The sequence below is a fragment of the Symphalangus syndactylus genome, chromosome X, assembly GCF_028878055.3.
Source record: "Symphalangus syndactylus isolate Jambi chromosome X, NHGRI_mSymSyn1-v2.1_pri, whole genome shotgun sequence".
NCBI classification, from domain to species: domain Eukaryota; kingdom Metazoa; phylum Chordata; class Mammalia; order Primates; family Hylobatidae; genus Symphalangus; species Symphalangus syndactylus.
In genome coordinates this window covers 49,798,523-49,870,611 of record NC_072447.2, presented here as the reverse complement: position 1 = coordinate 49,870,611, position 72,089 = coordinate 49,798,523, and the positions used below count along the sequence as shown (strand labels likewise).

The 72,089-nt window shown below is 37.0% G+C and overlaps 1 pseudogene; it reads right to left on the bottom strand.

Annotated features, from left to right (window-relative positions):
- Nucleotides 1–36,841: 36,841 nt before the first annotated feature.
- LOC129475932 (nuclear transcription factor Y subunit gamma-like) lies at nucleotides 36,842–37,839 on the bottom strand (annotated as a pseudogene).
- Nucleotides 37,840–72,089: the final 34,250 nt, after the last annotated feature.

Here is a 72,089-nt window from a genome sequence, read left to right as displayed (position 1 = left end):
GGAGCCTAGGGATTGAGAGTCAGGCTCTGCATAGTAGAGAAAGAGCAGAGCAAGGGTAAAGAATGGATCTGAGACAAATAGGTTCAGGATTGGCATACCACTTAACAGATTAAATGACAAAAAGTATACGCAAATTTAGAGAAAAAATGGTTCATAAAAATAGTCATCACTCATTCATTATAAAAAATATGTTTTCTTAAACTAGATCAAGGACATCTACAAAAGAGCCCTAGAGTAAAAATCATACTTCATGTAAAAATATTAAAAACTTTTACATTAAAATTGAGAAGTAGGCAAAGATGCCTGTTATCACCATTTCTATTCTTTATTGTCATGAAGATAATAAAGTAATGGGAAACAGAGGCAATCAAAGAGATTGGGATTGGAAAATAAGAATCAATGTTTCTGTCATTAAACATAAATAGAATGTATATGAGGAAAATCTACTAAAGAAAAACTATTAAAGCAATAAAAGTATTTTTAAATGTTCCTGGGTATAATATTAATATGCAAAAATACTCTTTTTTTCTGTACCAATTGATAGCATGAAGATTAAATTAAATAAAATATAACTTGTAAGTTACAATAACAAAATACTCAGTTCCTAAAAGTAAATAAAATTTGTAAAGTATAAAAATTCTATGGATGCTGGGCGCAGTGGCTCATGCCTGTAATTCCAGCACTTTGGGAGGCCAAGGTGGGCAGATCACCTGAGGTCAGGAGTTCGAGACCAGCCTGACCATCATGGAGAAACCCCATCTCTACTAAAAAAAAAAATACAAAATTAGCTAGGCATGGTGGCGCATGCCTGTAATCCCAGCTACTTGGGAGACTGAGGCAGGAGAATTGCTTGAACCCGAGAGGTGGAGGTTGTGGTGAGTGACTATCACGCCATCGCACTCCAGCCTGGGCAACAAGAGTGAAATTCCATCTCAAAAAAAAAAAAAAATTATATGGAAGAATTATACAGCTATTATTTAGAGACATTTCTAAAGATCTAATTGGAGAAATATAATACAATCTTAGATAGAAGACTCAATATTGTAAACATATTAATTCTCCCCAAATTTATTCTACTGATTAGTATAATCCTTTTCTTGCAATAAAGTCACGTAGTTGTTGTTTGTGAATGACTGTGTATATGTGCATGTGTGTGTCAAACTTCACAAGCTGACTCTAAAATATAAATAGACTTGCAAATGGCTAAGAACAGACAGTATACCCTTGAGAAAGAAAAAGAAGATATGATATTAAGGATTATTAAAACATATAGTAAATAACAGTTTGTAGTAAAGATGCAGGCATAGTCAAGTAGACCAAAGAAACTGAATAGAGAGTGTCAAAACATACCCGTTATACACAGTCTCCTGATTTGTTAAAAAATATGCCACTACAAATAAATGGGGGAAAGAACAGTGTTTTTACTAAGAAATGACAATGGAACAATTTGATATCCATATTAAAAACAAAATATGACTGAAACTCTCCTTCACATTTAACATGAAAATCAATTCCTGGTGGGTTAGAAACATACTTTTAAATTTTTTACTCTGAAAGTTTTCATGCTTACATAACAGAAGAGAATACCACATTAACAAAAAAAAAAATTTAAATTATATCAGTTTTTAAACTGGTTTATAAAAATTAGTGTTTATGATAAATGATATGTTATCAAATTAGATAAAGGATATTTACAAAACATCTACAGTAAATATACTCAATATGGAGACACTGAGAGTTTTATTTTAAAATTGGGAGGAAGGCCAGATGCAGTGGCTCACGCCTATAATCTCAGCACTTTGGGAGGCTGAGGCGGGCGGATCACCCAAAGTCAGGAGTTTGAGATTAGCCTGGCCAACATGGCAAAATCCTGTCTCTATTAAAAATACAAATATTACCCATGTGGTGGTGGGCGCCTGTAATTGCAGCTACTCTGGAGGCTGAGGCAGGAAAATCACCTGAACCCGGGAGGGGGAGATTGCAGTAAGCCGAGATCGCTGCCATTGCACTCCAGGCTGGGCAACAAGAGCAAAACTCCGTCTCAAAAATAAATAAATAAATAAAAATAAGAAAATAAAATTGGGAAGAAGACAGGATGCCTGCTATCATCATTTCTAGTCAATATTTTAATGAAGATACTACGTTAGGAAAGTAATGGGAAACAGATGAAATCTAAGGAATTATTCTTGGAAAATAAGAAACAAAGTTGGTATTATTAACAGAGGATTAGAATTTATGAGGAAAATCTAATGATAAACTAATCAATAAAATTGTTTATAAAGTTTCTGACAATAAGATTAATATACAAAAATACACTTTGTTTCTGTGGTAACAAACAGTATGAAAATGAAATTAAATATCATTTGTAAACTACCGTAACAAAATACCTGGTACCTAAAAGTAAATATAACTCGATGGCATGTAAAAACTGTAACAACTCAATGGAAAAAATACACAGCTACTATGTATAAGTCAATCAAGGCCTAACTAAAGAGAGAAATGTTATATGTTGGTAGATAGAAGATTCAATATTTTAAACATGTTAATTATTTTCAAATTCAAACTATGGATGACTGTAATTTTTCTCCCATAAATAAAACCCTAAAGGTTTGTGTGTGAGTCTCTGTGTATATGTTACATTGTGAGGCTTGACAAGCTGATTATAAAATTTAAATTAATTTGCAAATGGTCAAAACTCTCCCATATCCTCTTAAAAAAAACAAAATGTGCTTTACTCTATCAGATATTTCGAATTACTAAAAATCCGTTCTAGTTAAGAACTTGTGATATAAGTCAGAAGCTAGGAAAGAAAAATGGAATAGATTCTCTGTTAGAGTCTCCAGAAGGAACCAACACTGCTGACACCTTGATTTTGGTCTTCTAGCCTCCAGAACTTGAATAAATTTCTGTTGTTTTTAGCCATCAAATGTGTGGTATTTTGTCATGGTAGTCCTAGGAAACTATACACCCCAGAAAGAAGTTGTAGTGAGCCTTAGGTTGCAGCCTGCCAGTCCTGTCTGAGGTATACTGGGGTGACAGCAGGGACTGACAGTGGGATCCCTTCTATTCTGGGTGAGGTTGTCTTGTCATTTCACGTTCAGAATTATCATATCAATGATTGGCAAGGCTTAGGTCTCCTCCCTTCTGCTGCTCTAAAGTTGACACCTCAAACCAAGGCTTTTCTCAGAGATAAAAGGAAGTGGTGCTTCAGACACCATCCTTGCCATGTGGTACCCAATGCTGACAGATCTGTGGCACCCTTTCTGTCTTGAGCTACTGGGGTCTTCAGTTCTCAATGAAAGTCCCCACCTTGACTCCATGTAGGGTCTGGGTAACCAGTGGCTGCACCTTCGGATCATGGATCTCACCTCCCTTAGACCTAATATTAAAAAGTGAAGAGGAGCTTCAGCCTGACAGGCCAGCCTAGGGTATTCAAGGGCTGGCCATAAGGGCAGGGCCAGACTCTTCTTTGCTACCTCTATTTAAAAGTGGGTAGTACCTCAGTCCTCACTCAAAGTCTTTGCTTTCAGTTCTGTCAGGGATTGGTGTTTCTCTCCCTTTTGACTTCAGGCTTATTTCCTCATATTAAGACCTACGCCTCACTGGCCGGGCGCAGTGGCTCACACCTGTAATCCCAGCACTTTGGGAGGCCGAGGCAGGTGGATCACCTGAGGTCGGGAGTTCAAGACCAGCCTGACCAACATGGAGAAACCCAGTCTCTACCAAAAAAAAAAAAAAAAAAAAAAATTAGCCGGTTATGGTGGCACATGCTTGTAATCCCAGCTACTTGGGAGGCTGAGGCAGGAGAATCACTTGAACCTGGGATGCAGAGGTTGTGGTGAGCCGAGATGGTGCCATTGCACTCCAGCCTGGGCAACAAGAGTGAAACTCCAACTCAAAAAAAAAAAAAAAAAAAAAAGACCTGCAGCTCCCTGAAGAAGCCCTTCACTTTCCTAGGAGGAAATGAAGGCTGTTTCATCTGGCTACATTTTTTTCTGTGATCTCCCAACACAGCCACAGCAGGTAGGTTAAGGCCTAGAGGCCAACTTCTGTTCTGGTTTGGGTGGTTGCATCAGTTTTCGCTCAGGATCCTTAGTTTGGCCCCTGAGAGGATCCACGATTCCTTTTTCTGGTCACTTGAGGCCACACCTCTTAGTCCAAGACCCTCACTTCTGTTCCTTCATAGGAAATTTTGAAGAACGCCTCTGCCTTACTCTGCATTCAGCTTCCTAGGACTTACAGTAGGGGAGGTATTCTGTTGTACTGCCATGAATATGATATGATGGTTCTCTTAGTCCTCAAACATAAAGCATAATTTTAAATAAATTTCAAAAGTAAAAGAAGAGATATACTAAAAGTTATAGATAAAATTTAAAGGCCTGCAGAAAGTGAGGAAAAGGGAAACAGAAAGAAAAGCAGTGGGAATAAACAAAACAGCGAATAAAGTGTCAGACATAAATCTTAAGGTATGAATAATTATGTTAAATATGAATGTTCTAAATGCACTAATTAAGAAAAATTACAGATGGATAAAATTAACATGATGTAACTATGTGCTGTATAAAATAATGACATAGGCAAAAAAATAGTGACATAAGCAATTTAAAAATAAGGAATATGATGTAGTATACAAACACTAACTTGGTAGGCAGAATTCTAAAAAAAAAACCACTTCACTTTGCAAGTTCTAGGAAATATTTATTTATACTTATCTTTGCAAGTTCTAGGAAATATTTATTTATTTCAACATAAATGGTTAAAGGTTACACACTATATGATTCAATATATATATAACATGTTTGATAAGACATAATTTTAGATGAAGGACAGATCGGTTTTTGCCAGGGATTTGTGAAATAGGAAGGAGTGTATGTTACTATAAATTGATAGTACAAGTAATCTTCCTTTTAGCAATTGATAAGTTCTGTATTTTGAATGTGGTAGGAGTTCTATGAATCCATACAGATATAATCTGTAGACACATATATATGTGAATCTACACAAAATTTGTAGAATTATACAAAAAGACATACCCAAAACAAGAAGGTATGCAAAAACTGATAAAACACATGTAAGGTCTCTAGTGTAGTTATTTTATTGTGTCAATGTCAATTTCCCGGTTTGGATAATGTACTATAGTAACATAAGGTGTTACTATTGGGGAAACTAGATGACGTGCACATCACTGGAGGAAGCTGGGTTTTAGGAAAAGCTTGGTAATGGCACACAATACTCTTCAGCAACATTTTGTGAGTATAATTTTTTAATGAAAGATTTTATAAAGCTGAATAACATGAAAGATGTCATTGTGGAAAAATATTTTAAATGAATATATGTAACAATGCATTGATATTTAGAATATATACAAAACTAAAAATCAATTCAGAAAAAAGACAATTTTATAGCAAAAGGTGGACTAAAAATGAGCAGTTATTTGGCAAGAAAGAGACCTAAATGGCTAGAGTCTACTAATAAGAGATGTTGATAAGGAATATTGGTGGTGAGTAAATTGATACAAACATTTTCTAGAGCCATTTATCATTAATATGTTCATTTGAATATACAAATTTTCTATGGAATATTAAATTCACTTTGGGGTATGTATTCTAATTATTGCATTTAGGCACATGAAAAACGTATTAGAATGCTTCTAGCAGCACTTTGTGATACAAAAAAAGTGTTCTTAATATGGAGAATGTGCTACAATTATATAATGTAATATTAAATATGAAAAAAATGAATCAGTTGGAGCTTTTGGAGTCAACATGGATGATTTTTGTCTTTAGACTGTGGTTGTGAATATATATTTATATGTAAATTCATATATATATTTGATCAAATATGAATAGTCACGTTTGGAAGTATAGCCAATTTAAGTTAAATATAAGAAAAAAATGCTCATCTACATCCATATTATCAACGAAATCACAGAAAAAAAATCCCTTAGGGAAAAGCCCACCAGTTTTCCAGGTACAATAGTGGTCATGTTTCTTATATTTTGATTATGAAGCACACCTTTGATAATAGGATTTGACTTCCATATAATCATAGAACCACTGGGCTTGCTCTCAGGGCTTGAAAAATCTGAGGTCTATTCTTCTCTGTTAAATTAACATTAAAAAGGTAAAAAGTATTAAGGTGTCCAAAAAACAAACTTTCATACAAGTAGTAGCCTATTCTAGTATTTAAAGCTCTCATTATGAAGAAATTATATCTGATAATTACTTGAACTCTAATGTGTCAGATTAAAACCAGTTTTCCAAGTGAACAAATATTTATCATTTCTTTCTGATTGTACCTGAGAGATCAGCACATAATTGAAAATGTGAAATTTGTATCCAAATATGATGAAAAATACAAACTGTCATCAGATAAACCCAGTAGAGTTAATATATTCATTAATTTCTTTCTATTTCTTTTATAAGTGCATGTTTGTGTTTGTTACATATATGTATATGCATATATGCATGGTAAACACATTATATTTACATATTGATACTTATAACTTATGTAACATCTACTATATGCCAAATGTAAGGAACATGTGCTTTATGTACATTTTCATATTTAATTCTCATTGTAATCTTATTTGCATCCTCATTTAAAAAAGATCAAGCACAGAAACATTTAAAAAATTGCCCAATATCCCACACCTCTTGTTACTAAATGTCAGAGTAGAGGTCTGAATTGGCACTTGTACTAGTTATGTAAGTACATAACTATAATATATATACACAGATACACACATGTATACATCACATAAATATTGGCATTTATTAATTTAACAAAATTATTCTTTTGATAGTATCTGTAGGCAATCCTGAAGGTTCAGGTTCATGAAATATAATTTATTGAAACAAAGATTAAATATTCCTTGCAGAACTATTTTGTGAGAATTAATGCCTTAAGTGAACCTAAAGGATGGACTCCCTTTAAATTTCATGGACATAGAGGGAAAAGTATCCAGAGCTGAGAAAGAAATGAACTGGGGAAATGCAATGGAGACTTGTAGCAATGGGAATCTTTGAACATAACAAATATTAAGAATATGAGAACTATTTGATAAATGCCATTCAAATACAACATGTCTATGTATGATTTTGCATTACTCAGGGTATGTATTATATTTGGTATTTATATTTACAAAATAAATTATCAGTTACATCTTATGGTTAACCTAATTGATTTTTCTTTGCATACTTCTAGTTTCCAAAGACCCTGATGATTTAAATATTCTAAATCATCCATCACAGTCTGTTACAGTAGGTAATTATGCAGACATAAGCAGGGGAGGAGAGGGCCCCCTCTCACCCATCAGGAATGTCAGGTGACCATCAGGAGATGGTCAGGTGGTTGTTAAACTGTCTCTCTGAAATATTAATTGGTTGCAGCCCACACCAGAGAATGACAGGCTCCCAATAGATAGAAAACACCTGAAACTGGTGACCAGCAGCTTCCTGATAAGATCTCAGGAGTTGGGACAGTGGGCTTAAGCATGTGCACGAAGAGGTAAAATGCCAGAGTTTAACTGGTATATGACCTTCCTCTAGGAACTGGTAAGGGAAAAACACTTCAAGTGAGCGTGTGCGCAACTTCAGCAAACATACTGTGCGTGCGACACCTCCCAAGTGCTGGCAGGCCACTGTGCGTGTGAACAGCCCACCTCAAGGAAAGAATCAGGGATGGAGCAACACAAGACCCTGACAGCATGCCAATGTATAAAACTCCATGCTCCTGAATTTCTCAAGTCACCTGTGTGGCTCTCTTCCAAGTGTACTTTACTTCCTTTTGTTCCTGCTCTAAAACTTTTTAATAAATTTTCACTCCTGTACTAAAACTTGCCTTGATCTCTCCCTCTGTCTTATGCTCCTCGGTTGAATCCTTTCTTCTGAGGAGGCAAGAATTGAGGTTGTTGCAGACCCATAGAGATTCGCCACTGCTAACAAGCAAACCTCAAGTACTTTTAAAAAATATATACATATTTTAATGATCATTGGGATGAATATGAGGACACTCTAATAATCGAAAACCAATCATTTACACTCAAGCTCAATGTTTAAATTGTTTGCAGGGTGTTGAGTGCTAGTTGATATTATTTATTAAAGAATTAGCCCAGAAATTAAAAATTTATTATGCCTGACTTTTACTATCTTAGCGTCTAGATGCCATTACATCACAATGTGCCTATTCTCTTTTTCATGTATGACATCTATTTTTTTTTTTGCCTTTAGTGTTAAATTTACTCACTTTTCCTTTACCTTTACTTTAGAATCTTTAGAAAGCTATAATGTATGAGAACTTTAGATTATGTTTTATTAAATAATATCATTTTGTTAAAAAGTGACCTCACTGAGGTCTTAATTATCTCATTGCCCTCTTCTAATTAATTAATGGTTTTTTTCTCTGCCATTTGCTTGTCCTTAATTTGGATTCAGATTCTATTTTAGTCCTCACACTTATTTAAATGATAGCTAATAAGTTCTTCTTTGCAGAATGAAGCATCATTCAACTTTCAAATGTTTCAGATGTGAACCCCAAATATCTGAGACAGGTCTCAGTCAATTTAGAAAGTTTATTTTGCCAAGATTAAAAATGTACCCGTGACAGTCTCAGGAGGTCCTAATGAAATGTGCCCAAGGTGGTCGGGGTGCAGCTTGCTTCTATACATTTTAGGGAGACATCAGTCAATTGGTGTAAGATGTACATTGGTTCAGTCTGGTAAGGTGGGACAACTTGAGGTGGGGGCTTCCAGGTAATAAGTAGATAAGAGATAAAAGGTTACATTCTTTTGAGTCCTGATCAGCCTCCACTGAATACACAATTTAGTCTGGCTCAGTCAATCAGCATTTTTACACAAATAGTAGGGCGGAGGAAGTAATCAGATGTGCATTTGTCTCAGGTGAGCCTCAGAGGGATGACTTTGAGTTCTGTCTGTCCTTTGTCCACAAGGAGTCTCCTTGCAGGCAAATTGTGAGGGAGGTAGGTAGCTTTTTATCTTTGTAGCTATCTTATTTAGGAATAAATATCTTTGTAGCTATCTTATTTAGGGATAAATATCTTTGTAGCTATCTTATTTAGGAATAAATATCTTTGTAGCTATCTTATTTAGGAATAAATATCTTCATAGCTATCTTATTTAGGAATAAAATGGGAGGCAGGTTTGTGTGACATAGTTGTCAGTTTGACTTTTCCCTTGGCTTAGTGATTTGAGAGTCCCGAGATTTATTTTCCTTTCATACAGATGTTAATAGTGCCATGATGAAAAATTTCCAATTCTTTTCATAGTACTGAAGGAGTCCATTCATTTCATGCCCATTTTTCCATCTTTTCCTCACAGGTGCATAGTTTATCTTTCAGTTTTGGACTATGCCAGCCACTAGTTGGCACATTTTATGGTAGATAGGTGAAAGTAATTGTTAGGGGTGGAAATTATCCGAGTTACCAGTGGCAAAACCATACAAGTCTGCAGCAACCTCAATTCTTGTCTCCTCAGAAGAAAAAATTCAACTAAGGGTCATAAGGCAGAAAAAGAGACTAAGGCAAGTTTCAGAGCAGGAGCAGATTGACTTCATGTCTAAAACACCAAAAGCAATGGCAACAAAAGCCAAAATTGACAAATGGGATCTAATTAAACTAAAGAGCTTCTGAACAGCAAAAGAAACTACCATCAGAGTGAACAGGCAACCTACAGAATGGGAGAAAAATTTTGCAACCTACTCATCTGACAAAGGGCTAATATCCAGAATCTACAATGAACTCAAACAAATTTACAAGAAAAAAACAAACAACCCCATCAAAAAGTGGGCAAAGGACATGAACAGACACTTCTCAAAAAGACATTTATGCAGCCAAAAAACACATGAAAAAATGCTCATCATCACTGGCCATCAGAGAAATGCAAATCAAAACCACAATGAGATACCATCTCACACCAGTTAGAATGGCCATCATTAAAAAGTCAGGAAACAACAGGTGCTGGAGAGGATGTGGAGAAATAGGAACACTTTTACACTGTTGGTGGGACTGGAAACTAGTTCAACCATTGTGGAAGTCAATGTGGCAATTCCTCAGGGATCTAGAGCTAGAAATACCATTTGACCCAGCCATCCCATTACTGGGTATATACCCAAAGGACTATAAATCATGCTGCTATAAAGACACATGCACACGTATGTTTATTGCGGCACTATTCACAATAGCAAAGACTCGGAACCAACCCAAATGTCCAACAACGATAGACTGGATTAAGAAAATGTGGCACATATACACCATGGAATACTATGCAGCCATAAAAAATGATGAGTTCATGTCCTTTGTAAGGACATGGATGAAACTGGAAAACATCATTCTCAGTAAACTATCGCAAGGACAAAAAACCAAACACCGCATGTTCTCACTCATAGGTGGGAATTGAACAATGAGAACTCATGGACACAGGAAGGGGAACATCACACTCTGGGGACTGTTATGGGGTGGGGGAAGGGGGGAGGGACAGCATTAGGAGATATACCTAATGCTAAATGACGAGTTAATGGGTGCAGCACACCAACATGGCACATGGATACATATGTAACAAACCTGCCCATTGTGCACATGTACCCTAAAACCTAAAGTATAATAAAAAAAAATAAATACATAAATAAAAAGAAAGAAAAAAAAGCTTTAGAGAAGGAAAGTACACTGGAAAGAGATCCAAGCAGGTGACCTGAAGGTCATGTGCCCCATTTAACCTTGATCCTAGGACTTTATATGCTGGCCCCCCTCTGGAGTCTTGTGTCCCTTTCCCATGATTCTTTGCTTAGGGTGGGCTGCCCACATGTGCAGTGCCCTTCTTATACTTGGGAGGTGAGCACATGCAGTGTGTTTGGGATGTACACATGCCCATTTGAGGCTTTCTTCCCTTTTCCTGAGGAGTGCACCCTGAAGGTCATACTCGGCCATTTTGTCTCTTAATGCGCATGTCCAGGCTTACTTGCCCAATACCTGAGATCATATTGGTGCCCTTTTTTCTCCCTGGTGCATGCATTCAATTAACACTTTAATGTGACAGCTGTGAACCATCAGGTGATTTTCTCTCCCTGGTGCTGGCTGCTGAATTATCATTTTCAGAGAGGAACTGTGGTCATTGTTGAACCATCACCCAATGATTGCCTGACATTCCTGGTGAGTCAGGGGAGAGTTCTTTCCTGCCCTGCTCATGCCTGTCTAACTACCTGTAACAAAATTATAATATTTTACCCCAGAATATATTTCTTTGACATATTTTGAAATGGCTGCAGCTTGGCCATTCTGACAGAAGTGGCCTTACAAAGCTGTCTTAAGTAGTGAAAATTTGCATCAGTAAAGAATCTCCATTAATGCAGCCATGCCCCTTCCCTTTTCTATGCCTTCCTGCCACCATCCAGAAAAGACTGAGAGTCTGACACCTTTCAATGTCTGAAAAGAAACATTTACCATCTATTCTCTCTGAAGAAGGCTTCATCTATACAACAAGGCCACCTTTGCTAGCCAAGCTTCTTCCTTTCCCTCTCTTAACCTGTCTTGCCATTAAACCTGATTTACCTGTTTCTAGTCATGCTCTGAGTTTGCATTCTTTACTGTGGCCTCAGGATGATATTGTTTTTTTCTAAGTTAATTTTGTTTAAATCAATCATTCAATATTCTTCATCCTAAAGACATACATCTCATTTCTTTGTTCAGTGTTGATTTGTTTTTACATGCTGTGATGAGCAAAATCCTAAATATGGCCCTCAAAGCTTTCAGCCTCCTAATTGTTCATCAAACACCGATCAATGTCCTGCTGGGAATACATTTTGCAAATGTAATTAAAGCCCCCGTCAGTTTGCCTTAAAATATGAATATTATCTGGGTAGTCCTGACTCATTCAGGTAAGAAGTTAAATATTAGGGAATGTATTATATTTGGTATTTATATTTACAAACTAAATTATCAATTACATCTTATGGTTAACTTAGCTGATTTTTAACTAGGTTAGACACCAGTAGAGTTGGTCTGTATGTACAGAAGTGATAGAGAGATGCACTCCTTCTGACTTCAAGGAAGAAGGAATAAAGTGCAATGTTGTAAGATGGCCTGTGAGTATGAAGTCTTTAATTGTTGAGTCACTCCTGCCTGATGACTAGAAAGAAAATGGTGTCTCAGTCTTACAACCATAAGGAAACAAGTTCTGCCAACAGCCATTGTGTTTGGAAAAGGATCCAAGCCTCAGATAGGTGTTGTAGCCTGGCTGGCACCTTGATTTTGGTAAGGGAGGAGGCCACCCCTCATATTATCTTATGACCAATTTCTGCCTCAAAGAAAAAGTAGGAGTTAAAGAAAAGACAGAAGTGAAATCAGTAGTCAGACAGCCCGGTGCTGCACTCCAGGCCTGGTAGTTGAAGACTGACCCCTGACCTAACCGGTTATGTTATCTATAGATTCCAGACATTGTATGGAAAAGCACTGTGAAAATCCCTGTCCTGTTCTGTTCTGTTCCGATTACCGGTGCATGCAGCCCCCAGTCACGTACACACTGCTTGCTCAATCGATCACAATTATCTCACGCAGACCCCTTAGAGTTGTGAGCCCTTAAAAGGGACAGGAATTGCTCACTCGGGGAGCTTGGTTTTTGGAGGTGTGAGTCCGCCGATGCTCCCAGCTGAATAAAGAAAGCCCTTTCCTTCCACAACTGGGTGTCTGAGGGGTTCTTGTCTGCAGCTCGTCCTGCTATATTGGGACCTGGGCAGTGAGCTCAAACATGCCACATTGGACTTTTGACCTACAGAACTGTGAGATAAAAAATCAGTGTTGTTTTAAACCTTTGAGTTTATGGTAATTTTTATGGCAGCAATAGAGAACTAACACATATATGTAATTATTTTATGTGTTGTTCTCTTTCCCAATGAAGCTTAGAATTTCTTGACATCATGAATTATTACTTTTGTTTATTGTATGTTTATACTAAGCAGAGTGATCAATCAAAATTCTATTAACTGATCAGCTGTTTTTAACTAATAATTACCTAGATCGTGTATAATACTTGATTCATAACACCATCATCATTGCTATCATAGAATCGAAAAATTATTTTAACAGTGATTCCAGAAGGAGAAAAAAAAAAAAGAAAAAGACCACTCTATCAAATGTCCCCTTGGATCCAGTTTACCTGTGATGTGCTCCTGTCCCTCACCTTCTACATGCTTAGTCCTAACTGTGCACTTCTAACCTTCTTCAGAAAACTTCTATTGTATTATTACTGTTCAAAGCCTGAGGTACCTGAGCGTTCATGTTCCCTGTGGCAAACTTATAGCCAATATCTGTTTGGTATGAGAGTTAAGACCCCAAGTCTCTTGCCTCAAACGGAATAAAAACTCTGGTGTAATTTTAGTTCTACAGAACCCTATGGGATCAGACTGACACTGACTTTGACTGAAATATTATCTTTTATTTGGAGTAACTGATTCTCTGCCCTGCTTACTCTGCTTCCCACTTTTTTTCTTCTGGGAGCATTTTCTTAATCACATACCTATGAATTCTCATTTGTAGGTCAGCTTAGTGACAATCCACAAGCAGCTGCACATGACTACTACAAAGTTAATGGAAGAAGCACTCTCAAGTGGTCGTAAAATGATGGTGGACTAAAAAAAATAAAGTTGAAAATAATAATTTATTCTCTATATCAAATAGGAATACATCTATACTAATATTATTTTCACACGACCAGTTTTTAATGAAGGTAACAGTTCATTTCCAATTTTCCTCTGATAAAAGAATAACCAACTTACACAAAATTGGCTTCTGCCCATATTCTTCCATGAAGCAAAAATTTTACAAGTTATACAGGATGGCTATATGGGCACTTAGTACAATTATTATGATTAAAAATGCATTAAAACAGAGAAGTGAACAGCACAGCAGTTGATAATATTAATTCTCTATATCTCAATGTTTTATGATTTTAAATAAATTTAAATTTAAAATTTTGCCAGGTATGGTGGCTCATGCCTGTAATCTCAGCACTTTGGGAGGCCAAGGTGGAAAGATTGCTTGAGCCCAGGCATTCAAGACCAGCCTGGGGAACATAGCAAGACTCTGCTTGCACAAACAATAACAAAAAATATTAGCCAGGTGTGGTGGTGCACACCTGTGGTCCCAGCTACTCAGGAGGCTGAGGTGGGAGGTTATGTAAGCCCAGGAGTTTGAGGCTGCAGTGAGCCATGTTTGTATCATGGCATTGCACTCAAGCCTGAGCAAAAGAGTGAAACCTTGTTTCTAAATAAATTTCTATTTATTTTATACATTATAAGGATATATAATAAAATGTATTATAAATTCTAATACATATTATTAAATTAAGCTTAAATTTAAATAAAGTATTTAAGAACTATTATTTTAAAAAAATATTTTTTAAAGGGCAATATTTTGTACCTTGTCAGAAAACAATTGCAATATTTATAGATTCGCTATGCCTTTCCACACATACAGGGACAGTTAGTGGTAGAGCATTTACTCAGGGCGAGTGGATCACCTGAGGTCAGGAGTTCGAGACCAGCCTGACCAACATGGTGAAACTCAGTATCTACTAAAAATGCAAAAATTAGCTGGGTGTGGTGGTACACACCTGTAATCCCAGCTACTCAGGAGGCTAAGGCAGGAGAATTGCCTGAACCCAGGAGGCGGAGGTTGCAGTGAGCTGAGATCACAACCATTATACTCCAGGCTGGGCAACAAGAGTGAAACTCCATCTAAAAAAATAAAAAAGTAAATAAATAAATAAAAGTATTCAATATTAAAGTTACCAGAGGCTGAGAAGTGTAGTTGTTTGGGGGGCAGGTGGAGATGGTTAATGGGTCCAAAAAAATAAGAAAGAATGAATAAGACCTACTATTTGACAGCACAATCGGGGTGACTATGGTCAGTAATAACTTAATTCTACATTTTAATATAACACAAATAATGTAATTGGATTGTTTGTAACTCACAGGATAAATGTTTGAGGGGATGGATACCCCATTCTCCATGATATGTTTATTTCACATTGCATGCCTGCATCAAAACATCTCATGTACCCCATAAATATATTTACCTACTATGTACTCACAAAAATTTTACAAACACTTAAAGAATAATAAAAAAAAGTGACAATGAAATGAAAAGGCACTCTGACATTGTGGATTTCAACTCCATTCTGGTATTTAAATTATAATCTGGCATGATTTAGGATGGTCTCCCTGGGCATAAGTCGGGAAGGACATTTCTGGTAAAAACAGAGAGGACTGTGTGATAAAAGTGATGCTAAAGGCCTTGTACTATTTGTGCCAGGTACTGTGCTATTACCTAGCATTCATTATATCATTTCCATATAGCCTCTGAATAGTCTTAGAGAGTAGGTAATATTTTTCTTGGACTTTGTTTCTGATATCAGGGCCCTGAAAAAGCCAGTAGTTGTTTAAAGTCACACAATTAGAAAATAACGGGGCCATGTACAAGTCCCCTTTGCCTGAAATAAAGCTATGTACTTAGCCACTGCATGGAAATGGTTTGTTTCCATATCTGTCTTGCTGTACGTATACTCAAGTTTGGAACGTCTGGCCAAAGCCATATAATCAATGATGAATGGAAGCACTTATGACCTTTTGAACTAACTTCTTTTTTCAATTATGTAATTCACTAACACACATTTTAATCATTTCTAGCTGTCCTAAAATTTACAATTGAATATGTTCACGATAGACAGTATTTAAATAGTAGACATATTTTGGAAGCTATAAATATTCCCTTTGTTTTTAGGAAGAAGCACACTTGAATTAAATGTTCCCCAGAGGAAAGACTAACCAACAATTTTAAAATTGACTTGACCAAATACTTTATGGAGCATATGGTAAATCTATAGCAAGACATCCCTAGAGTCTAATATTTATTTGTTTTTCTTTTTCTGTTTGTGCAAACCTAACAATCCTTATTAATGGTTTCTTCCCCCATCCCAACTCTGCACTTTAAAATATTCCAAATATACTGAACAGCTGAAATATTAGTACAACACACACACACACATTCTCCACTAGTTCAGCAATTAACATTTTGTCACATCTGTTTTCTGCCTTTCTCTATTTTATTTGAAATTTATTTCTTAATCTACATATATTAGGTTGGTGGAAATGCAATTGCAGTTTTTACCATTAAAAGTAATGACAAAAACTGCAATTACATTTGCACCAACCTAAGATGTGCACACATACACATTCACACATTTACCCCTAAATATTCAGCATTTGTCTTCCAAAAAAAAGAACATGCTTTCAATTCTATTCTATCCTTATAACCAATACAGTTTAATTATGATAAAACAACATTATTTAATGTATAGCTCATGTTCAAGAGTCCCAGTTTTGAGCTATATTTAAAACCACATCCTGGTAATATGTTTCCAAATTGGGATCACCCATTGAGTTTTGTTCACTTCAATCTAGGACAGTCTTCCAGCCTTCTCTGATCCTTTACAACATTGACCTTTTTTAAAGAATTGAGGCCCAGTTTTCTAAATTCCCTGGTTGTCCTCTCATTAGTGGATAAGGTTTGAACATTTCTGGCACAAAAAAACAATATGTGCTACAGTATAGTTCTAGCTTTTTTCCCATCAGAAAGCACAGCAGGTCAGAATGCCAAGTTATTAATAATGCTGAGTTTTGGCAGGGCACCGTGGTTCACACCTGTAATCCCAGCACTTTGGGAGGCCAAGGCAGGCAGATCCCAAGGTCAGGAGTTTGAGACCAGCCTAGCCAACATGGTGAAACCCCGTCTTTACTAAAAATACAAAATTTAGCCAGGCATGGTGGTGCACACCTGTAATCTCAGCTACTCAGGAGGCTGAGGCAGGAGAATCGCTTGAACCCAGGAAACAGAGGTTGCAGTGAGCCAAGACTGTGCCATTGCACTCCAGCCTGGGCAATAGAGTGAGATTCCGTCTCAAATAATAATAATAATAATGCTGAGTTTGTTATTTGGTTACAGTGGTGTCCACTAGATGTCTTTATGTTAAATATACCCCTTGGAAATTAATAAAAGACCTATGGATGAAACTTGGAGACTGTGAACAGCCTTTTTCTTATCAATGTTTCTCCCAGTGGCCCTGAAGATTGCATACACTCTGTGTTTGAGTTGTAAACAAAAATGAAATTCCAAGGTTCCCCAATTATCTGAATGGATCCCTCCTCTCAGTCCAGGGCATTTGAGAGTTAACCTGAAAATCTATTTCAGGCCATGATGGAAGAGGGGGTTGGACATGCCTCATTGTCCTCCTCCCAGTATTAACATCAACACAGACCTTAAATCGGATAAGAAACATTTATAATCTGTTCTCCCTGAAGCCTGGTACCTGGAGGCTTCATCTGTATGATAAAACCTAGGTCTCCAAAATCCCTTATTGAAACACAGACATTTCTTTCTATTGATAATAACTCTTACAACCAATTGCCAATCAGAAAAATTCTAAACCTACCTATGACCTGGTAGCCCATGCTTTGAGTTGTCCTGTCCTGCCCTTCCAGATCAAACCAATGTAAATCTAACATATATTGATTTATGTATCATGTCTCCCTAAAATGTATAAAAGCAAGCTGTACCCTGACCACCTTGGGTACATGTTGTCAGGACCTTCTGAGGCTGTGTCATGGGCATGCCCTTAACCTTGGCAAAATAAACTTTCTAAGTTGATTGAGACCTGTCTCGGATATTTGGGGGTACATATTGGCAACCACTATGGGATTCTGAGTGGAGGTGCCCCTGACTTTCAACAAATGTACCAGTGCTTGGTACCAGCTTGAACTATATTTATGGTTCAACCAATAGGACAATTTGCTGAGGCCTGGGAGCTCCCCTCCCTCCAGAGAATCCCTGATATCCCAAAATTTGGTTGAGATCTAAGTTATTTTGCTCTACAACTCCTTTTCTGGAATTTTACTTGCTTCCAAAAAGGAATGCAAGCTTTCCTGCTTGCACCGAATGGAAGGCAGGTAGTTTCTTTCTGGAGTTTTAGCTTGCTTCCAAAAGGGAAGGAGAGTTTGAGCATGTTCTTGCTTCTAGAATTGTGGGGAGCTGTCTTCAGCTGGGGTTCCATTCCTAGGTAAGCAGCTGAATTTTTTTTTCTTTCTTGAAAGTTCTCCTTAATGACTAAAGGTTAAAATTGACAACCAGCTGGTCTTAATTTCTCCTTACCATTACAGTGCTCAGTGGTCATATTGTTGCTGTTGTTGTTTTTAATTTTTGGTTTGTTTCAGTCTTTCTCCCATCATATTTGACCAACTTTACCCAACTTGGTCAAATCCAAATGAGAATTTCAAATTATGAGGAACAAGCCCTCCGAACTGGCTAAAATTTCTCTCAGCTGCAAAAACAAAAAAAAGAAAAACAACACAAAACAATAAACAAAAGAAAAAACCATGTGCTTGGTTTCTGTGTTTGCTTCCTGTCTTAAAAATAAATAAATAAATATTAATTTTTTTTGTTTACTTTCCTTTCACCCTATTCCTCCTTTTCCCTTTGCCATCTTTGGCACCAATACAAAATCTAGAGAAGGCTTACAATGACTCAAACCCCTCAAATAACTAAAAACATTGGTGCCACTCACCCCTTTTTGGAGTGTTCTGTTTTCTTTGTGGAGTTTAAAGAGTCATAGGTGGATTACGTTTAGGACTAAAGCTCTGTTTTCCTGTACTGCATTACCTGTCCTCTTTGGCTTTGGGGGGGCACCAGAGATTACCCTGTACTGTGAGAGGATTTGACCTTGGCATGTGAAATGATGGATGGGAGCTACAAAGTTAGGGGTGGCTGAGGACAGTCTACAGGAAGTGACCTTACATGTCTTTTTTTTTTTTTTTCCTTTAGGAAGTTGTTGTTTAGGATCCTAATTCTAGCTCAGAGATGCATTCTAAACAGCTTCCTCCATTGCCTTTCCTCCCAAAATTAATCTCAATTGGCTTCTCTGCACATATGCATGAGGAACTGTACTGTCATTTTCATAGATAAATGAGAGACTGAGTTTCCTCAGGTCTGAAGAGAAAGGACATTTTGATCCTCCCAGCCAAAAGGTGCCCCTGGGTGACTGGGCGCCACGTGGGAGTGTCTGGGGGATTGACCCCTCCCATGATATGCAGCGACCCTACAGGGAACTCCCAACAAAATTTGTTTAAAACAGAACAGAGCCCTCAGAAATGATGCCGCATATCTACAACTATTTGATCTTTGACAAACCTGACAAAAACAAGAAATGGGGAAGGATTCCCTATTTAAGAAATGGTGCTGGGAAAACTGGCTAGCCATATGTAGAAAGCTGAAACTGGATCCCTTCCTTACACCTTATACAAAAATTAATTCAAGATGGATTAAAGACTTAAATGTTAGACCTAAAACCATTAAAATTCTATAAGAAAACCTAGGCAATACCATTCAAGACATAGGCGTGGGCAAGGACTTCATGTCTAAAATACCAAAAGCAATGGCAACAAAAGCCAAAATTGACAAATGGGATCTAATTAAACTAAAGAGCTTCTGCACAGCAAAAGAAACTACCATCAGAGTGAACATGCAACCTACAGAATGGGAGAAAATTTTTGCAACCTACTCATCTGACAAAGGGCTGATATCCAGAATCTACAATGAACTCAAACAAATTTACAAGAAAAGAACAAACAAGCCCATCAAAAAATGGGCAAAGGACATGAACAGACACTTCTCAAAAGAAGACATTTATGCAGCCAAAAAACACATGAAGAAATGCTCATCATCACTGGCCATCAGAGAAATGCAAATCAAAACCACAGTGAGACACCATCTCACACCAGTTAGAATGTCCATTATTAAAAAATCAGGAAAAAACAGGTGCTGGAGAGGAGGTGGAGAAATAGGAACACTTTTACACTGTTGGTGGGACTGGAAACTAGTTCAACCATTGTGGAAGTCAGTGTGGCGATTCCTCAGGGATCTAGAACTAGAAATACCATTTGACCCAGCCATCCCATTACTGGGTACATACCCAAAGGACTATAAATCATGCTGCTATAAAGACACATGCACACGTATGTTTATTGCGGCACTATTCACAATAGCAAAGACTTGGAACCAACCCAAATGTCCAACAACAATAGACTGGATTAAGAAAATGTGGCACATATACATCATGGAATACTATGCAGCCATAAAAAATGATGAGTTCATGTCCTTTGTAGGGACATGGATGAAATTGGAAAACATCATTCTCAGTAAACTATCGCAAGGACAAAAAACCAAACACCGCATGTTCTCACTCATAGGTGGGAATTGAACAGTGAGAACACATGGACACAGGAAGGGGAACATCACACTCTGGGGACTGTTGTGGGGTGGGGGGAGAGGGGAGGGACAGCATTAGGGGATATACCTAATGCTAAATGACGAGTTAATGGGTACAGGAAATCAACATGGCACATGGATACATATGTAACAAACCTGCACATTGTGCACATGTACCCTAAAACCTAAAGTATAATAATAAAATAAAATAAAAAAAGGCTCATCCAGAAAATGAATATAGGAGCTGGTCACTGCAGTTTTTGAGGCTTCTCAGAGATGCTGGACTTCCAGGGAGAGAAACTGAGGCATGTAAGAAGGCAGAAACAACTCAGTGGTGACACATTGTGGAGTCTGGCCCACAATCAGTACATCTTGATCCACTACACTAAACCCTAGGCCACAGCTCAGTTCCTCCTTTTAAGAAAAAAATGTGGGAAACAAATATTCTAAGAATGACGAAAGACAAGGAGAATGAACCCCCAATTGGTTTTATGATGCCTCTACTTGCACACTACTGTGTAAATGGAAGGATATGCCAGAGTTTTTAATACTCCAGCTGGTTACACATTAGGTCTGGTCTTGTACACATTTTAAAATGATGGGCAAATTACATCAAGGAAAATTCAGAGCCCAAAGGTCGACCTGCAACTCTGAGGCTTCTGAGTTCTCTGTTTTCTTTTCTGCCTGCTTTAAGTCTGCTGTTACTTTTCTACTGAGATAAACTGTACCATTTGCATCCAACTGTTACCAGATGGAAGGTCTTGACTGTGAGATGTCTAGTTTCTTGGTGTGTTGAACAAAGAATTGAACCAAACACAAACAAGCAACAAAAGAACAAAGCAACGAAAGACAAAGCAACAAAAGCACAGATTTATTGAAGCCAAAGTACATTCCACAGGGTCGGAGTAGGCTAGAGCAGGCCTTTCAAGAGCGCCCTCATTAGGGTTTTTATAAAGCTAAAAGAATTTGGTAACACACCTTTAAAGGTCTCCAACTGGTTACACCCTGTGAAGGACTGGCCTATGAGCAGTCAGGGGCTGAAGTGGAAGCTTCTGTGTTGTTATCACAGGCGTGAGGATGTGGCCTGTACACTGCTTAATCTTGCCTAGAACTGTCTGCACCTGCTGTTCTTCTGCTTATGTGAACTGGCCATACGTGCTGTTCTTTTGCTTACGCCTTAACCCTTGGTTACCCTTATTCCCTATTCTCTTGCCTTAAAACCATTTCTTCTTGTTATTGTTTTTGCAAACCAGTGAGTTTGTATTAATATCTCATGGCCAGAGTTCTGATATACAAGTTATAGGATCTTTATATGAGTGTGTAAGTGTGTGTTTATGTGTACATACACACATTTTGTTATGTGTTTTTGGCCACAAGGTACCAAATTAGGTTAAAGTTAAAGAATATTTATAAATTAAATAATAAGACTAAATGCTTTTCTATTTCACATGACTTAAGCAAAATCTTTAAAAAATAAGGTTGCTTTAATACTATTGGGAAAGTAATATCAGCAATGCCTTAAGAATTATCAGCATACGTTTTTGTTTGCATTTATTGTTCAAGAGATTTCACACACAGTATCTTATCCTTGCCAAACACTGTAAGGTGTCAAAATTTGGCATAAGGGTTATAAAACCATAAGCCCAGCCCAAAACAGAATAATCTTTGCTTTTGTAATTCTTGATAAATAAGATGTTAATATTGTTGGTTTAATGAAAACAGCTAAATCTTGAATTATAGGTAGAATAGTCATATATTTAATCACAAGTTTCTTATTTAGGTACAGCCTGAAATTCACAGGCTATTAAAATGGTTAACAGAGAAATAACTTTAAATGATGACTATCACAGTTTTTATAAATAATCTAGGTAAACTATTAAAACAAAACAATTAGGTAAATGTATTGAAATAAACACTTGTATAGAAAGTTGTCACAATTTAGAACCTAAAGTTATAATAAATTAAATAATAGATATTTCATTAAATGTCTGGGTATTTTCCAATTTAAAAAAATTATGTTTTAGAAAAACATTCTTTCTAGAAAATGTTTTTTTTTTTTTTTTTTTTGAGACGGAGTCTTGCTCTGTCGCCCAGGCTGGAGTGCAGTGGCGCAATCTCGGCTCACTGCAAGCTCCGCCTCCCGGGTTCACGCCATTCTCCTGCCTCAGCCTCTCCGAGTAGCTGGGACTACAGGCGCCCGCCACCACGCCCGGCTAATTTTTTGTATTTTTAGTAGAGACGGGGTTTCACTGTGGTCTCGATCTCCTGACCTCGTGATCCGCCCGCCTCGGCCTCCCAAAGTGCTGGGATTACAAGCGTGAGCCACCGCGCCCGGCCGAAAATGTGTTTTTATTAAAAGTTAAATAATTGTTGTGCAATTCAAAGCTTATTTAAAGGTTATATATAAAACAAGGTAAAAGGAATCAGAAAATATGAGAGATGTAAAGAAACTTATCGAAATAAAGAAGTATTTTTTGGTAAGAAAGCTTAAAAGAAAAATAATTTCATATAAGGAAGGATCTTACATGTTGATTTTTAATTCTAAAATAAAATGACTGGGTTGTTCGAGACATAAAAATATTTAGGACAAACCAGAAAGTCCAAGCATGTCCTCAATAGTCTAACTCATAATAAGGTTAGTAAAAGATAAATTTGTTAAAATGTTATGTTATTAATTGGCTGTAGTTAGAGAAAATCATAATAAATAGTTTTTCTAAAAATTCATCTTTGATGTTAAAAATACACTCATAGAAAACTAAAGAACTGGTTAAAACATGATTTCATTAAAAGTATTGTTACTCTTAATCCAAGAAGTTTTTAATTTTTAAATTCCACAATCTGTTTCTTTATGAAATTATTCTGATTGATATCTCAGAAGCTGTACACTGTTACTTCAGCTCCTTCTCTCTTCTGAGTAGGCCTGAGATGGTAACTCCTTCCTTTAACTTTTGTTGTCTCCTGTAACTTTTAAGAATAGTCTAAGACAGATAATTTGTAAGCAGACAAATGAAATATCTTTTGGACCTGCCTTTTTTATTCTGCATTCCTGTTTTATCTATATGTTTATATGTGTCATGTGGAAGTAATATTTCACTACCAAATTACCTAAAAGAACACTAATCAATTGACTTCAATGAGTGAGTGCTGGCCGGGTGTGGTGGCTCACCCCTGTAATCCCAGCACTTTGGGAGGTCAAGGTGGGTGGATCACCTGAGGTCAGGGGGTCAAGACTAGCCTGGCCAACATGGTGAAACCTCATCTCTACTAAAAATACAAAAATTAGCCAGGTGTAGTGGTGGGCGCCTGTAATCCCAGCTACTCAGGAGGTTGAGGCAGGAGAATCGCTTGAACCCTGGAGAAGGAGGTTGCAGTGAGCAGAGATTGCATCATTGCACTCCAGCCTGGCTGACTAGAGCAAAACTCCATCTCAAAAAAAAAAAAGTGAGTGCTTATCAGACTGGTGGAAGCTAGCTCAGATGGCTTTTAATTCACATGACCTTGGTTATCTTTGGTAAGATTAATTTGGTGAATTTAATCTCAAAATTATCTCCAGCAGTTAAAATCTTAAAGTAATGTCAGGTTAAATTAAGTAACCTGGGTTTTTGTTCCCCCTGCCCCCCAACTGGGAATTTGAGTTACTAAGAGTTAAAATAGTAGGAGTGTAAAAGGTGTTTTTGTTGAAGTTCATAAAACACAAGCATGTGTTTTTTGTAAAAGAAAATGTAATTTTTTCTAGTTAATTAAGAGTTGCTTTAAAATAAAGGAAAAATTACACAGTTAAAACTAAATGGATTAAAAGAAACATTAAGCCAGGACAACAAAAGTTACCTCTGAGACCTGTGGTTACCAAGAAGATAGTCAATGTGGGGGAAGGGCAAAGCCAAGTAACTATTAAAACCAGAGGGTATAATGTAAAGGAATTGTTCCATTTTGTAGATTGGTATCATCAGCTTCTTGAGAAATCTTTACCATAAGGAATTTTAAAAATAGTTGCTGTAAAGACAAACTCCTTAATTATAAATGCTGTAGAATGAGCTTGTTTGGGTTGATGTAGGACCCACAGCTCGTTGTTAAATAATCACTGATGGTATATGTGATCCAAATGCACAAGAGGTTATTCCCACAAACAACCTAGTGGACCAGATAAAGGCCACTGTAAGGTCTCTTTACCCTGAGAAGGGGACTGTCCAACTCTCTCTATAAAATGCCAAGCGGAGCACCCCAGATGAAGCAGCTGATATGCTTCATATGTAAGCCATGTTGACACTGGCTTTATGATGACTGGGATGTTCTGCCACCTAACATGTCTATTTCCCAGGTCATGCTAAATTTGGGGGTTAAGGGTTAACAGGGTTCCTTTTACATGGGCACTCAGGGAAACATTGCTCTTGCAGACTCATATGACTGTTTGAGAAGTCTTATCAAATTTGCTGTCCCTTATGGGTCTTATAGATGCTTAATAAAATATTAGGGTAATTAGGAAAGGGAAAGGAAAAAGGGAGTCAATGGATTTGCCCCAGAAAGGTGATTGAAATTTCTGGATGGTCATTCACTATTTGCCCCAGATTGAAAATTTAAAAATAAATAAACAAATAGGCAAAGGTTATCATGAGAAAGCTGACATTGCCTGGGACAATGTTGAGGCAAATAAGATAAACATTAACCAAAGGGCCTGAATCCCTTGGCCCAACCCCCTGCTGGGACCCAAATCCTTTGGATATAGGATCTTGCTACCTGGGGAATGCAAGGGGGAGAATACTCATAAGCAGGGAGCCTCTTTTTTTTCCCCTAGGACTGATTCCAACTATGTGAGGAGCTGCTAGATTTTACAGTGCCTGATAGACAACTCTCAGCTAACAAGAGCTGTCTGGCTTGTGGACAGCAGTTCCAAGGTGAACAAACAATACCCTGTTTGAAAGCCACTGCTCTGATTAAAGAATCAAGCAAATCTTTTTCTTCTGAGTTATTTATAGTATAGAGCAATTGGGTGAAGTATAATATGTTTTTGTGAGCAAATTTAATTTTCTTTCTGAGCTCTCCAAAATTCAGAAACCGTTCACGAGTATTCTGATCTTAAGACAATATAGTTATTTGCATAAGTTTAGTAAGAGTCTTTTAAAACAGGACATTTGGAGACACTGGTTATTTTATCAAGGCTTTGACCATGATAACATATTTTAAGGTAAAGTTCCAGCAAAGCCAACTTAAGGCTACAATAATCCTCCAGAGCAGTGGTCCCCAGCGTTTTTGGTTCCAGGGACCAGTTTCATGGAAAACAATTTTTCCATGGATCGGGGGCATGATTTTGAGATGAAACTGTTCTACCTCAGATCATCAGGCATTAGTCAGATTCTCATGAGGAGCGCATAATTTAGATCCCTCCCTGTGCAGTTCACAATGGTGTTTGCATGCTCCTATGAGAATCTAATATCACCACCGATGTGACAGGAGGTGGAGCTCAGTTGGTAATGCTTTCTCCCCTGCCACTCACTTCCTGCTGTGCGCCCAGTTTGTAACAGGACACAAACATGTACCAGTCTGCAGCCCAGGAGTAGTACTGTCTACTGCTCTAGAGAGTACTAGATTATTCTTCCTATTTTAAATTGGTGCCTAATGGAATAGTTTTCTTTTTCTGTTCTGACACACAAATACTCTTTTGATTGTCAAAATATTAATGTTATTTATCTCTCCTTGTTTTACTTCCAAGAAAAACAAAATAATGGTATTCTGAAGTCCAGAGACGCAAATCTCCCTTATTTGGCATTCCACTGGGCCTGATCTGTTTTTTTCACTGCAAATGTCCTCCTGCTAAGACTATACAAGAACCCTCCCTCTAGGTCCAGGGACTGTCGTGGAAAAGGTAGGTGCATGAGATTGTAAGGGCTGGTTTTGAGTCATAGAATTAGGTCAAGATCAGACCCTCCAAATCAAGAATGGGTATACAGATACCTAAACAGATTACAAAACAAGAGACTTTGCCTTCTGAGCTTTTATGTGGCACCTTTTCATCCATCCCAACCATAAGGAATTTCCTGCTTGCTGTAGAATTAAAAAAACAACTACTTAGAGGATAAAGACACCCCATGACAAAGCCTCCTGGGTATAATACTCCCTGTTATGAGTCATGCAAATATATACATATATGTATAATTAAAATTTATAAATAAATTTTATAAACAAAATTAAAAATTTCAGAACAAACCTTACGTTTTGTATACTTCATTGCTGTAAGTCTGTAATTAAACCAATAACACAGTAGCTCAAAGCATAAAAATTAAAGATAAGTCAGTTTTGTAACCTTGCCTTTGGTTTTTTGTTTGTTGACTTTTTACTTAAAAAAAATTCAAGGGGTAAAGAATGTATGTCCACATCCATTCCTATCTGGCCTAAAGCATTTAATTGGCTATAAGTCTTTTTATTAATACTCTAAGTTCCTTGGCCACAGGGAGTCTTACCAAGGGACAGGATGGACCTGGGGCAGGCAACCATGTCATCCCAGCAATGCTATAGGACAGAGTAAAAATTTGGTGGCCATCAGTGTTGCATTTGGCAAATCTTGGCCAGAAGTGGGAGAATGCAAACCAGAAATGAAATTCTAAGTCCCCTCTCAACCAGCTGAATGGATCCCTCCTCTCAGAAAAGGGCATTTGGGGAGTCAACCTGAAAATCTAGTTCAGGCTATGATGGAAGAGGGTGTTGGACATGCCTCATTGTACCCCTCCAGTATTACCATCAACAGAGACCTTAAGTATGATAAGAAACCTTTACAATCTATTCTCACAGAAGCTTGTTACTTGGAGGCTTTATCTGCATGATAAATCCTTGGTCTCCACAATTCCTTATCTTACCCAGACATTCTTTTCTGTTAATAATAACTCTTTCAACTAATTACCAATCATAAATTTTTAAATCTACCTATGTCCTGGAAGGTCTACCCCCCCACCTCCCCTCTCGAGTTGTCCTGCCCTTCCAGATAGAGCTATTATAAGCCATTACATGTATTGACTGATATATTATGTCTCCCTAAAATGCATAAAAGCAAGCTGTACCCCAAACACCTTGGGCACATGTCGTCAGGACCTCCTGAGGCTGTGTCATGGGTGCACCCTAAACCTTGGCAAACAAACAAACAAACAAACAAAAAAAACACCTTTCTAAATTGATTGAGACCTGTCTCAGGTATCTGGGGTTCACAGGGCATGTAAAGTCTTCTGGAAGGACTCCATCATGCAGCTAAATTCTCGGTGTTTAGAACTAAAAACTACTGAGCCAGGTCCCAAAATTGAAAAGCACAGCATAGGACAGCATTATTAGCAGACGAAAAATAAATCAGATACCTCTTACAGCATCATGAGGAAGTAAATGCATAAATTTGTTTTCTTTTCTATAAATACAAATTTACAAGATAGGTATATCTGTTTTCAAGTATCACACTCAGAAATTATCACCATTTTCTACAAACTTCAGGCTATGCATCAGTCCTCTGGTTTAGAACTATAGGAAATCAATTGCTCTATATTCATTCAAGAGGTTGTCTAAAAATAGCAGTCTTTTATAACTACATGAAACTAAGAAATATGAAGATAATTGGTCTAATTCAATGAAAATCAATTATTATTATGTTAACACTTTTACTATGATGTATCCTTTTGTATAACTCAATTTTCAAATATTTTTATTAATTATTTATTAGTCCATATTTTTTAGAATTTGTTCATCAAATAATATCATTTGGCTTACTTCTGCCAAGGGTTCTATGACAGGAATCTCTTAGTCTCTGATATAAATCAGTACACAATAAATGTCATTGATTCACAGCTGGGATAATTGTTCTAATATCACAATTCTAAAAATGTATATTTGTAATGCCTATATTTTCATAGCATGGGTGCTTTCAATCTTCAACATAGAAAGCTAGGATTATGGGACATTGTCTTTAGAACTCTCATGCCTTAGATTATTTTGTTCTTGTTATTATTACATAAATAATTAAAGAAGCAATTAAGGAGTGATAATTCAGATCTGTTTCAGATTGCTTCATTAAAACATAGTTTCTCAATCAAATTTAAGAGCTATATAAATTAGGAAATAATTTTAAACTCCTATTATGAAAATGATTATTTCTTTGTTATTTATGCAAATTTTACTTATTTAACATGTCATTCTAATGTCTGTATAACTTTTAACTAAAACTACCATATAGAGATATTTTCTTCCAAAGAGTTTATCAAGTTGATCCTAGATAAATATTTTTTGATGTTGCCATACTCAAGCATATCTCAATCTCTTGTGATGGCATAACAGTTAATATTTTTTTAACTAGAATGAAGTATCAGAGTTTTTGGAACACGTATTTATTTTTAAGAGATCAAAGTAGACTCAAAAATTTCCTGATAATGATGAAACTCTCACTGGTATTTTGAAGTCCTCATGATGCTGTTTTGTGCTTGCTTTAATTTTCTCTTATAAAAATAGATGTTTCTGCATGTTATAAGTATAATGATGGAATATGCCTGAAGCTTCAGTGGCACTAATTAGATTAGTACAAAGACTGTGGGCATCAAAAGAACCTCAAAATATTGGGCTGAACTACATAACATCACCAACTACACAAATGGCAGTTTTATGTGATTCAGTCTAATACATTTGTCTCCCTCAGTGTAATGCACACACAAAGAGACTTGCATGAACACACAAGCACCATATTTCTTTTCCCAGTCCCAGGTGTGCATTACTGTTTTAATTCTATTTTCCACTCCTTCTCACTGCTGGATTATAGAAAAGGGGTCACTGTCATGAATAAAAAGGGAAAGCAAACAAAATTATCTTTTAAAAGTGTCAAACACAAATGTACATCACCGAAGAATTTTTAAATTCACAGTAGAGAATAACCAATAAGATGCAAATGATGGTGTTAAGTATCAAAATTTTGAGTTGAATGCCTGATAAGTACCTATAACACATTACAGAAGGTGTATAGAGTCTCACTATTTATCTCCCCAGTAATTAGTTGGGGAATAATGACACTCTAATCTCACATCTTGAAGTCTTTGCTCCTCATTAGTGAAATAAGCTACTTTTAACCTTGTTTATTCCAAATTATCTCAGAGTTGAAATTTTGGAGCTTCATATTAAATATTTGTGATAAAGAGCTTTTTAATTACACTATTTTATTGCTTTCCAATAGCATCTGAAGTGCTGTGAAGGTCTATAGACAATATATCATGTACTGTAAGATTGTAATATTATTTCTTTCTTTCTGGTCTTAACTAAGGTTCATAAGGTTCCTAGATGTATTTTTAACAGATCTAGTGTTTGAAAAGGAGTTTGATTAAATATGCTTTAATTCATAGGAACAGGGTTAAAACAAGAGAAGAAGGCAGAGTGCTAGGTTATGGTTTTTAAGAGCAGGTATCTCTAGTCTTAATAGAATTGTGTATCTAAACTTTTCTCCACGAGGCAACTAAACCTGAAATTATGTCGGCAAAACTGGGAGTGGCTGTGCATGGTTAACAAAGAGTTCAGTGCTAACACTGCTTTGGATTGAAGTGCCACAGTGCTTTTTATTCTACTAAATACACTTAGAAACAGAAAAATGAAAAGATGTTACATTACCTCTCTGAAAATGTTTTCCTCTGTGTACTCCTCTACCAGCACTACCACCATCCAAAAGAAGTGCTTGTTACCATCCACCTATTATTTAAGTAAAAAAATAACATCAGTGAAATAATTTTGAATGATTATGCTTGCTTCAGGGAAAGTTATTCTAGAAAACGAAGTTTCTTCAGTAAGCTTTGCAAAGAAGCTTATACTAGTCACATCTGAATATTTAAAATATTTCTCAATTTAATAACTGTTAGTAAAAATATTTACCTGTAAATTTTCTTATGTAGAAAAGTGTTAATTTTATTCAAATATGTAATATTTACTATAGATAGTATATTTATGTTAGGACAATTGATGGAATAGTGCATTTTAATTCTAGTGCTTAATGTATATTTATAATGGTAGAGTTTATCCATGGTGTCATAAGACATAAAAATGACTCTATCACAAGTCATTTTGTTAATTAGGAATAAAGTTCCAGAGTTTTGATTTATTCATTTTCAGAATTCAAAGTGGACTCAGAATATTCCTGACAATAATGTTACTTTTACTTATATGTCTTTCAATAATCTTTTTGTAGACAGGAGAAAAAGGAGCAGAGTTACAGCTAACTTTTCTAGGCATTGCAATAACAAAGAATATATGCTATCTGCAGGCCACAAAGTCTCTGTTATTTATAAATTTAACAGTTCTAGCAATTATACATTAATTAATTTAGTGCTCTAAAATAGATTTTCTTATGTAATCTCAATTTTCTTAAATCCATTCCAGTATGTTGCAAATATGAAGGTCTTCCACTGATTTGCAGGACAGCAAACTAAATGCAGAGTCTTCTTTAGATCACATAAGAGATCCACAGATATTCATCAAATATACAGATACATGTTTATTTAGCAGTATCTTAAATTTATATGTTGTTTTCACATGAATCATCTCAATTGCTGGATACCCAGTAATTTGGTAAAATAAACAGAATGGAATTTCTATAAAAAATTTGAAAAATCTGAAAATCTCTCTTAGGACCCACTTTCAGTATTTTAAGTCATTACATTTGATTAATATGTATCAATATATATTTTCTTTCCAAGAGAATGTCCCTAAAGGAATATAGCATAATCTGTTGTTAACACAGTTCAAAATGTGTGATATAGTTTGGCTTTGTGTTCCCACCCAAATCTCATCTCAAATTTTAATCCCCACATGTCAAGGGAAAGACTGGTGGGAGGTGATTGGATCATGGGGGTGGTTTCACCCATACTGGTCTCATGACAGAGAGTGAGTTCTCATGAGATCTGATGGTTTTATAAGGGGCTCTTCCTGCTTTCTCCTTCCCTTCTTCTCTCTCCTGTCGCCATGTGAGAAGGTCCAAGCATGCTTCCCCTTCACCTTCCTCATGATTGTAAATTTCCTGAGGCCTCACCAGCCATGCAGAACTGTGGGCCAATTAAACCTCTTTCCTTTATAAGTTACCCAGTCTTAGGTATTTCTTTACAGCAGCGTGAAAACAGACTAATACAATGTGGTTCCCAAAAATAAATTGTGAGGCTGGGCGTGGTGGCTTACTCCTGTAATCCCAGCACTTTGGGAGGCCAAGGCAGGTGGACCACCTGAGGTCAGGAGTTCAAGGCCAGCCTGGCCAACATGGTGAAACCCCATCTCTACTAAAAATGCAAAAATTAGCTGGGCATGGTGGCACATGCCTGTAATCCCAGCTACTTGGGAGGCTGAGGCAGAAGAATCACTTGAACCTGGGACACGGAGGTTGCAGTGAACTGAGATCATGCCATTGCACTCCAGCCTGGGCAACAAGAATGAAACTCCATCTCCAAAATCAAAGAAACAAACAAAAATGAATTGTGATAAAAAGGAGAAATTACCAATCCCTAAATATATTTGTTTCAGCAAGAGCTCATATGTGTGTATGTGTATATATACATATATGCAAGTATATATACTCTAAATTTATAAATTTTGTCTTTACAAATATATATGTAAATAACTATGATTACAAAAATATACAAAGGCAAAATTTATACTTTAAGTATTCAGAAAGATACACAAGATTACTTTAACAAAGTACTAAATTGCACTGTCTTAATATCCAAAGAGTAGAAATGCGATGTATGGTAGATTGCTCTGGTAATGTGATCAGCCTTAAAATACTTAAGGTGGCTGAATCTAAAAATAATTTGTAAAACTATATGAAACCATAGCTTTTCTCCTGTTTTCATCCTTACATATTTAATGGTGAATCCCAAGGAATCTTGAGCAGGGACAAAAGCATTAAATATATTATGTGAATCAACATCTGCAACCTGCTGGTAACAAAAAGCTAAAACTTTCACCATGATGACATAAACTCATATAAACACAGCAGGCACAGTTTTATTAAGCAATTCATTCAAATTTCTTAATGCACCTTAAGACAGCCACGATCTATCTAAATAATAGACTAGATAATATTTGTAGGTTATTTTCATTTTATATCTTAGAAGATTTTATGGTTTTTGAAGTGAACTAAGCCAAAAGAAGTCACAGTTATGCTTGGAATATCTGGAATCAAACTATTCTAAATGAAGGGGGTTTTACAAAGACTAAGGTCACAGTTGGCTTTATACGTTATTTAAAAAGATCATAAACTCTGTATCATGATAGAACTCCATCTTATATAATCCCCTATTAAAATATTTTTCCCCAACCATCTAGTCAAATGCTTGAAACCACACCATGAAATGGATATTCTCATTGATTAGAACAATGCTAAAGAAGAATATTGTTGTTTATAAATTTGTAGCTTGAAAGTTCGGTATTAATGCCTAAGCAAGAGTATAGTTACTAGACCATCTAGGCCATCATGAAATGACCACAAAAGCTTAGGAAGCCAGGCAATGATCTGGCATCACTTTCAGAGGGAATATGATTGCAGAAGGTGTGATTACCCAGGGACACGTGACCACACAGGAGTGTCACAGAAAGAAAGTAAAAAATAAAATTATCTGGGAACTACAATGTACCAAGTATAGTCTAAGGCTGCCTTACCACACTAATTTTCCAAAAATAAATGATCTTTTTTTAGAATATTCCCATTGGATGTAAATCCAATGATAGGGAAACAAACAAACTTTATTTATCTTTAATTGCTTTGTTCTTTTCCAATAAGGGTTCTATGAAATCTATCCAAAACATCACTGCTTATTAGCATTAATAGTCTTGCAGTGCTAAAATTATTAATGAATCTCCATCATCTTTGAAAATCGTTTCCAATTTCTGGACTGGGGACACCTGAGGGGCAGCAAAATCATAAAAAGCAGTTGACATGCTCCACTTGTCCTCATGCACAACCGTCTAACAAATAATTTGCGTAAGATGTTTTTAAACATGATCTTATGGATTTCAGTTCATGCCCTAATAGTTAGTACAATAAAAATTTCCTTCAAAGTGCTGTTGAATTTAGAGTAAATTGTTGTCTCTAAAACAACGACAGAGTAAAACGTAAGTACTGTCATGCAGAGGATCTAGTAGCTTTAGGTTGAAACGTTTTCAGTATTCAAAAAGTATAAAACCACTGCTCTTCAGCTTGAATACAGGCTAGAGTATAATAACAGGAAAGCATTATGTCTAGCAAGGCACTGTAAAAGGTTAGATTTAGATATTTACAAACATTTATTGCTACAAAATTCAGTTGGAGACTGACTCTCACTGTTATAGAGGAAATATTATTAAGATCATGGAGCTAAGATTTGCTGCTGGACTTAGAAATTGGAAAAATAAACCCTTAAAAATAAACCCATATTAAACCTTGAATTTTAACTGTTGAAGTTAACAGTTATCAAGAGAACTATAGAGTAAAGGTAGGAGGAAAGAGAGACATCAAAAAAATTTAAAACAGAATCAATGTGCATAGTGATTTCAATAAATTGGCTAATAAAGTTTGTAGTTACTAATCACTAGAAATGTTATATGTGGGCTATCAGTGGGATATAGGTTATTTAATTAACAAATAAAATGTAAGAACTACTTCATAGATCACAGTAACCAAACCAACAAGAAAGACCTGGGATTTTTAAAACCACGTGCTAGTTATAACTAAAACATGACTTTCATTAACAAGGTTTAAAGTTTGTTCTATTTAATGGATAAACTTTTAAGATGTTTAGAGCAAGCTACAGCAATTGATCTGTGAAAGCCTATATGCACCTATACGATGCTTTTTAGTTTTTTTTTTCCTTTCGAAGTCTCACATTGCCATCCGTCACCACCTCCTGTTATTTTTTTTCACCAAAAAATCACTCCTTTTTCCTATCCATCCCTTTTCATTCCCACTACCACCACTGTAATTCTGTGCTTCTATATTGTGTCAGTCTGGCAGAGTTTATTTACTTGTCTATTTCTGCCCTACTCCTTTCATAGTCATCTTGCACATAAATGTTTTATTTATTCTGTTTGATTAAAAGCTTTCTAAAGACAGAAGCCAGCACATAGCACATAAAAGATATTTGGAAGTTTTGACTGCATATGTAGGATGACAGATGGATGAATGGACAGATGGAGAGAATTTGAGATCCTCATCGAAGATATATTTCAACTACCAGAAAAGACTGTATTGTAACTATCAGCAGGGTCGCCAAAAGTGTGACATTCAATCAAGAATTTTCAGCAATTGGTTTTGCGGGAAGCAGACAGAGATCAATTTCTGCTTAAGAAAATGGGAGAAAGCACATTTGGACAAAGGAAGAAGAACAGCTATGCAGGTTCCACGAGTCATTGACCAAATCAAGTAGGAGCCCGGTATTGCCTTTCAGAGTCTCTGCAATCAGGATAAAATGTCTGGGTCTCTAAGCCCCATCAGTCAGGGGACATGGGTTGCCAGGTGGGGTTTAACCAGGAGACACTCTGCAGCTGAGACAAATTCTGTAGGAGCTGAAAAAAGAAGGTAGTCAGCTGACAGAATCCCACATAGCTGGGCAGCAAGTCCTATTTTGAAGGAGTATTTGAGAGGTGCAGTTTCAAGTCCTCCACATTAATCAACCCGTTTTCTTTATTGTGGTAAAATAGACACAATAAATATACCCTCTAAACAATTTTTAAGTTGACAAGTACAGTATTTTAACTATGGGCACAATGTTGTACAGCAGATATCTAGAACTTTTTCATCTTGCATGGCTGAAAGTCTATTACCCATTGATAAAACTGCCCGTTTCCCCTTCCTCTACCCTGACAACCATAATTCAATTTTCTGTTTCTGTAAGTTTATTTAATTTAGTTATCTTATATATGTGTTTGTGATTGACTTATTTCACTTAGCATAATGTCCTCAAGGTCGATCCATGTTGTTGTGCCAGGATTTCTTTCTCTCTCTCTCTCTCTCTCTTTTTATTTATTTATTTATTTTTTTGAGATGGAGTCTCGCTCTGTTGCCCAGGTTGGAGTACAGTGGCGTGATCTTGGCTCACTGCAACCTCCGCCTCCCAGGTTCAAGCAATTCTCCCTGCCTCAGCCTCCTGAGTAGCTGGGAATACAGGCACCTGTCACCACACCCAGCTAATTTTTGTATTTTTTAGTAGAGACGGGGTTTTGCCATGTTGGCCAGGCTGGTCTTGAACCCCTGACCTCAGGTGATCTACCCACCGCACCTTCCCAAAGTGCTGGGATTTCCTTCTCTTTTAATACTGAATAATATTTGATTATATATGTACCACATTTTGTTTATCTATTCCTCCATCCATGATCATTTGGGTTGCTTCCACATCTTGGCTATTGTGAATATTGCTGCAGTGAAGATGGATGCGCAAATATCTCTTCAAGATTCAATTTTTAATTCTTTTGGATAAATACCCAGAAGTAAGATTCCTGGATCATATAGTAGTAGTGCTCCTATTTTCAAACTTTTGAAGAAACATAATGTGGCTGCACAATTTTACAATCCTAACAACAATGTGTAATGATTTCTATTACTCCACATCCTCACCAAAACTTGTTATTTTGTTTTTTGGATAGTGGCCATCCTCACAGGTATGACACGATATCTCATTGAGACAATGTTTTGCATTTTCTTGATCACTAATGATGTTGCACACTTTTTCATGTGATTTTTGCCTATTTGTATAACTTCTTTGGAAAAATGTCTGTTCAAGTCCTTTGCCCACTATTTTAATCTAAAACAAGATTTATTGCATTTTATGTAGTTTGAAGTAAAGGAAACTGGCACAATTTTTAATGCGATTTAAAATAAAGGGGGGTGGCAGCAAATGCCCAAAGTTCTAGTCTTCTTGGGTCCCTGGGAAAGAAGGGTGTAGGAATGAACTCACCCACTCTCCGTGGGGAATGAATTTGTCTCTTAAATGCAGGGAATGTTTCCATGGCCTCAGGATACAAAAACACAGAGGTCAGGGAAAAGGATCACTGCTGAAAATGAAGCTATATACATTCATCTAACTCAATCTGAGGGTAGAAAAGGTGGTAAATCTTGGGGGCAGCAGTTGTTCCAAGAGTCAGGAAATACAGGACACTCCTGGGAGATTTGCACCTAAAAGGAAGTGTCAGTGAGAACCAAAAAAAAGGAAAAGCAAAGGGGGAAATATTTCTTAAACCATGCTCTTCAAGAAAATGCTGTAAATATGTCATTTAATATTTTCATTTCATAGCATTGGACACACAGCTCGACATATTGAAACATTGATTCCTTGGAGGAAAATAAATGGAAAAAAGAAAACAAAAAGAATTACATTTTTGTGTTGAAGAATCTCGGGCCCCAGGCGTGAGGCCTAAGTGTCCCAGTGTCCTGGCCTGCAGGAGGTGCTGAGGTCAGCCGGGTCCTCTGGGGAGGCAGGCTATGCCCATAACCCATAACCATAAGGCCGTATGGCAAAAATTGTGTTGGGTGTCCTTGGCCTTGCCAGCTCAGACTCTCTCAGTCATGGGTCACCTGGGGGTCCTGCCTGTAGGAGAGCTGGTTGACTGACTGGTTGAACATGGGCTGGGTGAGGTCCTAGTCCACAGGAATGGTGACTTGCTGGATCTGGTAGAGCTTGTGTCCATCTGTGACCTGGTTGAACTGCCGCTGTCCTTACTGGACCTCTGTCTATGTAATCTGTTGGGCATTGCTGGAAGCATCTATATCTGTTCCTGCACGACTTGAGTACCTGATACAGGCTGGACTAAGAGAATATATTCTAGCTGGCCCAACTTCAGCTGCACTGGGATCTGCTGGATCTCTCCTGTTTTAGTAATAATCTGTTGCATAACTTGCATAGTCTGTCCAGTGTCACTCTAGGACTTTTAGGCTTGACCCTGTGGGTGGGCCTGGACAATCTGCACCTGCCTACCTTCTCCAACCTGCACTGTCAGGGGCATGATCTGGCCCTGCTGAGGCTGCGTGATGATCTACCCAAGCTGGATGGTGGTCATAGAGCTGGTGGTCTCCTGGCCTTGCTGCTGTCCCTAGACTTGGACTGTGGAGGGCTGCTAAGCCAGTGTGAAGTAGTCCTAGATGGGCTTGGCAGGAGTTATAGACTGGCACACCTCCTCCTGATGCTTTGGAGAGTTCAGTTCATCTGTCAAAACAACAACGAGAAAGTCTAACTGATCGAATTTTGTAATTTCCATGGTGACATCATTTCCCTATAGAGTCCAGTGCTTTTTAGCCTCTGTGTGAATCTAGGCTCAAAGAGTCAACTCTGTGATAAAAATCTGGGCTGCCTTGGCAAAGAGCACAGGAGCTTCTCTACTGATCATCTTTACATCATTCAGTTTCATAATCTTCTTAATACCAGCCATGGAAGTTCCTGCACTAGTAAATCTTTCACTGTTAAATTCTGGATTTCTTCCAGGATGTGAAGCCCAAAAGGACTGTAGGCTTTACTGGGCATTACTGCTGCTAATGCCACAAAATCCACATTCTGTGGACATTTTGAAAAATGCCTCCATACAGGAGTCCAGGGAAGAGCAGGAACCCTCCCCGCACTCCTGCTAAACAGGGCAATGCAGAGGGCCCAGGCAGGGTAGAGAGGGAAGAAGCATGCATTATGGAGAACAGAGGGTGTGAAGTGGGGGCTCAAACAAGATGGCAGCCATGGCATTTGCACATGGCCCTTTTTTTTCCTTCCCCCTTCCTTGGCACCTGGACTCCCAGTATGGTGCAATGTGCAGAACCTTTGACCATTTTTTAGTCATGCTTTTTAATATTGTTGAGTTGTAGGCATTCTTTATATATTCTTTATATTAACTTCTTATCTGGTAAGTGGTTTGTACATACATTATCCCATTTTGTAGGCTGCCTGTTTAGTATGTTAATTATTTCCTGTGCTGGACAGAAGTTTTTAAGTTTGATGTAGTCCCATTTCTCTATTTTTGATTTTGTTACATGTGTTTTGGGTGTCATATCCGACAAATCATTGCCCATTCCAATTTCATGAAGCCTTTCCTTAATGTTTTCTTCTAGGAGTTTTACCATTTCAGGTCTAACATTTATGTCATTAATCCTTTCTGAGTTGATTTTTGTATATGGTGTAATACAAAGGTGCCTCTTCATCCTTTTTTGCGTGGATATTAAGTTTTCCTAGAATCATTTGTTGAAGAGACTATCTTTATGCCATTGTGTAGTTTTGGCACCCTTGTCAAAAATCAATTGGCCAAGTTCATGAAGGTTTATTTCTGAACATTCTATTCTGTTTCAGTAGTCAATAAGTCTGTCTTTATACCAGTACCATACTGTTTTGATTACCACAGATTTTGTAATATGCTTTGAAATTAGGAAGTGTGAGGCCTTCAGCTTTATTCTTTCTCAAGATCAGCTTGACTATTCAGGATCCTTTGAGATTCCATATAAATTTTAGACTTTTTTTATTTCTTAAAAAAAATCAACGATATTTCAATAGGAATTGGATTTAATCTGTAAAATGCTTCAGGTTATATGGATATTTTAACAATATCAATCCAACCCATGAACACAGGATGTCATTCCATTTATTTGTGTCTTCTCTAATTTCTTTTGTCAGTGTTTTGTAGTTTTCATTGTACACATCTTTTACCACCTCCATTAAGTTTATTCTAAAGTATTTTATTATTTTTGATGCTATGTAAATAGGAATATTTTCTTATTTTTTAAAAGATTTTTCATTTTTACTGTATAGAAACCCAATTGAGGAAAAATGGTGGCATAGAAGTAAGTTGTCTTTACTACCTCCTCACCTCGCAGAAAACCAAGAACAGACATGCAGCACTGAGATTATCATCAGCAATATCCCAGTAGTCAAATATGGGAATAAGACAATTCCCAGGGCCACAGAGATGCGAAAAACTCCAAGTAGACAGTAAAAGAATCAAACTTCCATACGTGCAATGCTCCTCCCGCCAATCTCACCAGCACCAAGTGTGCAAAAAATTTCCCCTGACTCACAGTTTCTACACAGGAAAAAGTCAAATTGAGGTATACAACTAGGTTCTCCATTATATCGGGTTACCGGATAAGAGACTTGCTCATGACTCAATCCACAGGAAGCATTAGGAGTACCTAAAGAGAAAAATATCCCCGAGGACAGCCAGAGATAAAGGGAGAAGGTAGAACTACCATCCTCAGCACTGGAAACTCTGCTCTGTAATTCAGCCATAGGAGATGCCAAATCAGAGTGACTGTTCAGTAGCACCACACTGTAGGATATTTATTACACAGGTCCTCGGGGAATAAACTCTTAGCCAGCTGTGTTAGGCCATTCTTGCATTGCCATAAAGAAATACCTGAGACTGGATAATTTAGGGAAAAAAGAGGTTTAATTGGCTCATGGTTCTGCAGGCTTTATAGGAAGCATGGTGCTGGCATCTGCTCAGTTTCTGGAGAGGCCACAGGAAGCTGACAATGATAGCAGAAGGCAAAGAGGGAGCAGGCACATCACATGGTGAAAGCAGGAGCAAGAGAGTAGTGGGGGAGGTGCCACAATCTTTTAAATGACCAACTCGCACAAGTACTCACCATCACGAAAACAGTACCAAGCCATTAGGGATCTGCCCCCATGATCCAAACACCTCCCACCAGGCTCCACCTCCAGCAGTGGGGATTAAAATTCACCATGAGCCTGGAGTGGGGACAAATATTCAAATCATATCACCAGACTTCTCCTACTACTGGGTTAACCCCTTTGGAACCTCTCCTGTTCAGAATAGCAAACACTATGATTATGTGCTAGAACTGAGGCAAAACTGGGCTTAAAGCACTATCTAGTGGCAAAAAGGAGCCAGAAACCTGGTGGTAAAAAAGAGAAAGAAAATCAACAGGAAAATGGTGAAGAATATCTAAGCAAACATATTCAGTAAATAACAAAACAAACCAGACAGGGAAGACTGGAATAAATAACTAATCCTTCAATGCAAAGACATAGTTGTAAATCCACAAGAAACAATGATATCAAGGAACCATGGTCTCCCCAACTGAAAAAAGCAGGAAACCACTGACTGACCCTAACAAGACTGTGATATGTAAACTCTCTGACCAAGAATTCAAAATAGCAGTTTTAAGAAAACTCAGTGATCTCTAAGATAACACAAAAGAGCAATTCAGAAATTTATCAGATAAATTTAACAAAGAGGTAGAAATAGCAATAATAAAATTCAACAGAAATCTTGGAACACCACAAATATGTACACCTAATATGTACTTACAAAAATTTAAAATAAAAAATGTTTAGAAAAGAAATCTTGGAACAGAGAAATATATTTGCTGAACTAAAAAATTTATTACAGGCTCTCAACAGCAGCATAAATCAAGCAGAGGAAAAAATTAGCTCAAAGGCTATTTATAAATACACAGAAAAGAAACATCAAAAAAGTATTCCATGCCAATGGATTGGAAGAATTAATATTATTAAAATAACAATACAGCCCAAAGACATTTAGAAATTCAGTGCAAACCCTATCAAAATACCAATGACATTCTTGACAGAAATAGAGAAAAACAATCCTATAACTCATATTGGAACCACAAAAGACCCTCAATAGCCAAAGCAATTATGAGCAAAAAGAACAAAGCTGGAGGCATCACACTACCTGACTTCAAATATAATTCAAAGTTATAGTAATGATGTAAGTATGGTACTGGCATAAAAATAGATACATAGACCAATAGAACAGAATAAAGAACCCACATATAAAATCATATATTTACAACCAACTCTTTCTTGACAAAGGAGCCAAGAACATATAATGGGGAAAGGACAACCTCTTCAATAAATGGTGCTGAGAAAATGGGATATCCATATGCAAAAGAAAAAAAATAGGCCCCTATTTCTCCACATGTCCAAAAAGCAAACCAAAATTGATTAAAGACTTAAATCTAAGATCTGAAACTACGAAACTATTCAAAGAGAACATTGCAGATGCTCCAGGATATTGGTCCGGGCAAAGACTTTTTAATATAAGACCTCAAAAGCACGTGCAACCAAAGCAAAAATACACAAATGAGACTACATCAAGCTATAAAGCTTCTGTGAAGCAAAGAAAATAATGAAAAAAGTGAAGATACAACCCACAGAATGGGAGACAACATTTGCAAACTATCCATCTGGCAAGGGATTATTAATCAGAATATATAAGGAGTTCAAACAACTCAATAGCAAAAAGAAACCTTAATAAACCAATTAAAAAATTGACAAAAGATATAAGCAGTTCTCAAAAGAAGAAATACAAATGGTCAACAGGTATATAAAAAAAATGCTTAACATCACTAATCATCAGAGAAATGCAAATCGAAACCACAATGAGATATCATCCCACTCCAGTTAAAATGGCTTTTATCCAAAATACAGGGAATAAAAGATGCTAGCAAGGATGTGGAGGAAGGGGAACACTCATAGACTGTTGGTGGGAATGTAGATTAGTACAGTCATTATGGAAAACCGTATAGAGGCTCCTCATAAAACTAAAATTAGAATTACAATATGCTCCAGAAATTCTACTACTGAATATATATCCAAAAGAAAGAAAATCAACATATTGAAGATATACCTGCCCTCTCATGTTTATTGCAGCAGCATTCACAATAGCCAAAACATAGAATCAACCTAAGTGTCCATCAATAGTTGAATAAAAAAGAAAACGTGTTATACATACACAATGAAATACTATTCCTCCATAAAAAATAATGAAATCATGTCATTTGCAACAACCTGCATGGAATTGGAGACAATTACGTTGAGTGTAATAAGCCAAACACAGAAAGACAAATATCACATGTTCTCACTCATACATGGGAGCTAAAGAAATGGGTCTCATGAAGATGGAAAATAGGTTAGTGGTTGCCAAAGGCCATGAAGGGTGCTGAGGTGGGGGGAGATAAAGAGAGGTTGATATATGGGTACAGACATAGAATTTGATGGAAGAAATAAACCTAGTGTTTTACAGATCAGTAGGGTCACTATAGTTTCCAATAATCCATTGTTTATTTCAAAGTAGCTTGAATATAATAATTCAAACTTTTCTAGTATAAATAAAAGACAAGTATTTACGTTGATGAATATTCCAATTACACTGATTTAATCTTTCAAATTATATGAATACATTAAGTTCTCACATGTATCCTCCAAAAAGTTCCCAACTAATAAATTTGAGTGTTGAGGTTTTATCCTGAAACTTTACTGAATTTGTTTATTAGTTCTAACAAGTTTCCTTATATATTCGTGTGTGAAATCTTTAGGGTTTTGTACATATAAGATCATGTCATTTTCAAACAAAAATAATTGTACTTCCTTCTTTCAAATTTGGTTGACTTTTGTTTGTTTTCTAGCCTAATTTCTCCTGTTAGGACTTCCAGTACTATGTTGAGTAGAAACGATGAGAGTGATAATCATTGCCTAATCTTGCAGTAAAACTTTTGGTTTTTTCATTGTTGAGTGTGATGTTAGTTGCGGGCTTTTTATATATGATCATTATTACGTTGAGATAGTTTCCTTCTATTCTCAATTTGTTGAGTATTTTTATTAAGAAAGGGTGTTGAATGTTGTCAAATTCTTTTTCTGCACTAATTGAGATGAACATGTAATTCTTGTCCTTCATTCTATTAACATGAAGTATTATATTTGTTGATTTTCATATGTTAAAACATTCTTGCATTCCAGGGATAAATCCCACTTGGTCATCATATACAATCTTTTAAGTATGTTGTGGAGGTTAGTTTGCTAGTATTTCATTGAGGATTTTTGCTTTTGTGTTAATCAGAAATGTTGTCCTGTAGTTTATTTTTCCTGTATATCTGGCTTTGGTACTAGGGTAACTCTGGTCCCATAAAATGTGTTAAGAAGTGTTTCCTTTTCAATTTTTTGAAGAGTTTTAGAAGAATTGTCATTAAATATTTTTTAACTATTTGGTGGAATTCTCCACTATGGCCAACTATCCCTGGGCTTTCCCTAGTTGGGAGATTTTTGATTCCTGATTCAACCTCCTTAATAGTTATAGATCTATTCATATTTTCTATGCTTTATAGTTCATTCATGGTAATTTGTATGTTCCTAGACATTTGTTCATTTCTTATAATCATCCAATTTATTTGCATAATTGTTAATAATATTTTATAATTGTTTTTCTGTTGCATTAGTTCTATTGTCTCTTCTTTCATTTCTGATTTTAATTATTTGAGTCTTCTCTCTTTTTTCTTACTCTAGCTAAAGTTTTGTCCACTTCTTTATCTTTACAAAAAAGCAACTCTTGGTTTATTGTTTTTTTCTATTATTTTTCTATTCTTGTATTTTATTTATTTTTGTTCTAATACTTATTACTTTCTTCCTTCTGCTATCTTTGAGTTTATGTCATTTTTCTTTTTCTAGTTCCTCGATTTGTAAAGGTATATTGTTGATTTGAGACCTTTCTTTTTTTATAATGTAGGCATTTATCACTATAAACCTTCCTCTGAGTACTTCTTTTGCTGTATCCCATAAGTTTTGGTATGCTGTGTTTTTTTTTTCATTTGGGTCAAGATATTTCTAATTCTCTTTGTGATTTCTTCCTTGACCCATTGGTTTTTCAAGTGTATGTTGTTTAATTTCCACATATTTGTGAATTTTTCAGTTTTTCTACATGTGTTGAGTTCTAGTTATATTCAATTGTGGTCAGAAAAGATACTCAGTATAATTTTAAACTTCTTAAATGTATTAAGATTTCTTCTTTGGCCTAATGTGTGATTTATTCTAGACAATCTTCCATGTGTGCCTGAGAACAAAATGAACGGATTGTTCTGTATATGTCTCCTAGCTTCAATTGTGTTCTATACTGTTGTTCAAGTCCTCTCTTTCCTTATTTATCTTCTGTCTGGTTGTTCTATTCATTGTTGAAAATGAGGTTTTGAAATCTCCTAATATTATTGTGTTACTGCCAATTTCTGCCTTCAATTCTTTCAATTTTTGCTTCATATATTTGGGAGCTTTGATGTAAAGTGAATATATTTTACAAATGTTATGCCTTCCTGGTGAATTGACCATTAATCATTATATAATACCCTTCTTCGTCATTTTTGATTTAAAGTCTGTTTTATCTGATGTAAGTAAGGCCACTCCAGTTCTCATTTAGTTACAATTTGCATGGATTATCTTTTTCCATAATTTCGCTTTCAGCCTATTTGTGTCTTTACAGCTAAGTTGAGTCTGTGTAAGGACTCAACCTTACAAGATGTAGTTGCATCTTTTAAAAAGTACATTCAACCTTCCTATGTCTTTTGATTACAGGGTTTAATTGATTTATGTTTAAAAAGTACTGATAGGGAAGTCTTACTGTTAATATTTTTGTAATTGTTGACTATTTGTTTTGTAGCTAACATGTCCCTCTTGCTCTGTTGCTGCCTTTCTTTGTGTGTGTGTGTGTGTGTCTGTGTGTGTGTGTGTTTTTCTGTATTGACATGCCTGGATTCTTTTCTCATTTCTTTTGTGTATCTTCTACAGGTATAGTTTTTGTGGTGACCATTGGACTTACCTAAACTATCTTATTGTTATAACAATCTATTTTAAGCTGATAACAACCTAACATCAACTGCATGCAAAAATTTTATTATTTTATGTCTCCCCGGCCCCACTTTATGTTATTGATTTTACAAACTATATCTTTATATGTTGTGTATCAATTAACGTAGTTTGATAATTATAACTATTTTTATGCTTTTAATTCTATACCAGAATTAAGAGAGCTTTAAGCACCTCTGTTACAGCATTACAGTATTCTTTATTTGTCTATACATTTACCATTGTAAACCAAAAATAAAATTCTAAGGTCACCAAACCATCTGATGGATATCTCCTCTTGGCCAAGGGCATTCCAAAGTAAAACTGAAAAGAACTAGTTCAGGCCATGATGGGAAGGAGGAGCCGGACATGCCTCATTTTACCCACTTCCCTCTTGGAATTTCTGATAGAATGACTCTTTATGTCTGATAAGAAGTATTTACTAATTTACTATCTATTCTCTTTGAAGCCTGCTACCTAGTATTCTCCACAATGCCTTATTGTAACCCAGACATTCCTTTCTATTGATAATAACTCTTTCAACCAATTGGCAGTCAGAAAATCTTTGACTCTGCCTATGACTTGGAAGCCTCCACTTCCAGTTGTCCTGCCTTTCTGGACCAAACCAATGTACATAATACATGTATTGATTGATGCCTTAAATCTCCTTAAAATGTATCAAACCAAATTCTAGCCCAATCATCTTGGGCACATGTTCTCAGGATCTCCTGAGGGCAGTATCACAGGTTATTGGTCACTCATATTTGACTCAGAATAAATATCTTCAAATATTTTACAGAGTTTGACTCTTTCTGTCCACATGCTTATAAATGAATTTTATGTCTTCAGATACTTTCTTGTTGCTGTCTAGGGTCCTTATACGATTCTCTCTAGCATTTTGCATGAGGCAGTTCCAGAAAGGAAGGACTGCATCAGTTTTTATCAGGATAGCATCATTTTAACTGTTGAAGAATAATTTTGTCAGACATTGTATTCTTGGTTGATTATTTTGGGTTTCTTTTTTTCCTCTTTCAGTGTAACTGAAACTCCCTTCACAAAATTATAACTGAGGAAATTATGACAGTGAAAGAAATCAGACCTAACCAACTCCATCTTGCTTCTAACCTTTAAGCTGTCCTTGTTCATTCCCGGGCGTAGGCTGAACTAACCTTGGGAGGGAATTTTACTGAGCCCCTACCCGCCAAATTATCTTTAAAAACTCCAATCCCCGAATACTCCGGGAGACTGATTTGAGTAATAATCAGGCATCCAAACTAGGCTGCCTCTCTGTCAGCACCATAGGTAAGGCAAGGCAGAAATCAGTACCTCAGGAATCCTCCAAAGAGCTGGAACACCAGATGCATGCTCTGCTCTTCTCCCTTCTTCCTGTGGGAGAAGCTATAAACTGGATGCTCTCTCCCCATTGTTCTGAGCTTTTCTTGCCTCTGTCTGTAGCACTCCACAGCCTCTGGTACCACAGCAAGCCATCTTCACTCTCCTTTGCTTTCAGCGACTCCCATGCATTTGAACTACATTGGTTCTGTCAGCACCCTTGGGTGACATAAAAAAGTTCCTAGAACAGCCCTCTGAAAAACCTGAATGCTGATGCACGTTCCAGTCTTCTCACCCCTTCTCCTCAAGAAAGAAGCCACAAGCTGTATTTATATATCCTCTCAATCATGTCAAATTGTGTTGGCTTGGGGGTGGGGTGGATATTGGTAAAGTGAACCAGCTCTTCTTACCTATTTAAATGCAGCTGTTTTTAGTTGTGTGCTCACCTGGGTTACTAAAACCTCTTAACGGGCTTCTGGAGTTATCAGGAAAGCATTTTGATTCTTAGGTTGTTGTAAAGTCAGTGTCTCTGTGGAAGAATGAAGTCTGGGACTTCCTATTCTATTGTATTGTTGATGTCACTCCCCTAATTAATCCACTTTTATCTTTATTTCCGAATCAGAGAAACTTAACAGGTGAAATGATCATCTACTAAAGCGAGGTATACAATCTGCTAACCCAAAATCGGTGTGTATTATAACAAAGCACTTACTTGTTGGTCAATGCACCATTTAGACATTCCAGCTTAAGTGAGGAGAGCTTGAGTGGCTATTCAAGGTCTTCATATCCCCCACTAAATTTGTGAAACTCTTTGAAAGCACAGCCTTTTGAAGCACTAGTTTGAATTCTATTGACTATAAATGTAAAATATCTTTCTCAGTACATTTTGCTCATGCCAAACTCTAATTCTGTTGGTGAATACCTATGGTATATGTCACATGTCACTCATGTTTCCCAGTATGTATTTTTTGAATACATAATAACCAAGGTGATCCACATGGCATTTAAAGTTATAGTTTTATCAAGTGGGAACGAAATTAATGCAAGTGGAAGATACTTTTATTTTGAAAGTCAGGCAATGGACCTGTCCTCCTAGGTTCATTCAAATGACATTCATCTTTAAGTAAAACCGAAGCACTGAAATGATGAATTTTAAGTGCTCTGCTAAAATTCTGAAACATTTTATTAAATCATTTTTCATATTCATTTCTGTTCAGTTTGAATGCTAAAAACTTTCAGGCTATAATGAAGGTTATAAAGGTCAAATAAAACAAAAGAGTGAAATAATATAAAATTAACAGAATTATTATAATTTAATATATTTCATAAAAGTAATTAAATGAACAATGGAAAATACATTTAATTTTACATCAAATAGGAATTTGTAAACAGAATAAAATATTCCCATGTTGTATCATATTCTACCTTATTTTTGGCTTGGGAGAAGTAATACAATTTTGATTTCCAAAAACATACACTTACAAAGGTAAGGTACAAAGGATGACTCATGAAAAGGTACAGTGCACTCCAAAATAACTACTTGAATATTCTAATATTCAGATAAATCTGAAGAACATATATGGTAATGGATATTAAAAGTATAAAATAATAGTGGAAGAAACATAAAGTTGAATCGGGCCTAATTTATTGATATGAACTTACTAATCAGATATTCTACATTTAATGTTGAAGCTCAGAGAGTTAGAGTTTGGTTGTTTGGCTGAAACATGGACCAAGAAATAGCCCACAGTGAGCAAGCTGGAAATGCCAAACCTGCTTTGGTTTTACGTAGAGGAATGGATTCAAAGGTTTAGGGAGCATGAAATGTTCTACTCACTCACAATGAGAGGATACAGAAGACACAGCTTTCGTTAACACTGTGAGAAATAAATTCTTGAGAGGAGTCCTGGCATTACTGAAGAGTTGTGTGATCATTTTTCTCTGTAGGCCAGACATTACAGTGAGAACTGCAGTCACCAAACTGGGAAACCCTCATGCAATAGGAATAATTGGATCCCAGAGTGGCAGAGATCAAGTGGTGGCATTCAAAACAGCAATCAGAATAGTCTCATTCACACGGACCAATAGCATTGGCTAGATAATTATTGTGTTCCTAGAAGTAAAATGGGTATAAAGCTACTAAATCCTAACTTGATCTTATAAGAAGAAAAGGTCTAGCTTAAGTGAATAAAAGTCTAACATGAGTAATAAAAACAGAGAGTCATGGCCCTTCAATCAATTCCCAGACGTGAGCCGGCTTACAGACCAAGAACCACCTAGATGAAGGGGAGGCCAGGTATCCTTATGCAAGGACCTCAATACATTGCTAAAAATTTATAATGTTAATCTGTTTCATAGCCTTCCCCAAAAGGACCTAAGCCCTTTTATCAGGGTAACTGTGCTTTGGGGAAAATAAAATAAATAGACCTCTCAGGGTTTACTGGACACTGGCTCTGAGCTGACACTAATTCCAGGAAGCTCAAAATTTCACTGTGGTCCACCAAAGTAAGAACTTATGGAAGTCATGTAATCAATAAAGTTTTAGCTCACATTAATCTCGCAGTGGGTGCAGTGGGTCCCTAAACCAATTCTGTAGTTATTTCCCCAATTTAGAAAAGCATAATTGAAATAGATATACTCAGTAGCTGCCAAAATGCCTACATTGGTTCCCTGACATGTGGAATAAGGTTCATTATGATGAGAAAAGCCAAGTGGAAGCCACTAGAACTCCCTAAACCTTGGAAAATAGTCAAGTAAAAGGAATACTACTTTCTTGGAGGGATTGCAGAGATTAGTGCCATCATAAAAATACCTGAAAGAGGCTAGGGTGGTGATTCCCACCACATCCCCATTTAACTTGCCTTTTTGGCCTGTGCAAGAAACAGAACAATCTTGAAGAGTGACAGCAGATAATCATAAGCTTAATCAGGTGATGACTCCAATTGCAGCTGATGTACCAGATATGGTTTTGTTGTTTTAGCGAATGAACACATCCCGTGGTATGTGGTATGTAGCTATTGATCTGTCAAATTCTTTTTTCTCCATGTCTGTCAATAAGGACCACCAGAAGCAATTTGCTTTCGGCTAAGGCCAGCAAATCACCTCCACTGTTCAGCCCCATGTTAAAATTTAGTTCATGGGAATATCGATTCTCTTTCTTTTCCACAAGTTATCTATCATGCTGATCCATCACATTGGTTACATTATGCTGATTAGACCTAGTGAACAAAAAGTAGGAACTATTTTAGACTTATTGGTAAGACATTTGCATGTCAGAGCTGTGACACTGGTCTTTTCCAGACTTCAGAATAAATCTGAAACATCAGCTCTTCTTGGGTCTCAAGCCTCCCAGCTTTCAAACTGTAACATATACGATCAGGTCTCCTGATTCTAAGGCCTTCAGACTCAGGCTGGAACTACACATCAGCTCTCCTAGGTTTCCAGTCTGCTTACTGAAGATTAGGGGACCTCTCAGTCATCACACTGGTTCTGTTTCTCTGGTGAACTTTCACATATCACCTTTTTCATGTCAAATTCCCCAAATTGTAGAAAATAATAGCTATAGAGAACCAATGCCTACAGAATTTAAACCATGTTTTAATTAGAAAATTATCTATGATAGACCTCTGGAGTACTAATAATGTTCTCTTTCCTGACAAGAATTTTGAATACAAGAGTGTTTATTTTATAATTATTTGTTAAAATATGCAAATAACTTCCAGTCTTTTTTTTCCCATGTCATTTCAAGGGGAAAACCTTAAAAATAAGCAAAACCACTTGATCATGGTGTATAAGCTTTTTGATGTGCTGCTGGATTCGGTTTGCCAGTATTTTATTGAGGATTTTTGCATCAATGTTCATCAAGGATGGGCTTCATCCCTGGGACGCAAGGCTGGTTCAACATACGCAAATCAATAAATGTAATCCAGCATACAAACAGAACCAAAGACAAAAACCACATGATTATCTCAATAGATGCAGAAAAGGCCTTTGACAAAATTCAACAACCCTTCATGCTAAAAACTCTCAATAAATTAGGTTATTGATGGGACGTATCTCAAAATAATAAGAGCTATCTATGACAAACCCACAGCCAATATCATACTGAATGGGCAAAAACTGGAAGCATTCCCTTTGAAAACTGGCACAAGACAGGGATGCCCTCTCTCACCGCTCCTATTCAACATAGTGATGGAAGTTCTGGCCAGAGCAATCAGGCAGGAGAAGGAAATAAAGGGTATTCAGTTAGGAAAAGAGGAAGTCAAATTGTCCCTGTTTAGAGATGACATGATTGTATATCTAGAAAACCCCATTGTTTCAGCCCAAAATCTCCTTAAGCTGATTAGCAACCTCAGCAAAGTCTCAGGATACAAAATCAATGTACAAAAATCACAAGCATTCTTGTATACCAATCACAGACAAACAGAGAGCCAAATCATGAGTGAACTCCCATTCACAATTGCTTCAAAGAGAATAAAATACCTAGGAATCCAACTTACAAGGGATGTGAAGGACCTCTTCAAGGAGAACTACAAACCACTGCTCAATGAAATAAAAGAGGATACAAACAAATGGAAGAACATTCCATGCTCATGGGTTGGAAGAATCAATATCGTGAAAATGGCCATACTGCCCAAGGTAATTTACAGATTCAATGCCATCCCCATCAAGCTACCAATGACTTTCTTCACAGAATTGGAAAAAACTACTTTAAAGTTCATATGGAACCAAAAAAGAGCCCGCATCGCCAAGTCAATCCTAAGCCAAAAGAACAAAGCTGGAGGCATCACGCTACCTGACTTCAAACTATACTACAAGGCTACAGTAACCAAAACAGCATGGTACTGGTACCACAACAGAGACATAGATCAATGGAACAGAACAGAGCCCTCAGAAATGATGCCGCATAGCTACAACTATCTGATCTTTGACAAACCTGACAAAAACAAGCAATGGGGAAAGGATTCCCTATTTAATAAATGGTGCTGGGAAAACTGGCTAGCCATATGTAGAAAGCTGAAACTGGATCCCTTCCTTACACCTTATACAAAAATTAATTCAAGATGGATTAAAGACTTACATGTTAGACCTAAAACCATTAAAATCCTACAAGAAAACCTAGGCAATACCATTCAGGATATAGGCGTGGGCAAGGACTTCATGTCTAAAACACCAAAAGCAATGGCAACAAAAGCCAAAATTGACAAATGGGATCTAGTTAAACTAAAGAGCTTCTGCACAGCAGAAGAAACTACCATCAGAGTGAACAGGCAACCTACAGAATGGGAGAAAATTTTTGCAACCTACTCATCTGACAAAGGGCTAATATCCAGAATCTACAATGAACTCAAACAAATTTACAAGAAAAAAACAAATAACCCCATCAAAAAGTGGGTGAAGGACATGAACAGACACTTCTCAAAAGAAGACATTTATGCAGCCAAAAAACACATGAAAAAATGCTCATCATCACTGGCCATCAGAGAAATGCAAATCAAAACCACAATGAGATACCATCTCACACCAGTTAGAATGGCCATCATTAAAAAGTCAGGAAACAACAGGTGCTGGAGAGGATGTGGAGAAATAGGAACACTTTTACACTGTTGGTGGGACTGGAAACTAGTTCAACCATTGTGGAAGTCAGTGTGGCGATTCCTCAGGGATCTAGAACTAGAAATACCATTTGACCCAGCCATCCCATTACTGGGTATATACCCAAAGGACAATAAATCATGCTGCTATAAAGACACATGCACATGTATGTTTATTGCGGCACTATTCACAATAGCAAAGAGTTGGAACCAACCCAAATGTCCAACAACGATAGACTGGATTAAGAAAATGTGGCACATATACATCATGGAATACTATGCAGCCATAAAAAATGATGAGTTCATGTCCTTTGTAGGGACATAGATGAAACTGGAAAACATCATTCTCAGTAAACTATCACAAGGACCAAAAACCAAACACCGCATGTTCTCACTCATAGGTGGGAATTGAACAATGAGAACTCATGGACACAGGAAGGGGAACATCACGCTCTGGGGACTGTTGTGGGGTGGGGGGAGGGGGGAGGGACAGCATTGGGAGATATACCTAATGCTAAATGACGAGTTAATTGGTGCAGCAAAACAACATGGCACATGGATACATATGTAACAAACCTGCACATTGTGCACATGTACCCTAAAACCTAAAGTATAATAATAAAAAATAAATAAATAAAAAATAAAAAAAAAGCAAAACCAAAAGTCAGTAAACTAATTATAAACCAAGATAAACCAAGATACCCTCAACTTATATTCTTCTGATAATAGAAAAATAAAATTGGTATGGCTTCCACTGAGTACAAATTTAGAAGTTTTTGGAAATTTCTTTACAAATGCAAAATTAATGTTGGGATTTCAGAATTTGAAAATTTTAGCAAAAATAAATCTCTACTCTCTCCCTCAAAATTATCGTTAAGGAAATAGACAACAGAGTGCTACTTTCAGTGGTCAGTGGAGAAAAACACAATATGCCCTACCATGAAGTATCTGAAAAAATTATTTGTAATAATATTAGTTAAAAAATACCAGGTAACATGTCTGGAGGAGTTTGAAATGCAGAATGGTGAAATGTAAAAGCCAGGTGATGTTTGGAAACAAATCTAAATATTCATCATACTCTTAGCTTGCACTAAAAATGTAGTCTCCAAAATATGAAAATGTCCTAAAGAATTGCTCTGTAATCCTGAAGGGTGTTTTGAGTACCTAAAAGGTTCCTTCTCACTATGTACTAGTAGTCCTTAGATGTACTTAACTCATTTCCCATAGTTTTAAATATATATATATATATAATTAATACATCTTAAAAATGCACATAAAGAGCAAATATTAATTTACCTGCATTACAATTATTAAACTGTTGCCAAACTGAGGGCATTCCAAGTGGCTTGATCTGGGTCTGACTCATTCTTTGCTGGTCTCTTCTACATGATGCAGGTTCCTACCTTTTTTAAAACTGATAAGGTGTCTAAAAACAGACACATAAACCAATGGAATAAAATAGAGAACCCTTAAATAAATTCATTTATTTAGAGCCAACTAATTTTCCACAAAGGTGCCCAAAACACACATTGGAGAAATGATAGTTTCTCCAATACATAGGGCTGAAAACTGAATATCTATATGCAGAAGACATAAATTAGACCCCAATATCTCACTGTATAAAAAAAACTCAGAATGGGTTAAATACTTAAATGTAAGACCTAAAACTGTGAAACTACTAGAAGAAAATATTGCAGAAATGCTTCAGGACATAGGTGTGAGCAAAAAGTTTATGGAGAACACAAAAGCAAAGGCAAGCAAAGCAAAAATTGGCAAATGGGATTGTATCTAACTAAAAAACTTCTTCACAGCAATGTAAACAATCAAGAAAGTGAAGAGAAAACTTGCAGAATAGGATAAAATATTTGCGAACTACTCATTTAACAAAAGGCTAATATCTAGAATATAAAAGGAATTAAAACAACAGCAAAAAAACCCCAAAAACAAATAATCCAATTTAAAAATGGGCAAATGATCTGAATAGACATTTCTCAAAAGGAGGCGTAAGAACAGCCAATAAGTATAGAAAAAAAATGCTCACCATCACTAATCATCAGGGAATTGCAAAGCAAAACCACAATGATGTATCTCCTCACCCCAGTTAGAATGTCTATTACCAAAACAAAACAAAACAAAACAAAATGCTGGCAAGGACATGGAGAAAAGGAAACTTCTATACATTGTTTATGAGAATGTAAATTAGTACAGTCACTATAGAAAACAGTATAAAGATTCCTCAAAAAACTAAAAATATAACTACCATATGATCCCACAATTCCACGACTTGGTATAAATCTAAAAAATAAATAAATAAAAGAAAAGCAGTATGTTGAAGAGATAGCTGTATTCCCACCTTTATTGTATCGCTATTCATAATAACCAAGATTGGGACTTAACCTAAGTGCCAATCAATAGATGAATGGAAACGAAAATGAGTTATACGTTCATGATAAAACACTATTGAGCGAACCGTAACAAAGAAGAAAATCCCGTCATTCAAAGCAACATGGATTAGCTGGGGGACATTGTTAAGTGAAATAAGCCAGGCACAGAAAGATAAATACCACATGTTCTCACTCATATGTGAAAGCTAAAAAAAAGTCACAGAAGTAGAGAGTAGCGTAGTGGTTACTAGAGGCTGGGAAATTGTTTGGGGGTCAGGTACGAGAAGTTGGTTAACAGATCCAAAATTATAGCTGGTTAGGAGGAATAAGATCTAGTGTTCTATATCACTATAGGGTGACTGCAGTTAACCAGTTAACAATAATTGTGTATTTTCTTTTTTTAAAATTTGCTTTATCTTTTTTTTTTTTAAGTTCAGGGGTACATGTGCAGCATGTACAGGTTTGTAACATAGGTAATCATGTGCCATGATGGTTTGCTGCACAGATGATCCCATCAGTAAGGTATTAAGCCCAGCATCCATTAGCTATTCTTCCTGATGCTCTCCCTCCTTCCACTCCTCACCTCTGAGAGGCCCCAATATCTGTTGTTCTCCCCAATGTGTCCATGTGTTCTCATCATTCAGCTCCCACTTATAAGAGAGAACATGTAGTATTTGGTTGTCTGTTCTTTTGTTAATTTTGTGAGAATAATGGCTTCCAGCTCCATCTGTGTCCCTGCAAAGGACATGATATCATTCCTTGTTATGGCTGCATAGTATTCCATGGTGTATACGTACTGCATTTACTTTATCCAGTCTATCATTGACGGGCAGCTAGATTGATTCCATGTCTTTGCTATTGTGAATAGTGCTGCAAAGAACATACACGTGCATGTATCTTTATAACAGAATTATTTATATTCCTTTGGGTATATACCCAGTAATGAAATTGCTGGGTGAAATGGTATTTCTGCTTCTAGGCTGCTGAGGAATTGCCACACTGTTTTCCACAATGGTTGAACTAATTTACACTCCCACCAATAATGTAAAAGCATTCTTTTTCTCTACAACTTCGCCAGTATGTTTTTTTGACTTCTTAATCATAGCCATTCTGATTGGTGTGAGATGGTATGTCATTGTGGTTTTATTTATTTATTTATTTATTTTGAGACAAAGTTTCACTCTTGTTGCCCAGGCTAGAGTGCAATGGCTCAGTCTTGGCTCACTGCAACCTCCACCTCCCGGGTTCAAGTGATTCTCCTGCCTCAGCCTCCCGAGTAGCTGGGATTACAGGTGCCCCCCACCACACCCGGCTAATTTTTGTATTTTTAGTAGAGACAGGGTTTCACCACGTTAGCCAGGCTGGTCTTGAACTCCTGACCTCAAGTGATCCACCCGCCTTGGCCCCCCAAAGTGCTGGGATTACAGGCATGAGCCACCGTGCTTGGCCGATACTGTATTTTAATCTGCATTTGGTTGAAAAAAATCCACATATAAGTGGACCCATGCAATTCAAACCTATGTTGTTCCAAGGCCAACTGTAGTTCTACTCATTTTAATAGCTAAATTATTTTTCAGGCTGAAAACAAAATTGAGAAATTGTTATAAAAATGAAACTAAATTACTCCTTAAAATTTATGAAATATACTTTGAAAAACAAACCTGACATCTCTGTGTTACATCGAATAACCACAAATACGCTTCAAACAGAAAAAAGTTAAATTTTAACAGAGTATCAATTTAAATTTTAGTTTTAATGATTTAAACTGATTTTAATTGGAACAAATCCACTACACTTTGTCAGCATTGCCGAGGGTCACAATATTAAAAGTATGCTTTAGTTAATTTTTCTCAAAATACCAAGAGTTAAACTTGTGTTATTATTATATTTGTAATATTTGTTTTTGGCAAAAGCTTTTCAAATTTGTAAAAAAAAAAAATTGAAATAGAATTTGTGTAACTCGCTTTGAAATAAAATTCATATGCATCTTTCAGATAGGATTGCCACAACTGTAAACCATCTTATCCAACTATAGTCTATGAAAGAATGGGATTAGATTGTGAAAGCAAGTCAGTAATCCATATACAACATTTAAATCTTATAAGATCAAAAAATAAACTTAAAAAAAACCCAAATTGGGAAAAGCAAGGAACATATAACTGTCACTGATATTTTAATTTAAATTTAATTATAAATGTAATAAGTTTTATTATAGTCTGTCTTCTGAGAAGACATAAAAATAATAAAGGATGATACTTGTCATTTGAATTTACATTGAGTTAAAAATGAAAGGATATTCACCTACACTCATGCTCAGATCTCTACCCTCTACACCATACATACTATAGAAAAGAGTTTCCTGCAAAGGAGGCATGTAATCATTCACAGGCACAGTTGAGCACGAGTCCTACTAAGCATCTCAGTTTGTTCAGAATAGAAGAGACACTGTGTGGTGACCTTTTAAGGGAAAACAAAAACAGTGTTGTCTCAGAGCTATGCAGAAGATGGATCTTGCCTACCTCTATGGAATAACATGGCCTAAAACTAATCATTAGGGTAATAAATATTTTCTTCATTTTCATATTAGTAAATAGATTCTACATGTCCTTGGACAACACTAGAGATTCAGTATCAGCCTTGACATTGAAATAGGAGGTGATTGTGAAAGGCCATGGAGTAAGTTTCAAGTGCATAAGGAAAACCTCTCAAAACCTATTAAGAGTTGGCTTTTGTGAGGGGAGGTGCAACTCAGCAGGCTGCTGGAGTTGAAGTCGTTCATTCGATAGAGTTCAGTGTGTGGTAGAATCTGAATGAGGCACTTTGTCAAAATTCTGGTCAAGATCAGACACTTCTCAAAGGCATGGTCACTCCCACCTGTGAGCCATCCGATGAGAGCCTTGAAATGTATGCCTTATTTCTGGACTAAGCCTACTAGGACAGATTGACCGGAGTAGGACCTGGCTTTTTCTCTAATGAAGTAAGCAAAGTATTTAGAGTGAGAGCCACGACATCATACATTCCATCTCCAGGCAGGGTGAACCACATGGTTGAAATTGGTTGGGCTGGTATAATTTTGAAGCTCATTCTTGGTTCTTAGAATCTCTTACACGTGTTGTAATCTCTCCTGCTCCAGACTCTTAAAAACAAATCACATTTTCAAGTGTCTGGCATACTAGAACTTCGCCAGAGAACTTGTTCTTAGATTAAGCATGGACGGTCAGAGTTGAAAAGATCGAAGGTGCATTCAGATTTAGTGTTCTTATTCTCCTCAGGCTGGTGGTTTGAACCCATTCCACAGTTTTATCATCCTTGTGGTGTATTGATGCCATACTCACTTCATACTATGACATGCAGAGAGCTATAACAATTGGGAACAGGAGTTACAGGCCATATTAGCTCCTGCACACATAACTTTCATACTGTGAGTTCACATCCAATCCCACGTGGCTGAAGCAAAACATATATTCTGCGTGATTGAATTCCACAGAAGAAAGGGCCTCGAAAGACTGCTGTGAGAAAAATGTAGGTGAGAGGTCATTGGTATATGCCGGTGTTAGACATCTTCATGGTTGCTCAACAGAAAGAACCCAGAAAGGCAGCCAACACAGCTTTTCCTTGAACATTGTTATCTACTGTACAGTTCCTGAGCCATAGGTTCATTGAAATTTCTGTGAGAAAGTTTAGTTCTATGTCTCTCTTAGCAAAGGATCAGTCCACTGCTACAAACAGACTAGCTGAAGAACTCTTCCTAATTGTTGAAGTTATTATGAGTGGGCGACCTTTTTTATTTTTTCTGGGAACTTGATGCCAAATCTCCCTTCCACTCATTCAAAGAAAGGACATGGATAAAATAGAGCATGTTCCCGGGAACACCGTGATTCCAGTAACAGAGAAAGACTGTAATTTTCCCTTTGGGAACACATTCAATATGGTACAGTTTCTTACAAACAGTAGCTAGAATGAGCTCATCACAAGTAATCTCTATAATGTACAGTCCTTCTTTTAAACCAACTGGACTCTAACATGATTTTCAGCAACAGCTGTAAGAATTGCTTTAATAATAGCCAACATCCTGTCTTAGGTTTCTGGTGGAAAATACACAGATTGATTTTCAGTCTGTTTTTATGTGGGACAGATTTAAATCCTTCCAGAATCCTGGCCATCTTATTCTTTTCATTGTCATTTTCTGTTAGAACTAGTAGTAGAATTAGTAGAAGACCAACAGAACTGGCCTTCAAGGTACATGTAAGAGATAAGTTGTCACCCTGAATATACAAAAACTATCTTTGCTCATAGCATGTATAACATCTGAAGCTAAGACAGAGCTCATCAAAATATCTTTATCTCTAAGATACAAGATTGGCTCACAACAATGCCAGCTGGATGGATTTTCCTTCAGGCAAATTAAGCCTTAGACTTCTCAATTCTTGAACAAGTTGTTTGGCCTGCCTGGCTTTCTAAAGAGAGATTGCAAGCCTTAAAGACTTGCCCAGGTAATAACTATAATGAGCTTTCAAAAGTGGATCCAGCATTCTTGATTCTGTGTCAGAACTTCTCAAAATCTCAAACTCTTTGGTCATCTTAGAAACGGTAGCTTGAAAACACTCCAGAAAATCTTTCTCATTGCTGATCTAATGCATGGTTTCTGCAATTTAAGTTTCCCAGAAGGCAATCTACTCTTAATGACAAAATCTTAAGCTCATTTTCACATTGTCTATTTTGAGCTGCTAAGCTATCCACAACAGAAAAAAGCCTTTCATTTTCACCAGTTAATTTATTTTCTTTTCTTCGAACCTCACATTCATTCCTCTTTGCAAAATAATACTTTCTTCTCAAGTTCAGATTTAATTTAGAAATCTCTTGCTGATATCCTAAAGTGGCGATTTTCCTAGCTTCATCATAAGGACCTCAAAGATCACTTCTATTTGTTTGGAGAAGTGCTATGTGCATTCACAAAGTGCGTGTTGCTTTGAAGCCTTATCAATGGTATCCTCAAGCTAAGTTTTCATCTCTTTGCTGAACATCTAAGGTTTGGAGATTTACTATTCCATGGAGTCACTTTTCTGCATGGCCACTTTCATCTTTTCCTATTTGTCACTAAATGTTCAGGAAATTTTCTGTTTCTGTATTCCAAACATGCTTTAATCTCTGAGAATTCTTGCAGGGCTGGCTTTTATTACTGATGGGAAGCTCTGTATTTTTGGCCTACAATTTTGTCCTCTCTGAAGATTCAACCAGTTGCTTATAAAAATCTTTCTTTTCCTGACTCAAGATGCAGCACTGGTTTTCTAGTCCTCTCAAGTCTGGGTGTGGAATCATCATTCTTTTAGTAAAGTATCAATGTATCAAGTTATCAATTGAGTATATTTGAATGAGATATTTATTATTGAAATGCACACTTTCTTCATTCAAATGTTTGATTTCTTTATGTTGGTTTCAATTTTTACGGCACAAAGAGAAAAATGAAGGGACTGTAGAATTTTGTGTGCTTTCTTGTAACTTCCTACTCAGTTTCAGTTTCTCTTGTACTTGTCTTCACACCCTTCTTTCATAAAATTCAATTTGCAAGTGAAGTAAATCGAAATATTTTACCTCAAGGGAAAGATAGTTCTTTGACATATTTTAAGATGGTTGTCGGAGAGACAGTAAACTGAAGTGGCCTTGAAAAGCTAACTTTAGTGGGGGAAATTTGCATCTATAGAGAATGTTCTCTAAATCCTGCTGCACATCATCACCTATGGTTAATGCGTTTATTATTAAACAGCTTCAAGATAATCAGAAATCCCCAATTAGAAGAATAATTTTCCACTGTAAATGTAAACCCAATGAATTGCAAATGTAATTCTGAAAAGCCTGTATAAGAACAAAGAGGTAATATTTCAGTATTTCTTAGCATATTATCATCCACAAAAATAAAGTTATGTTAGAAGGACATAACTTTACAAAATATAAGGTGCTTCTAGGTTTTGTATGTTTTTTAATTTAGCTGAGCACTGAGTGAGCCTAACAGGTGTCCACGACTTTGTAACAGTGACAAGTAAGGTCAGCCACAGGCATTTCACACCACCAAAAACCTGGGTTCCTAATATGTCTTGGCTCTTTGCTCCAGTGAATCTTCTTGGTCTACAAGCAGGCATTTTTGTCTTTTCTTCCTCCCTCACTTACTTCTTCCTTGACTCATTTTCTTGTTTTCACGCCTTCTTTCTTCTTATTTCCTTCCCTCCTTTGCTTTCTCCCTCTCTCCTTCCCTTCCTCCTTTCTTTTTTTCCCTTCCTCCTTCCCTCTATCTCTCCTTTCCTTCTTTTCTTCTTTCTTTCCTTTCTACCTTTCTTCCTTCCTTATTTCCCTTTTCTCTTCTGTCTTTAATTAGCGATTGCTATAGGCCTGGATTTTTTTTGTAAGCAATGAAGTCAGATCAGTAAACAAGGTAGAGAAGTCCTTGCCCTCTTGGAGCTTTTATTTCAGTGGTAAAGACAGAGAAAACAACAGCAAACATATAGATAAGTGATGTTATAAAGGGAAAATAAATGAGTTTAAAGAAGAAAGAGAGTAAGAGTGGTATGTGACAAACAGATAAGTCACTGTGAGCATCTAATATTTGAGTAGTTGATTATTGTGAGAACTTAACAAGAAATTCTTTCAAAGTACTTACAACAGTCCCTGACAAGCAGTAATAACTGGGTAAATACACTAGCATTGTCATTAGCATTAGAATCAGTACTCCGAATTTTTTTTTCAAAACAATCCCAGTAGCTATTATAGAGGCATGAGTTTTCCACTATTAGGAGTGTTGTTGGATTCTTCTGGGGTATAAGAGAAGTCGCCATGGAGATAGAGTTTTGGGCAGAAGAAAAGAAGGGGCAAGAGGTAGCAATGCAATTTTCGTGGAGGTTGAAGAGTGCTTTGGAGACTCTCCAGATTATTTACTTCGTGTTTCAGAATTGGTATTTATTGCTATGTTTGAAGATGTGTCTGATCTGGGAAATGCACAGAGATAACATGGCTTAAGAGGTACCAGAATGCTGAAATCCCATCTTGTGTACCATAGTTTCCATTTCAGATTGTAGAGAGGAAACATTACATTCTGAAAAAAAAAAAAAAATTTAACAATGTCAATGAAGTCTCCTTGCCTTCTTCTAACTTATAATAAGTTAACTGTCAGACTGGTACTTTACCTAGATCTTGCAAAGGATTAAAGCAATGCTCTGAGAGATTATGTTCGCTGGAATTCTAAAAATGCCAAAAAGAGATTAATAATTTTTTACGATTAACTTCCAAACCTAGACTATTTACTTTTGGAAAGGCAAGAATTGATTTCAATTGTATATTTCAGGCAGCCATCATGGTAACCTGAATTAGGAGTGCCCCTGTGCTAAAACACAAGCACAAACCAAAGGTTCATACATAGCAATGAGGAGAATGTCAGAACCCTGAGGTCCTCAATTCATTATTTTCTTTATTCCACAAATTTTTAAGGCATATCCATTGTATTAAAACATGATTATATGTTTCCTATGTTTTAGTACCCAGGTTGAGATTAAACAACTTTAGAGCAAAAGAAAAAAATTGAACAGTTTTGTAAGAGAATTAAAATGAGATATTGAAAAATAAAATTTAAGCTAAATGATAAAATTATAAATTACTTGACTAGATAATATGAAACAGAGTTATTTAAATACATATAGGATGGTTGTTAAAATATTAGCCGTTTTTGTTTTCTAGAAGAGTGGTTCTAAACTGTGGATGGATATTAAAAACACATGGGAGGTTTTACAAACTACAGATGTCTTCTTGGTATCAAGGAATACTGACATAATTTGTCTGGAGGGTGACCCAGGAGCTGAAAGTTTCAAATGCTCCCTAGGGGAAGTCAAAGTTGAGAACCCTTGCTCTAGACAGTGGTTATCAAACTTTACCTTGTATCTGACTCGCCTGGAGGGGTTGTTAAAACAGATTCTGGGCTCCACACGGAGGGTTCCTGGTTTAGTAAGTCTTACATGGAAGCTGCAAATTTGCATTTCTTATATAAGTTCCCATTTGATGCTGAGGTTGCTAGTCTGAGGATATAGACTTTGAACTTTTTTGAAAGGTAGAATTTCTGGCCCCACTCCAGATTTAAAGAATCAGCATCCATGTTTTAAAAAAATTCCCAGGTAATTTGTGTGCATAGTAAAACTCAGGAAGCAATTGTCATAGAAAAATTGAATTAGGGAAAGTGCCAACAAGTGGGATTAGATTAAACAATGGTGCTATGGTCTGAATGTTTCTGTCCTTCTCACATTTATGTGTTGAAATCCTAACTGGAGAGGTGATGGTATTGGGAGATGGGGCCTTTTGGGAGGTGATTAGGTCATTAGGGCAGAGCCCTCAGGAATGGGATTATTGCCCTGATAAAGGAGGCCTTGTCCTTTCCATGATGTGAACGAGAAGGTACCATCTATGAGGAATGGACGCTCACCAGATGCTGCTGGTGCCTTGATCTTGGACTTGCCAGCCTTCCGAACTGTGAGAAATCAAGTTCCATGGCTTATAAGTTACCAGTCTAAGACATTTTGTTTCAGCAGCCTGAATGGACTAAGAAAACTGGCAAACATTTTGTCAGGAAATAACGTTACCACTAGAAAATAGTGTTGTGAGAATCTTCAGGCTAGATTTGCATCTTCCTGACATTAGGGTATATTTGGTTTATCCTGCTAATAATTCTCTCTTTGCAAATAAGCTAATGAAGAGCAAAAACAAATATTATCTAACTTTATCCTTTGAAGAGCTCCACATTCTACATTATATAAGTCCCAATTGCAGTAGAAAAATCAGAAGCACTACTAGGTACTTTATCTTCTGTATTTTCAATCAGCCCTTAAATGAGAGAAGCTAGGTTTAAGATCAAGTTTTATTACATCTAGTATAATATTTTGTCTGCTTCTAAATTTTATCTTAATTACCTTTTAAAAATTTATAACAGCTTTGCATTTACAAAAATTACAATAGTACAGAGATTTCCTACATCACTCATAAACACTTTTCTATATTGGTACATCTTACATTGGCATAGCAGATTTGACACAGCTAATACAACTATATTAATATATTATTGTTAGCTAGAGTCTATACTTCATTTGGATTTTTTTGTTTTACCCCAATGGCATTTTACTCTTTGAGAATCCTATTTAGGATGCCACATTACATTCTGTTGCCATTTCTTCTTAAGCTCCACTTTTCTGCATCAGTTTCTCAGTCTTTTCTTGGCTTTTATGACCCAGACAGTTTTGAGACGTACTGGTTAGGTATTTTGCACAATTTTTCTCCATTTAATTTTGTCTGATTTGTTTTTCATTTTTAGATTTATGTCATGGTTTTGGAGCAATAGAACACGGAGATAAAATACCATTCTCAATACATATCATATGTGATAAACTGATATTCCTGATAGCAGGAATGAGGTCTGCTATCTTGTTTACCTGCCTGAGGTACTGTTTGTCAGGTTTTTCCACTGTAAAGTTATGCTTTATCCCCTTTCCATATACTTATTGGAATAAAGTAAATATGCTCTGCCTACCATAGAAGTGGGAAGTTATGCATGATCTGCTTAAAGGGTATGCATATCAACATAAATTATGTGAAATTGTCCTGCAAAGGGACATTACCTATTCTCCCCTGTTTACTTATTTTATTTATTAAATCACTTATTTGTATCACTATGAACTCTTGGGTATTTATTTTATATATTGAATTATAATTCTATACTACTTTATTTTGTTCCTCAAGTTGTTCCAGCTTTGGCAAATAGGAACTTTTTCTGCTGGCTCCTGTGCCCTTTTGACACATCCTCATCTTTGTCATCTTTGTAGTTATTTCTTTGTTGCTGTTGTTGTCACCCAGGCTGCTGGAGTGCAATGGCTCACTACAGCCTCAACCTCCCAGGCTCAAGCAATCCTCCCACCTCAGCCTCTTGAGTAGCTGGGACTACAGGCACGCACCACCACACCCAGCTAATGTTTAAATATTTTTGTAGAGACGGAATCTTGATATATTGCCTAGGCTGGTCTTGAACTCCTGGGCTCAAGAGATCCTCCGACTCTAGCCTCCCAAAGTGCTGGGATTACAGGCATGGGCCACCACACCCAGCCTCATAGTTATTTTTTGAGGCTTTTCTTACTTTTTATCAGTACAAGGTGCTGCAGGATCATCTTGAATGTAGCTTGTCCCAATCCTAGAATTGGCTATTTCTACAAGAAGCCTTGGTTCTGTTCACCGAAGAATGGTCTTCTTTATCAGCAAATAGGTGGTAGTTATATTTGAAGTCTTGATGCTTCTAGGCCCTCTCAACTGACAGAGCAAGAAAATATATGTGTGTATGCTAACTTCTGCACGTACATATATCTATAAATATTTCTGTGTATGTCAATCTCTATGTGTGTATATATATATATAAAGCTAAACATGAGTTATTTCTGACATCTAAAATTCTGATTCAGTACCAAGCAGATCATTCTAGCTTTGCCCCATTGCTTTTCTATAACTTTCCAATCCAACAGTAACGAATTTATACCCATCATCTACTATTCATGTATTTAGTCATTAAATTCAATTTACATGTATAGTGCTTTCTGTATTGTTAAATGGTAATACTGTGAGAACCAACTTTACCAATGAGTATTTTATTGCTATTACATAATCTGTTTACTAAGAAAATTGTATAAAATTATTTTAAATTTGTAATATGCCAATTGCTATAAAATTCATTACTTATATAATAAGTCTTTTGTGTTTTAATGGATGTTATCCACATATGTGGATGATAGGACACATAATATATGGATTAACATCTATTAAACATCCTTCTAAATGAGAGGACAATTAGATATGTACAGTTAGTATGATGAGGTTCAACTAAAATCAGGGCTGGTGTTCACCTGGCACACAGTGGTAGATACTTTCCAGGGAATAAAATCTTGACATACTTCTTGGATAGTTGATAGCTGGCTACTATTCTCAGTGCCCTATCTGGTACCAGAGCTGCCTCAAAAATTTCCTCTGGATCTTGGACCCATTTGAGACCTGGTAACTAAAGAGTTAAGGCCTGGAACAGCAGGGGTTCTTCAGGATCCGGTGCTATTTTTGTATAGCCCCTTTTACATTGTAGAATTTGCTAGCACTGGTAATTAACCATCCCAAACATCACCCTATTTTCCATATGAAACATTATGTATTGAAAAAACATAGTTATTGTAGCTATAATGACATCAGGAGCAGTGATTCTGCACATTTGTGATTGCAAATACGATTACACAGAAGCTTCGTTCGGTGTCATTAACAGAAAATCTGCAAATGAAATGTTTCCTCTGAATTGCTTGGCACACAAACTTTTCTGTGGCACCTGATTTAGTTGTCCACTCTGAACCAATATCAATTAGTGATTTTCCAAATCATGAGCAAGATATGGTTTCACAGAACTCTTGTACTTTTGTGAAAGATAACGGGACACAATTTTATTAATTTGTGGAAGTTGTTGGCTTTTAGGTGTTGGATTATATATATATATATACACGTTGTATATCTTATATAATATTACATATATAATATATAATATAATATTACAATCTATAATATATGTATATATAATTTAATATGTGTAATACATATAATATGTATATTATACATATCATATATAGATATGTAAAATGACTTTGAAACAGATATAAAAGGAACCTTACACATACAGACTTTTTAATGTTGATCATTAGGAAGCTTAAATGATAAGCAATTACATAATAATTTATACCTTTTCTTATTAATATGTTTATTAAGCATTCTATTCTAGCTTTAAAGCTAAACAATGCTCAGAGTATTTAAAATAAATGTAGTGAATATTTCACTAATTACAAATGTATTTTACAATGTGTAAATCTGATGTAAAAACTTAGAATGTAAAAGTTAATTACACTGACTGTTTTCTGACACTGCAGTAATATTTTCTCAACTTTGTTATGAATTCATAAAACTTTTGGATGCACAATTAATTTTGGTATGCTCATCTCATTCATATGATAAAGCATTGACACTCACTGAAATAGAAATACTATTAAAAATTTTCAAAAACTTAACTGGAAATGAGAAATCATTGAAGTCAATCCTAATTTTACTCAATGCATACTTAGATATTTGTGAAGGGAGCACCTTTGCATGTTGGGTCAGAGTCTAATATTTATTAAAGAATTTTTAAACATGCCTCTCCTAGATACCTTACTGGGTTTTTCGGTAGGTTTTTTTCATATAGAATCTTAATTTTAACTTTTTAAAACTTTTTAAATGACACATAATAGTTGTACATATTTATGGAGTACAGTGTGATATTTTGATACATGTATACAATATGTAATGATCAAATCAGTGTAATTAGCACATCTATCACCTCAAACATTTCTTCTTTGTGTTGGAAATATTCAGAATCCTCCCTTCTAGTTATTTGAAAATACACATGCATCAAGATGGCCCATTAGAAGCAGCTGTAGTCCACAGCACTCATGGAGAGGAATGAAAGGGGTGAGTGAATACAGCACCTTCAACTGAAATATACAGGTTCTCACACTGGGACTGATTAGGAAAACAACTAGACACACAAAGAAGAAAGGCAGAGTGGGGTTACAGCCCAGCAGGGAGTGACACATAGCCAAGGGAACCTCCACACCCAGCCAAGGAAAGTGGTGAGTGACTGTGTGACCCCAGGAAACCACACTTCTCCCATGGATCTTTGCAACCCACAGATCAGGATATCCCCTGGTGAGCCCATGCCACCAGAGCCTTGGGTGTGACACACAAGAGTGGTGTGGAGTCTTTGCAGAGCAGTTGCGTGGGCATTCACAGAAACCCAGGAGCTTTACATATTCCAACCCCAGGGTCTCCAACAAATGTGTCTGCAACTCAGGCAAGGCAGGAGGTCTACATATACCCCTAGGAAGGGGGTGGATCTGGGGAGCTGTGCAGCATCATTCTGTGGGCCCCACTTCCATGGCATGTCACAAGACAAGAACCACTGACTTGGAATTCCAGCCCACCACTGGCAAGAGTGTGGAGCCTGCCTGAGACTGGATGGAACCCTGGGGGGAGGGGCAGGCACCAACTCTGCTGTTTGGTTGACTCAGCCATTCCAGCCTGCAGGCTTTGAAAAGTCCGAAGGGTCTCGACAAGGAAGGGTCCCCCATAGCAGCACAAAACTGCAGCTTTGCCAAATTACAGACAGACTGTTTCTTTAAGCAGGACCCCGATTCATTCCTCCTCACTGGGTGAGACCTCCTAGCCAGACCCTCCAGCCATGCCTTCCAGTATGTATTAGGGACAGAGCTCTGATCTCTACCTGGGACAGAGTGCCCAGAGGAAAGGAAAGCCACCACACGGCTTGGTTGCACAACTCAGCAGTTCCAGTCTGCGGGGTTTGGAGAGTCCAAACAGTCCAGATGAGGAAGGGCCCCCCAGCAGTGCAACACCATAGCTTTGCCAGATCACAGCAGACTGCTTCTTTAAGCAGGGCCGTGATCCATTCCTACTCACTGGACAGGACCTCCTGGCCAGACCTTCCAGCCATGCCTGTCAGCATGTATTAGGGGCAGAGCTCTGATCTCTCCCTGGGACAGAATGCCTGAGTCAGGGTGAGGACCACCACTTGCGTATGTCAAACGACTCAGCCATTCCAGATTGTGGGCTTTGTAGAGTATAAGCCAACAGGGGCAGAGGCAGTTCCTCACCATGACACAGCTGTTTTATCGAGGCATGGCCAGACTGCTTCTTTAAGCAGGACCCCAATCCACTCCTTCTAGTGGGGTGGGTCCCCCAGCTGGGTCCTCCCAGCCAGGGCCTCTGGCCACCCATATTCTCCCTAAGATGGAGTCCCTGAGGGGCAGGGTAGGCCACCAGCTTAGCCATTCAGGCTTCTCAGCCAGTTTAGCCTGTAGGCCTTGGAAAGCCCAAGCTGATCAGGGGCTGAAGGAATCTCTAACACAGCACCACTACTCTACCAAAAAGCAGCCAGACTGCTTCTTTAAGTGAGTCCCTGAGTCCATTCCTCTTGACTGGGTGAGACCTCCTAACCAGGGCCTCCAGTCACCTCCCACAGGCAAGTTTGGGCTGGCAATAGGTCAGAACCCCCCTGAGACAGAGCTTCCAGAGGAAAGGGTAGGCCATCATCTTTGGCATTTTGCAGCCTTCAGTGGTGATACCTCCAGGTATGAGAAAAAACGAGGCAACTAGGGTCTGGAGCAGGCTCCCAACAAACCACAGCAACCCTATAGAAGAGTGCCCAAACTGTTAAAAGAAAAACAAACAGAAAACAACAGCAACAAAAACCAAAAAACCCCATCCAATGATCAGCAACCTCAAAGATCAAAAGTAGATAAGCCCACAAGGATGAGAAAGAATTAATGCAAAAATGCTGAAAACTCAAAAAGCCAGAGTGTGCCTTTTCCTCCAAATTACTGCAACACTTCTCCAGCAAGGGCTCAGAACTTGGCTTAGGCTGAGATGGCTGAAATAACAGAAGTAGGCTGCAGAAGGTGGGTAATAATAAACCTCACTGAGCTAAAGGAGCATGTTGTAACCCAATGCAAGGAAGCTAAGAATTGGGATAAAACAATACAGGAGCTGACAGCCAAAATAGTCGGTTTAGAAAGGAAGATAACTGACCTGTTAGAGCTGAAAAACACACTACAAGAACTTCAAAATGCAATCACACGTATTAATAGCAGAATAGACAAAGCAGAGGTAACGTACAAAGGAAAGCCCGTCAGACTAACAGCAAACTTCTCAGTGGAAACCCAACAAGCTAGAAGAGATTGGGGGCCAATATTCAACATTCTTAAAGAAAAAAAAATTAATTCAGAATTTCATATCTAGTCAAACTAAGATTCATAAGCAAAGGAAAAATAAGATTATTTTCAGACAAGCAAATGTTGAGGGAATTCATTAGTATTGGACTCATCTTGCAAGAGCTCCTGGAAGAAGCACTAAATATGGAAAGGAAAATGGTTATGAGCCACTACAAAAACACACTGAGGTACACAGACAAGTGACACTATGAAGCAACCACATAAACAACTCTGCAAAATAACCAGATAGCATCATGATGACAGGATCAAATCCACACATAACAATACTAACGTTATATGTAAATGGTATAAATGCCCCAATTAAAAGACACAAAGTGGCCAGCTGGATAAAGAAACAAGACCCAGTAGTACGCTGTCTTTAAAAGACCCATCTCACATGCAAAGACATACCTAGGCTCGAAATAAAGGGATGGAGGAAAATTTACCAAGCAAATGGAAAACAGAAAAAAAAGCAGGAGTTGCAATCCTAGTTTCTGACAAAACAGACTTTAAACCAACAGAGATCAAAAAAAGACAAAGAAGGGCATTACATAATTGTAAACGGTCCAATTCAACAAGAAGAGCTAACTATCCTAAATATATATACACCCAATACAGGAGCACCCAGATTCAAAAGGCCAGTACTTAGAGACCTTCAAAGAGACTTAGACACCCACACAATAATAATGGGAGACTTTAACAACCCCATTGACAATCTCAGACAGATAATTGAGACAGAAAATTAACAAAGACATTCAGGACTTGAACTCAGCTCTGGATCAAGTGGACCTGGTAGATACACATAGAACACTCCACCCAAAAACTACAGAATATACATTTTTCTCATTGCCACACAGTACTTACTCTAAAATTGTTCACACTAATAAAGAAGAACAAATAGAAGATTCAAAAACACTCCTCAGAAAATGCACAAGAACTGAATTCATACCAAATAATCTCGCAGACCACAGTTCAATGAAATAAACTCAAGACTAAGAAATTAACTCAGCCGGGCATGGTGCCTCGTGCTTGTAATCCCAGCACTTTGGGAGGCTGAGGCGGGCAGATCAAGAGGTCAAAAGATCGAGACCATCCTGGCCAACATGGTGAAACCCCGTCTCTACTAAAAATACAAAAATTAGCTGGGCATGGTGGTGCACGCCTGTACCTGTAGTCCCAGCTACTCGGGAGGCTGAGGCAGGAGAATTGCTTGAACCCGGGAGGTGGAGGTTGCAGTGAGCTGAGATCATGTCACTGCACTCCAGCCTGGTGACAGAATGAGACTCCATCTAAAAAAAAAAAAAAAGAAATTCACTGAAAATCATACAATTACATGGTTGCTGCTCTTCTCTTAGCAGGACTTTCAGCCATTGCTGCAGATATAAAAGGGAAGAGTTTCTGCAGGTGTTGGCCACGGTAAGTTTCTTTGCATTTTTTATGATCCTCCAGAGAAATGTCCATAGCTAGCTCATTTGCCTTTTGGCTTCATTGTCTTCTCGGGTTTCAGGAGTGCCTGGCCACAGCAAGTGTTATTTTATTACCTCAGTCCACCATACATATATTTATTATTCTCTGGGGTCAGTATTTTTACTGTGATCTGAGTCACTTGTCATAAGTGACTCCATTTTGAGACATTTAGGATCACAAAAAAGTATTATACATCATATGTCCATCAACTAATGAATGGATAAAAAAATGTGAAATATCCACAAAATTGAATGTTATTCAGCCATTAAAAGGAATAAAATATTGATACATGCTATAACATGGATGAACATAAAAAAGACCAGAGTGAAATTCAATATATTTAACAACTGGCATGGTATACCCTTAGACCAAATTATTTCATGACATAAATCACCAGAAGACCTTACAGAGTCTTCTGCCTGGGATTGAACACTTTTTATCCTGTTGGCCTTTCATTTGATTCGGCAAGGCTGAAACTCCCTTTTGTATGTAGATCTCAAGGGTGGAATTAGACTAATTTGCATAAATTGCTGAGGGATGCTGACTTTCACCTGGGCTTCCTCTAAACAGAAATGCCTGGACTATCATCTCAATTGTTTCTAACCAAACCATCTGTAGACCAAAAAGGGCAACAAAAGCCTGAGAGGTAAGTGTAACAAGGGGTAGGAGTCTTTGTTGCCAAAAGAAAAGGCCCAAAGGTTTGATGAGACAGGACTGGCTATGCCATTGCAAGTGGCTGCAACTGGAATCTTACCTTAACCTAGCCCCGAGGTCAAGCATACCCTCCTTTTCCCTTTATATTAATACTTGATGCCCATACTTGCTGCTCCTTTTCCTCCAGGCACAAAAGCTGAGCAATGTCTGTTGATTTCCTACTTAGGAAATAAGGACTAAACAGAGTAGATGTTCACACGTTTGTCACCACAGCGAAGACAGTGGCCAGGGCTGTGTTAATTCAGTGCTGTGTGTTTTGCGGTCCTTGTGTGCTATGTTTGGGGGTCCAGTAACCGTTTCTCCCAGAAAGTGGATTTCCTCCAGGACTGAGTCATGATTCTGCTCAAGGTTCTAACATTTAATCTCCCATCCACAGGAGAGCAGACATTGCTTTAGATTTCTGGCAATTAATATTTGGGGAGCTTTTGTAGGGTTTCCTCTAACCTTAGAATTTCTAAGAATCTTACTGGAAAATTCTTTAGAATTTTACTATTTTTGAAGGTAATTTATATAAATCATTTCATTTTGTTTGAAAGTTCAGAGTTTCTGCCGAGAGATCAGCTGTTAGTCTGACGGGCTTCCCTTTGTGGGTAACCCGACCTTTCTCTCTGGCTGCCCTTAACATTTTTTCCTTCATTTCAACTTTGGTGAATCTGACAATTATGCGTCTTGGAGTTGCTCTTCTCGAGGAGTATCTTTGTGGCGTTCTCTGTATTTCCTGAATCTGAATGTTGGCCTGCCTTGCTAGATTGGGGAAGTTCTCCTGGATAATATCTTGCAGAGTGTTTTCCAACTTGGTTCCATTCTCCCTGTCATTTTCAGGTACACCAATCAGAC